This window comes from Dasypus novemcinctus, chromosome 22 (genome assembly GCF_030445035.2).
Source record: "Dasypus novemcinctus isolate mDasNov1 chromosome 22, mDasNov1.1.hap2, whole genome shotgun sequence".
Taxonomy (NCBI): domain Eukaryota; kingdom Metazoa; phylum Chordata; class Mammalia; order Cingulata; family Dasypodidae; genus Dasypus; species Dasypus novemcinctus.
In genome coordinates this window covers 17,296,351-17,368,439 of record NC_080694.1, presented here as the reverse complement: position 1 = coordinate 17,368,439, position 72,089 = coordinate 17,296,351, and the positions used below count along the sequence as shown (strand labels likewise).

The window sequence follows — 72,089 nt, the reverse complement described above, 5'->3', positions numbered from 1 at the left end:
TCTAAGAGCTCCTTACTCTAACACTATCTTGCTGTTTCTACATTATTCTTTATTAAACTGTATATTTTTGGGTCCTGTTTTATTTTCCAATCAGTCAATCCCTGCCTTTCACTGGAGAATGTATCAATTTACACTTAAATTAATTGCTGATTGCACAGGGCTTTCTTCTGCTATTTTTCAATTTTGGCTTTGTAAGTATTATCACTATTTTGTCCCTTGATTTTTTCTGTTAATATCTTCTTTGCTATTTACTTGATTTTTACAGTAAAATTGAGCCCCTTCTAATATTGTTCTGTATGTATTTTTCAGATAGTTTTGTTAATTGTTACCATGGAGCTTAAATTTAACATTTTGAGTTTATTAAATTCACTTTTGATGAGATATCAATTTATCTTCAGTAGCATGCACAAACACCATTGCTATACCCTTCCATTCCCTCATATTTTTTACTTGTTTCAAATTATATCTTTGTACATACAAAACCATAGATTTATCATTACTTTTTATGCCCTTTTATTTTAAAACCTGTATTATCTAAAAGTAGAATTATATCCAAAAATTGCAATTCAATAATTTTATTTGTATTTATTTTTACCCTATGGTTACTGTTTTCACTTTTCAGCTTGTAAAATAAATATTGTACAACCTGTTCACTTAATAACAGGAATTTATTTGCTCATTGTTTCAGAGTGTAGATAACTCATTTCCTCCCTATCCAGTATCTTACATCTTACTAGCAATTTTGGAAGTTCCTTGCCTTTTTCATGACATTTCCATGCACATGTTAATGTCTTCTCTTTTATATTCTGGGCTCTGTTGACTTCCAATGTCTAGCTGTCCTCTGTGGCTTTCCTTTCTGTCTGGCTTTCACTCTGTTTTAAAGGACTCCATTAATCTAAATTAAAACCCAAACTAATTTTGATGGACCAAATTTTAACTGAAAAATATATCATGAAGAGCAATCCCTGTGCCCTAAAACTACACTATGTTCAGCCAATTATTCCTTCCCCCTCCCCTCAGAATTTCTTGTAACCATTGTATTTATATCAGTGTTGCAAGTTCTTCTTTTACTACAACAATAACACATCCACTTTGATCATTCAGTGTTTGTTTTCTGCTCTTATATTATGTTCATTCCACAATTTTGAAGTTTTTGGTTTGATTTTGCCCACTCAGTTTCAAATTGAGAGGAGTCTTAGATCTTGTGGGGCAAATGGAAGGAACTGTTTTGCTTGCAGTTGTAGATACTCTTCATTTTTGGGGATGTTAGTTGTCCATCATCATTTTCTTTGTTATCCTGGGTGAGTCTGATGGACTGGAAGGTAGATTTAGATGAAACTTTTCTGACATTCATGGTTGAACCAGCATATTAGCCCCCTGAAGATTTAAGTCTCTGGGACATATATTTAAAGGGTACAGTGCTAATTATAATCTCAAATAAAAGGGGTAGATGAATCATGAGTAAGAAATTGTAAATGAGTCTAGTACTGTCATACTAGGGAAATAGTAATGATTTACTTATGAACTTTACTTTTGTAAAAGTGAAGCATACTAATACTATCTAATGCCTGAGAGTTACCCCCAGGAAAATCTCCTTTTTACTTAAATGTGGCCTCTCACTTAAGACAAACTCAGCAAATACATTCACTATCTTCCCTACTATATTGGACATTACTCCCAGTGATGAGCCTCCCTGGCACTGTGAGATGACTACCAATTGCTAACCAGCAATACATTCTGAAAAAGACCTTGAACAAAAGGGGGAAGTATAAGTACAAAAGAGTTTGCTGGCAAAGAAATTTCAAAGTGTGTTGGGAGATCATTTCAGACATAACACTTATGCACATCACTTACAGATCTCAATAACTGCCACAATAAACAAACCCTCAGAAAGGGTTGCTCCCAAGGGCTCTAGAAATGTCCAGACACTTTAAACAGTACAGGGAAGTGGACTTGGCCCAGTGGTTAGGGCATCCATCTACCACATGGGAGGTCCACGGTTCAAACCCTGGGCCTCCTTGACTGGTGTGGATCTGGCCCATGTGCAGTGCTGATGCACCTAAGGAGTGCCATGCCATGCAGGGGTATCCCCCGCATAGGGGAGCCCCACACGCAAGGAGTGTGCCCCGTAAGGAGAGGTGCCCAGTGTGAAAGAAAGTGCAGCCTGCCTAAGAATGGCACCACCCACACGGAGAGCTGACACAACAAGATGATGCAACAAAAAGAAAAACAGATTCCCATGCCACTGACAACAACAGAAGCGGACAAAGAAGACGATGCAGCAAATAGACCCAGAGAACAAACAACTGGGGTGGGGTGGGGTGGAGGGGAGAGAAATAAATAAATAAATCTTAAAAAAATAAACAATACACATATCCCCCATGAAATTAGCACCCCATTGGTGGGTTTTATCCTGGAACATATGCAATTCTGTTTCCTTTCCAATTTTGATTATTTTAGCCAAATTTCTCTGGCAAAGATTTCCAGTGAAATATTGAATACAAGAGGTGAAAACAGGCATGTTAGTATTGTACCTGAAATCAAGGGAACACTTTCAGTCTTTAAACACTAAGTACAATGGTAGCCATGGTTTCAAATATGTATCCGTTATCAGATTGAGAAATTTAACATATTGCTGTTTTTCTGTATCTTTACTATTAAACTAGGTTGAGTATTTTCAAATGAGTTTTCTGCTTCCACTGAAGTATTCATGTGATTTTTTAATCTTCATTCTGTTTCTATGTTGTATCTGCATTTGTTGATTTTCTTGTGGGGTGATTTTATTACACAGAAATTTTCTATTTCTGGGGTAAATAAGACTTGGCCATGGTGCACAACTCCTTCATATGTTGTGTTGATTTGATAGTATTTTACCAAGTATTTTTGCATTTATATTCATAAGGATATTGGTCAGTAATTTTATTTTCTTTTCAAGTTCTTATCTGTCTTTCATGTTAGGGTACTGTTCTACATGACTGTTCATTCTATTTCATGTTTAGTATTGTTCTAATCCACTGTTTCCTTGATGATCTTACCTCTACATTTTCTGTCTAGTATTTTATTTTATTTCTTTTGTACCATTTTACTGTTATTGAGCACACATGTACAAATAATTATACAGTTTAGCGAACTATAAAATGTCAAACTTGTAACTCCCACACACTCAGGAATTAGAACAGCTTTCTCTCACAGGAGTCACCATCACAACCCCTCCCTCCAGCAGCAGCCACTCACATTTGTTTTTTCATAGAGTCAGACCTCCACATACTTCTCTACAGTTCATTCCCAAATATCCAACTGTCCATCTGTAGATACAAAATTCCATATTTTTTTATTTTCACTGTCTTTCGTGGATATTTAATTTTCCTGTGAACAGGCCTAAATTTTCAATATAACCAGCCTGTTTTCACAAATGCTTAGTTGTCTTATTAAGAGATTTTTTTTTCTTGAATTGAAATCTGCAATAATTATTGTGAAACCATCTATTTCTTCAAATTTTTGAAGCTTGTGTATTGCATATTGAGACTCCACTATTAGGTGAATATAGATTTGTAATTATTTTATTTTCTTGGTTCTTTGACACCTTTATTAAAATAAAATGTGCTTCTTTGTCTCATAAAAGTTTTTTACTTAAAGTCTAAATTTCTGATATTAGTATGTGTACCCCACATATTTCTTTTCCTATTAATTGTACAGAATAAGTTTTTCCATCCCTTTATTTTCATTCTGTTGGTGCATTTGCCTAACTGGTAAGTTTCTTTTAAAATATAGTTGGATTATGCTTTGCATCTCTTCTGACGATCTGTCTTGTGATTGGAGAATTTAACCTATTTACATCAAATAAGTGTAGCCAAGCAGGACTTACTTTGTCATTTATCCTTTGTTTCTTGGGCTTGTTGAATATATCGTCCCTCATTTCTCCACTGCACCTTATTTATTATATAGTGGATCATTTGTGACAAAACAGTTTGATAACCTTCTCATTTACTTTTCTTTTTTCTTTTAAATAACTTATTTGTGGTTTACCATCAGAGTTGTATTTAAAATCCTAAATCTATAATAATCTAATTAAAAATGATGCCTACTTATCCTCAACAGCATAAAAAAAACTCTCTTTTTATATAGCTCTGTTCTTCTTTAGGTTGTTCTCGATATATATTACTCTCTGTATTTATATGGCCAATTAAAGAAATATACAATTACATTTTTTATGTAATTGTATTCTATATCCTAAAGTAAATAAAATAGTGTAATACATTATAAATAATATGATATTGAAATTTCCATTAACATCTGTAGTTAACTTTACAAAAGATATTTGTTTCTTCATAGAGCTTTAAGCTACTGTCTACTGCACTATTCCTTCAACCTAAAAAACTCCATTTAGCATTTCTTTTAGGGCAGGTCTAGTGGTGATGAACTCCTTCACTCCATCATTTTTAAATGATAGCTTTAACAGATAGAAAATTTGCATCCAGCATTTTTTTCTCTATCAGTATTTTATTTTTTTACCTTTTCTGTCTTTTGTAAGATACGTAGATCACAATAATGTTACATTAAAACATATGAGTTCCCTTATACCTCACACCCTCCCCCACTTCTCCATATCAGTAACCGCTTTCATCATTGTGGCACATTCATTGCATTTAGTGAATACATTTTGGAGCACTGCTGTATCACATGAATTATAGTTTACATTGTAGTTTACACTCTCCCCCACTACCTTCAGTGGATTATGGCAGGATATATAACGTCCAGCATCTGTCCTTGCAATATCATTTAGGACAATTCCAGGTCCCAAAAATTGCCCCCACATCACATCTCTTCTTCGCTCTCCCTTCCCTCAGCAACTACCATGGCCACGGTCTCCACATCAATGATAACATTTCTTCCATTGTTAGAGTCACAATAATTCTATAGTAAAATAGCAGTAAGTCCACTCTAACCCATGATTTATTCCTCTGTCCTGTGGACCCTGTGATGATGATGTCCACTCCACCTCTAAGTTGAGAGGGGTCTTAGATAGCACATGGCTGATGGATGCAATTCTCCTGCTTGCAGCTGTAGGCACCCTTGGTTCTCTGGTTGGTGGTTGATCATCTTCACCTCCCTGTTAGCTGACCTGGGTAAGTTCAACAAACCAGAGAGTAGGAATCACCACTTTCCTGAGGCTCAGAGCCCAGCTGGCACATGGCCAGTCCAGAGATTCAAGTCTCCTGAGTACACAACAACCCCAGTGCCAACCTAAGGTTTATCAGTATTTTAAATATGTCATATCACTGCTTTCTCACCTCCAGGGCTTGTGATGAACAATTTGCATTTAATCTCATTTTTGAAGATCCATTGTATGAAATTCGTCACTTCTTCAGTGCTTTCAGAATTTTTATTATTGGAATTCAACATTTTGTATTCATATACCTTGGAGTAGTTCCATTCATGTTTATCCCCTTTGAAGTTCATTGAAATTCTTGCATATGTATATTCAACTTCTTGGTCAGTTTTTGGAAGATTTTAGTCACTATTTCCACAAATTTCATTTCTTCCAATTTCTCTTTCTTTTCTCCTTCTGGGATCCCTGTAATGCATCTTTTAGTACACTACATGTGGTCCCACTCCCGCTGGTCCCTTGAGTTCTGTTCCATTTTCATTCTTCTTTCTTTCTGTTTTCAGAATGTAGCATTTTAGCAAACTTTTCTCCAAGTTCACCGTTTCTTTCTGATATATGCTCAGTTCTGCTCTTGAACTGCTCTACTGTATTTTCTCTATCAGTTATTGTGTTTTTCATCTAGATAAGGTCAGTTTGTTGCTTTTAAAAATTCCTAATTCCTCTTTCTTTTTATACAACACTTTTTAATTCATTTAGTTCTTTATCTATTCTTTCATTTAGCTTATTGAACTTATATAGGAAAAAGACAACATTTTTTATTAGTTGTTTCAAATCTAAAAATCTTTTTTGTTTTAAGGAGCTCCACTGAAAGGCCATCTCTTCCTATTTCTTTGTACATCTTGTGAATTGCTGAAGTCTGGGTATTTTATTATTTTTATTATGTATCTCTGAAAATCAGATTTTCCCTCTCAAGGTTTTATTGTAAATTGATACTGTGTTGAGACTTTTTTCAAAAGTTAGCTCATTTTATTCTGTTTTCCCTGGGTATGTGTGATAGGTTTAAATTTTTATCCAGTGTGTGTTATTTTTTCTTGCAGAAAAGTTCTTTTCACCAATTTACCTTCCATGGCCCTTGGTTATGTTTTTTGTTTTAATTACAACTTTGTTTTTCTCCCTGTTAGCTAGAGTCAGCTCTTCTACACTGTTTGTCCTTTGGATTACTTTTTCATTCCAACTTCCAGCTCTATGAATGTTTTATAAATCAGAACTTTTAATAAAATGCTTTTCTGTCCCCTGGAATTTACACATTTAGGGACTCATACTTATGCCCTGAATCTGTCTTCCTTTGAGTCCACTGATGTTGGTAAACAAGGTCATTCGATATTTTCACTTAAGTGATCAAATATTCAAGCCTGTGAGATTCTAACTTTAATACAAGCAGACCACACATCCACCCCCATGAATCAGTCTGCCTTCAGGGACCCATCTTGGATATGTGGGTCCTCAAGCTGTCACTGTAGTTCAATCATACATCAGAGTCCTCTCTTTAAATTGAATTTTTCCACAAAACCACTGTCACATATGACACAAACTGTCATGCAAATAGAAAGTTTGTAGAAGGGACTTTAGGTGTGAATTTTCTTATTTTCTCTGACAAATTTTGGGTACTTTGTTGTCCTAATTAAGCATTTCTTTAGTTCTCTAGTTTTTGTCATCTTCCAGTGTTTTTAGAAAACAATTTGTGTGCCTTCTCTTTACTTTTTTTAAGGTGAGAACTTTACTAGGGCCAATTACAGTACATCTTGGTGACATCATTTCCTCACTAATTCTGTTTTAAAGATAAATTTGGATTTATAGAAATACCTTGCAGAAAATGCAGAGTTCTGAAACACCTTTATCAATGCTGTTTTTCCTATTATTAATAATTACATTAGAGTGATTTCTCTGAAATAATTGATGAAAGAGAATTATTATAGTTATATTGTTAATTTTAGGCCACAATTTATGTTATGAGTCACTGTTTTTATTGAGGAGCGCTATGCTGTGTGCAGTCTTCGACTTATCTGATCTTTAGTGTTTGGTCAGCAAATATCATGACAGATATTCTTTTAAATAACTAGTAACAGGATAAATAGGAGTAGAAGGGGGAGAAGGAAAAGAATCATAATAATAATAATAATAAGAATAAGAAGAAGAAGAAGAAGAAGAAGAAGAAGACGAAAGAAGAAGAAAGAGAATGCTCTCTTTTGACAAACTGGTGCTCAGATAGAGCAGTCCTTCGATTCTTGCTCAAGCTTTTTACAATTTTGTTTAGTCTTCAATTCCTGTGTTTTGAGACTATGTATTAAACTGAGGTGAAAACTTAGCATATTCTCATGTCTTTTCTGAAAATGTATCCTGCCTAGCACATACAGGTCTTTCTAGCGTCTCTATTATATATCTGATGTTTTACAATGCCATTTACCTTAATTTATCCAGGGTTGCCAATGCAAAGTGCCAGAAATTGCTTGGCTTATATAATGAGAAGTTGATTAGGGGAAAATCTTAAAGTTCCAAGACCACAAAATGTCCAAATAAAGGCAGAATTAGAGATACTCTGTCACCAAAGTCAACCACTGGCAATTTTGTTTTTCTGTTATGTGGCAAAGTAAAATGGTAACCAATCTCTTCTAAAATCTCTTCCTTCACCTTAAGACTGTTCACTGTCTCTTCAGCTTGGCCTGCTCTGTAGGCTAGGCCCTTGGGGGTTTTGACTGTTAGCAGTCCTTGACTGCTCTCTCTCATGTGGCCAGGTCAAAATTTCAGAGCTCTTTTCTGTGTTCTCTTATTTCTGTCTCCATTTATGTAATACCTAGAAAGAGGGTAGATACACAAACTTTGGCATGCCTCAATGACATATCCTAATCTAAAGCCCTAAAGTGACCAAATCAAGTGATTTCATAAAAGGCACCTTTTCTGATTTTAATGCATTCAATGGGCTTACACCCAGGAAATGATTTGTTTAAAAACTTAATTTTGTTGAGATTCAGCACATTCACACTGTCACACCATTATTTTCCAAAATAAATGTCTCCTGAAATTTTCCTCCCTGTTTTTCAAGTAGGCTATTATTTACAATAATTATAACCACTTAAGATTGCAACACTTTTTACCTTGTCTTACAATAATTTCAAGGAATGTCACATGCATAGCCACTATTTTCACTGATGGAACTCTTATTTGAAAAATAATCATATACTTTACATTATTTCTTTAATGTTAGTACAGAGAGGCCCACACAGATAAGAAAAATGTATGTGATTAAATATTTACTCTTTTCATTCCCTTCTTAAGCATGCACTAAAAGAATGTGGGAGGCAGGGAAAGATGGCATCTGAATTGCACCTCATAATCTCTCCTGCAGAGAAGCAGCTGAGTAGGGTTCGAGTCCTGCTGGACCAGGCTGTTTGGAGGGCTTGTAGGGCAGGAGGTGCCTGGACATAGGTTTGGTGCTGCAGGGAGTGCGACGGTTTGCTCGGTCGGTAGAGGTGGGGTCTGGCTGCGGACGAGGGGTCGGTCCAGCTCAGGACGAGGGGCCGGTCCTGCTTGGGACGAGGGATCGGTCCCGCTTGGGACGAGGGGTCGGTCCGGCAGCAGACGAGGGGTCGGTCTCACAGGGGTTGCGCGGTTCGGCTGACGGGGTCGCCCGGCGAAGCCGGCGACGAAGTGGTCGCCCGGAGAAGCAGGCGACGAAGTGGTCGCCCGGAGAAGCAGGCGACGAACTGGGGACAAGGGAGGCCAGGCCCTTGTCGGGGGCTCTCAGGACTGGAGGGCGCACGGCAGAAGAACTACCGCGGAGACAAGGTAAACACGCAAGTCCAACTTTATTGAGGGAGAGGCAACAGTTTTATAGGGGCTGGGGAAGGCTAATTGGTCGAAGCCACGCCCTGTTCTGATTGGTTGTCGGAGAAAGGTCAGTGGGCGGTACTGGATGGGGGAGGGGTGGTGATTAGGGATTGGCTGTTGCTGTTGCTGGGGGAAGTGGCAGGGTTTAGTGATTGGTGGCTGCTGTTGCTGGGGTGGGGGGCAGACTGGAGTTTCCTGCCCACGCCTGGCTGTTGCTGCTGTCGGGGGGAGGGAAAAGGGCAGACTGGATTTTACACCCACGCCTAGCTGTTGCTGCTGTCGGGGGGAGGGAAAAGTGCAGACTGGATTTTTCCGCCCTGCGCCTGTAGAGGGAGAAAGAAGGCATCGTGTGGCGCTATCTGGGAGGAGGGGTGGCCACGGAAGCATGGCTGCCGAGAAGGGGAGACCCGAGGGCACTCTGCGCCCATGCCGAGCTTCCTTCAGGGGTGGCGGTGGGCCCGACCAACCACCCTATTACAGGGGCAGTGGTTTGGAATAGGCTTACCGCGGCCGCTGCTCCCCACCAGGTCAGCAAACCACACTTCAGCCCGAGGGGTGACCGCATTTCCCCCTTCTTTTCAAATAAGGCCAGGATGTCAGCAGTAGCAAGTAGCCAAGGCCCAAGGGCAGTAAGCAAATGAGGGAAGTGTGGCTGAAGAGGGAGGTGTGTATGACGGGGATATAAATGTACAATTTGGGGGATGGTATCTTGCCATTGCAAACAAGGGTGGCCAATGTCCAATTCTCGTTGATCTCGGCGGCTATAAGGTCCATCTGCTGTTAAAAGTCCAGAGTGACAGCACGCTACAGGTAGTTGATCTCTCCTTGGCGGCGAAGAGCAGCAGAGGCAGACTGTGTGATGGTCTGGAGGATTGCAGCTGTGAGGACAAGTCGTGTCAGGGCACCAGCGACAGTGGTGGCAGCAGCGTCGGGAGTGGTGGAGACGTAGGCGAGGACAACAGGAAGGCCAAAGTCTCCATGGGCGCGAGAGAGGCCGATGTTAATGGGGCGGGCCAACATGGGGCGGCCCAATCTGCAATGCAATGGGGGTTCAAGCAAAAAAAGGAGGGGGGCAGGGGACGAGAAAGGACGCTTTGGATGGCTGAGAAGAGGAGTGAGGTCGAGACAGGAGGAAGCTCCGCAGAAGTAAGCAAGAGTGGAAGCGTTATTGGATGCTAAAAAGCAGGCCGCGGGCCAGGGAAAGTGGGTCGTGGGCCGTTTAGCGGGGCTGGAGCTGCTTGAGAGTGATGGCGGCATGGGGGGCCGTGGTTACAGAAGACTTGGGGCACCTGCGGGAAGAGTGAGCAGGAAGAGGTCGGGTAGGAGAAGGCCGAGAAGATGAAGTGGGGGGGGTGTCCTCGGTAGTGGCGAGTTGCTGATAGCTGACCTGTACGTATGTGCATAAGGAGAAGGAGAGAGACTATGTTAATTGGCTCGCCAGCATGGTGAGGATTGCGGCGTCTGCACTGACGGTAGAGTGTGAGCAGCAAACGGACTTCAGGGTTGGATGGTTGCCTCTCGGGGTGGAGGGTGAGATGGCTCAGGTGGTGCTGGATCACTCGCATCTGGCGCCATTCCCTGCGGGACATCCGCTGCTGAGGGGTGGGGAGGTAGGCGGAGGTGCCCCGGAGGGGGAGGAATACGGGTCCAAAAATAGGCTAGAGGGGGCCGCGCATGTGGCAGCTTGCCACAGATCAGAAGGAGGGGGCTGCCAGGGGAAGGCGGAGCAGGGGGGGCCGCTGGCACGGAGGGCGCGAGAGGAGCCATTGCCCATGTGGTGTTACAAAATGGCTGTGGGCCATCCCCAGCGGTACTACAAAATGGCGGCGGGCCGCAAAATGGCCGTGGGCTACAAGATGGCCGCGGACCGCCCTGCGCGGAGGGGTAAAATGGCGGGGAGGGAGCTTCCGGCCCATCCAGGCAGGAAGTCATGGGGGGGAGGGAGGGGTAAAGGGACCTCCCCTTTTCAGGCGAGGAAGAAGGCGGAAGTCCGCCATCTTGAGAGTGCCTCCCCTTTTCGGATGGCGAAGAAGGCGGAAGCCCGCCATCTTGGGAGTGCTTCCCCTTATCGAGCGAGGAAGAAGGTGGAAGTTCGCCATCTTCACCGGCGCTCGGCACTGCAAGATTACACTGTTTAGGGGGACAATTTTCGAGCGCGTTATTAAGGCGCTTGACAAGCGATTCAGAGTCGGAGTCGGAGCTGGCATCAGGATCCCGATCAGGATCCCGGTTAAAGTCGCCATCCTGACAATCACGGTGGCGGCAGTGGCACGGCCGGAGGGAGTCGATGGTAGGGGCGCCTTGAAGGCAGGAGCAGATGGTAAAAAGCGCCGGTAATAAGCCAGGAGGGAATCTTTTACCTTCCTGCTCCACAGCAGAAGTGACCCTATCTATAAGGCAAGTATAGGTATCCGGGTCCCAAAGCTGACACGTGGTAAGCCATGGATTAAAGGGGAGAAGAAGGTCCCAATAAACTTGGAGCTGTTTCAAAGAGATCTTACACCGGTGAGTGTCTAGGAGACCGGCGAGGGCCCGAACTTGCAGGGCTTGCTAAGCAGAAAGGATGTTACCCATTGCTAATGGCCTTTTGGAGCCAATAAGAAAAGGGGCCCTTACCTTGAGAGTGCGGCGATGGGAGCTGAGGTGCGCGGTGAGACGAGGGGTCGGAGCTGATGGGACTCCGATGGTGGTCGCGGGCCAAAGGAAGGCCCCGACGAGGGGAAGGCAGAACGACGAGCAGTGGAGCAAGGCAAAGGGGAGCAAGTGCGGAGGGGAGGAGGCAGAGGTGAAGGCAGGGGTGGAGGTGCTCAGGCACGCACTCCTGAGAGTTTTATTGGCGCCTCTTAATCATAGTGGGTCGGTATAAGCCCCCGACATGGAAGGAGAAAGCCATCCAGCGATTCTCCCAGACCGCCGTGGATCGTATGAGGTTGCCAAGGTTCAGGAGCAGCAATGCAGAGTGAAAAGATAGGGGTGAGAAGAGAGGAGGGCGTAGGGCTGTGGTAGGGTTACTTCAGACGTGCAAGCGCGCGCTCCCGAGAAATCCAAGGCTCCTCTTAATCAAAGCAGGTCGGTATAAGCCCCCGACATGGAAGGAGAAAGCTATCCAGCGATTCTCCCATACCGCCGTGGACCATATGAGGTAGCCAAGGCTCAGGTAGCAGCAATGTTGCATGAGAGAAGTCCCACAGTGAGAAGAGAGGAGGGGGGGGCGAGCTGCCAGGTTATGGAGTGAGGCTGTGGTGGGGTTGCCTTGCCCCATGTTGGGCACCAGCTGCGGCGGTTTGCTCGGTCGGTAGAGGTGGGGTCTGGCTGCAGACGAGGGGTCAGTCCAGCTCAGGACGAGGGGTCGGTCCCGCTTGGGACGAGGGATCGTTCCCGCTTGGGACGAGGGGTCGGTCTGGCAGCAGACGAGGGGTCGGTCTCACAGGGGTTGCGCGGTTCGGCTGATGGGGTCGCCCGGCGAAGTCGGCGACAAAGGGGTCGCCCGGAGAAGCAGGCGACGAACTGGGGACAAGGGAGGCCAGGCCCTTGCTGGGGGCTCTCAGGACTGGAGGGCGCACGGCAGAAGAACTACCGCGGAGACAAGGTAAACACGCAAGTCCAACTTTATTGAGGGAGAGGCAACAGTTTTATAGGGGCTGGGGAAGGCTAATTGGTCGAAGCCACGCCCTGTTCTGATTGGTTGCCGGAGAAAGGTCAGTGGGCGGTACTGGATGGGGAAGGGGTGGTGATTAGGGATTGGCTGTTGCTGTTGCTGGGGGAAGTGGCAGGGTTTAGTGATTGGTGGCTGCTGTTGCTGGGGTGGGGGGCAGACTGGAGTTTCCTGCCCACGCCTGGCTGTTGCTGCTGTCGGGGGGAGGGAAAAGGGCAGACTGGATTTTTCCACCCTGCGCCTGTGCAGGGAGAAAGAAGGCATCGTGTGGCGCTATCTGGGAGGAGGGGCAGCCACGGAAGCATGGCTGCCAAGAAGGGGAGACCCGAGGGCACTCTGCGCCCATGCCGAGCTTCCTTCAGGGGTGGCGGTGGGCCTGACCAACCACCCTATTACAGGGGCAGTGGTTTGGAATAGGCCTACCATGGCCGCCGCTCCCCACCAGGTCAGCAAACCACACTTCAGCCCAAGGGGTGACCGCAGGGAGCACTTCACATTTGCTGTGTTTCCTCATCCTCCATTTCCTCTTTTCTGTGTGTATTGATTTTGCCCACCTACACCATCCCATTCACCTACATCTTTCTATCCTCTGTCAGCTACTGTTTCTCTGACATTCCACCTCCCTTTCTTTGGCCCCAAATTGTCTGACTTTTTATTTCCAATACCTTAGTTCTGTTTTCTTTTATCCACTCTTGATATTATTGTCTTTCTTTTCTCTTTCCCTCTCTCATGAAAACACTGGCCTTTTAATTCATACTATACTCCTTCCCATATTCAGTTGACTGTCTCATTATAGGTATTCTACTTACTGCTATAATTCTACACAACTTAAATGAGTCTAATATCCCTTCTCCCAGATATCACATTGTTGATCTGTTAACCTTTATTACCAATATGACTTTATACATTTTCTTTTCTTACACATTTTGATTTCCCTGGCCCTAACATTTTCTTTCAAAGTGAACATAGTCAGCAACAAGAAAATACCGTAAGAAGAACAAAGTGACGAAGAGAAGACATAACACTTACTCAGGAACAACAACTAGTGACAAAGAGAAGACATAATACTTACTCATGAACAACAACCTAAGACTAGACAAAGAAGCTAAGGAACTGATTAAACCTGTCAAGTTAAAATGATGACCAGACAGCAACAAAAAACTACAAATCAAACCAATAATCAGGAAAACACGGCTGAATCCAATGAACAAGCTAAAAACCAGGAAGAGGAGCAGAGCATCAGACAAGTAATTAAAGCTCCTAAAACACATATTAGAAACCAATGTAATGAAGTAAAGGACGAGATTAATATGAAGAAAACACTTGGAGAGAATTCAGAAGAAATTGCAGTCATACAAAAAAAGATAACAGATATGATGGAGATGAACACCACAGTTCAAGAAATCAAAAATACACTCTCAGCAAATAGCAGCAGATTAGAAGAGGCAGTGGAGAGAATTAGTGACGTGGAAGACAGTACATCTGAAATCAAACAGATAGTAGAACTGAGAAATAAAAAGATAGAAAAAATCCATCTGGGACTTAGGGACATAAATGACAATGCAAAGCACTCAAACATACATATTATAGGCATCCTAGAAGGAGAAGAGAAGGGAAAGGGGACAAAAGGGTGTTGGAGTAAATAATGGCTGAAAACTTCCCAAATGTACTGAGAGAGATGGATGTACATGTCCACGAATTACAATGCACCGTAAACACCATAAATGCCAACAGGTCTACCACAAGACCTATAATTGTCAAATTATCCAATGCTCAAGACAAAGAGAAAATTCTAAAAGCAGCAAGAGAGAAAAGAGAACCATCACATACAAGGGAGGCACCATAAGATTAAGTGCTGATTTCTCATCAGAAACCATGGAGGCAAGAAGGCAGTGGTATGATATAGTCAAGGTACTAAAAGAAAAAAATTTCCAACCAAGAATACTCTACCCAGCTAAGCCAGCATTCAAAAATGATGAGAGTTCAAAATATTCACAGATAAACAGAAATTAAAACAGTATGCCAACAAGAACTCTGCCCTTCAAGAAATACTATAGGGAGTCTGCAGGAAGAAAGAAAAAGAACAGGAGAGGCAGAGTGGAGGAGAGTGTAAGAGTAACAAAAAATACAAAAAGAGAAGAAAAAAACCCAAAATATTACAAACACAAGTCCAAAGAAAATATGGCTAACATAAATAATTCCTTGAAAGTAATAACACTGAATGTCAATGGATTAAACTCACCTGCCAAAGATTCAGACTGTAAGATTGGATAAAGAAATATGACCCATCTATATGCTGTCTACAAGAAACACATCTTAGACCCAGGAATTCAAGGAGGTTGAAAGTGAATGGCTGGAAAACAATCTCACAAGCAAAAAAAAAATCAACAAATAAAGGTAGGAGTAGCTATATGAATATCAGACAAAACAGACTTAAAATGCAAAACAATAGTGAGAAACAAAGATGGATATTATATATTAGTGAAATGGATAATCTTTCAACAAGAATGAACAATCATAAATATTTATGCTCCTAACACGGGCGCCTGCAAATACATGAGACTAACACTAGAAAAGCTAAGTGAAAGAATAGATGCCTCTACATTTATAGTGCGGACTTTGATACACCGCTATCAACTTTGGACAGGACATCTCAAAAGAGAATTAATAAAGAAACAAAAACTTTGAACAGTGTATTAGAGGAGCTGGACCTAATTGACATATACAGATCATTACACCCTAATACAGCGGGAAATACATTTTTCTCAAATGCACATGGATCATTCTCCAAGATAGACCATATGCTAGGCCACAAAGAAAGTCTCAATGAATTCAGAAAGATCGAAATGATACACAATAATTTCTCTGACCACAGCAGAGTGAAGCTGGAAATCTGCAAGGGGCAGAGAACCGAATTTCACAGCAAGATATGGAAATTAAAGAGCACACTCATAGAAAAAGAATGGGTCAAAGAGGAAATCTCAGAAGAAATTAATAATTACCTTGAAACTAATGAAAATGATAACACAACATACCAAAACTTATGGGATGCAGCAAAAGCTGTACTGAGAGGGAAATTTATAGCCATAAATCCAAACATCAAAAAAGAAGAAAGAGCAAAAATTGAAGAGCCAATTCCACACTTGGGGGAATTAGTAGAAAAAACAACAAAGTAACCCAACAGGAAGAAGAAAGAGAGATATAACAAAGATAAGAGGAGAACTAAATGAAATTGAAAATAAGAAAGCACTTGAAAAGATAAACAAAACCAAAAACTGTTTCTTTGAGAAGATCAATAAAATTGACAAACCCTTAGTGAGACTAACAAAGAAAAAAAGGGAGAAGATGCAAATACACAAATAAGAAATGAGAAAGGAGATATCACCTCTGACCCCACAGAAATAAAGATTATCATAAGAAGATACATTGGAAAATTATATCCCAAACAAAAATGACAATTCAGAGGAAATGGACAAATTCCTACAAACACATAAGGAGACTATATTGATGAAAGAAGAAATTGATGATTTCAACAAACCAATCACAAGTAAAGTGATAGTCATTAAAAACCTCCCAACTAAGAAAAGCCCTGGGCCAGATGGCTTCACAGGTGAATTCTACCAAATATTCCAGAAAGAACTAAAGCCAAACTTGCTGAAACTCTTCCAAAAAATTGAAACAGAAGGAACATTACCTAACTCATTGTATGATGCCAACATTACCCTAGTACCAAAGTCAAACAAAGACACCACAAGAAAGGAAAATTACACACCAATTTCTCTAATGGACGTAGACACAGATAACCTCAACAAAATACATGCTAACCATATTAAACAACACATTAAATGAATTATACACCATGACCAAGTGGGATTCATTCTGGGTATGCAAGGGTGGTTCAACTTAAGAAAATCAATCAATGTAATACACCATATAAACAGATTGAAGGAAAAAATCACATGATTATATCTATAGATGCAGAAAAAGCATTTGATGAAATACAGCACCCTTTCTTGATAAAAACACTGCAAAAGATTGGAATACAAGGAAATTTTCTGAACATGATAAAGAGTATACATGAAAAACCCAGAGCCAACATTGTTTACAATGGAGAAATACTAAAACGTTTCCCTCTATGATCAGGAACAAGACAAGGATGCCCACTCTCACCTCTTCTATTTAACATTGTCTTAGAAGTACTTGCTCAAACACTGAGGCAAGAACCAGATATAAAAGGCATTCACATTGGAAAGGAAGACGTCAAAATTTCATTATTTGCAGATGACATGATCCTATACATAAAAAAACCTGAGAAGTCTACAATAAAGTTTCTAGAACACAAAAATGAGTTTAATAAATTTGCAGGTTATAAGATCAATGTGCAAAATTCAGTAGCATTTCTGTACACCAATAATGAGCAAGCTCAGGAGGAAATCAAGAAACAAATACCAGTAACAATATAGTAAATAAATTTCAAATACCTAGGAATAAATTTAACTATAGATGTAAATAACTTATACACAAATTACTAAACAACACTGTTCAAGGAAAACAAAGAAGACCTAAATAAATGGAAGAATATTCCTTGTTCATGGATAGGAAGCCTACATATTATTAAGATCTCTATCCTACCAAAACTGATCTACACATTCAATGCAATCCCAATAAAAATCAACTTTAAGGGACTAGAAAAACTAGCTATGAAACTTATTTGTAAAGGAAAGAGGACTCAAGTAGCCAGACATATTGAAAAAGAAAAATGAAATTGGAAGAATCAGACTACATAACTTCAAAACATACTACAAAGCTACAGTAGAGAAAACAGCATGGTATTGGCACAAGAAGAGACACACAGACCAGTGGAACCAAATTGAGAGTTCTGATATAGGTCCTCACATATATAGTCATATAATATTCGATAAAGCCACCAAACATCTCAACTGGAAGAGAATGGCCTTTTCAACAAATGGTTCCTGGAGAACTGGATATCCATAGATAAAAGAATGAAAGAGGATTACCAACTCACATCTTATACAAAAATTAACTCAAGATGGATCAAAGACCTAAATATAATAGCCAAGACCATAAAGACTTTGCAAAGCAGTGTAGGGAAGCATGTACAGGAACTTGTAATAGGAAATGGCTTCATGAACTTCACACCAAAAGCATGCGTAGCAAAAGAACAAATAGCTAAATGGGACTTCCTCAAAATTAAAGCCTTCTGCACCTCAAAGGAGTTTGTCAAGAAAGTGAAAAGGGAGCCTACACAATGGGAGAAAATATTTGGTAAGCATATATCTAATAGGAGACTTGTAACATGCATATATAACGAACTCCCATATCTTGAAAATAAAAAGATGAACAACTCATTTAAAAAATGGGAAAACGTTTTAAAGAGACACTTCTCCAAAGAAGAAATACAAATGGGTATGAAGCACATGAAAAAAATGCTCCAAATATCTAGCTATTAGGGAAATGCAAATCAAAACTACAATGAGATACCATCTTACTCCCATAAGATTGGCAACTATGAAAAATCAGAAGACTACAAATGCTTGTGAGGATATGGAGGAATGGGAACACTCATCCACTGCTGGTGGGAATGCAGAAGGCGGGTGGGGATAGGGACAGATTTGGACAAGGAGAAAGGCCAGAGCCAGGGACACAGCAACTCACTTGACCACCCCCAAATTCCTCCAATCTCTGAAAACCACTGAGCTTTCCTAAGGCCATCAGTGAATGTTCAGGAGTTTGTCTATTTCACAAGCTGTCCCGGCCCCACTAAAGTCAAACAATACTATGGACTTCCAGTATCAACAACTTATTTTTGATTGAGCTATAATTAACATGGCATAACTTCAGCCTGTGAAAGTGCCATATTCAGTGCTTTTTAGTATATTCATAAAGCTGTAAAACAATAACCACTATCTAATCCCAGAATGTTTTCATTAATTCCAAATGAAATCCTGCACCCAGCAGCAATCACATTCCCCCAAAGTCGCTCAACACATCACTTAACAACCACTAATCTATCTTCTGTCTGGATTTGCCTAGTGTGGATCCTTTGTATGAATGGAGTTCTGTAAGTGCCTCTAGTGTCCAGCTTCTTTCACGTAGCATAATCCTCTTCAGGTCCCTCACCTTCTAGCATATATTTGTACTTCTTCATGTCTTACAGCTGCTAACACCTCGTTTTCTTTGTCCCTTCATCATTTGATGGGCATTTGTGTTGAGTTGCTTGTACTTTTTGGCTATTATGATAATAAACTTGCCCCAGAGGTGGCCAGAAGGCCTTCCAGTTGGCTCCTGTCATGTTTTGAATCCACCCCTGTGGACTTTGGTGCCTTCCATGCTCTCCAGTAGGCCATGATCATTAGGTTCCTCTCACATGTTTCCTGGCCAAGACCTGGACTCACACATGCCTCCTAGGTGCCCTCTTCTCTTTTCATGGAAAATAGGATTTTGGGACCACAATCTGGGCATCAGCTACCAGATTTTCCTTACTTATAGGCCTGCTCAACAAAGAGAGCTGGAAACTCTGTTATTTACAGAGAAAATGGATTAGTTCTGACATATATTTGCTAATTAAAATGTAAGATTATAGTGTTTTTTTCTCTGATAAACTTTCTGAAGTGGCTCCAAAGCCCACAGCTGAGGCAGGCAGGAGGTTGGGGCAGGGTCCTAGGGCTTTGTGTTGTCAAGGTTAAACCTTTAGCTCCTGAACATTGGGGAAACCAGGGGATTGCTCAGGACAGGGCCTGTCCCACCCAGAGAGGAAGTCTTTCAGTACTTTACTTTGTGAGGAGGTGTGTCTCTGCAGGACTATGGTCCTCAATCCTGGTGGCCTTCCCTTCCCCCTCAGGCCCTCTCAAACCTCCCCCTAGGAATTGTCCACACTCCAGTGACCAAAGCAAAGCACAAATTTTGGACAATAGATACAGCCATCCCAGGGGATGGGAGCAATGTCAGCACCTGCACCTGCTGCTTTACAAGTTCTAAGGGCTCAGAGCTGACTCCTCTTGAGGACCATCAGTAGCAACACAACAGAGAGTTAACTGGAGATCCCCAAGATGGTGGACCTCCAACCACACCATCCAAGACCTCACCTTGACCCACAGAAAAGACTGTGGGGTTTTTCTACCTTACAATGGGTAAGTATTCTTCTCTTGGCATTCAGAGTCCATGGGTGATGCCTCAGGCCCCAGCAAGGCAGCAGAGGCCACCAGGTACTGATCACAGAGGCCAGGGTCTGCCAGGGATTTTCTGGGTTGAGAAATTGCACAGTGAATGGCAAGGCAGTGGGAAGCACTAGTTCTTAGGAAGCAGTAGTGTTTATGGAAAAAGGCCCAGCTGGAGGCTGAAAAGTTGCATCTCAATCCCCCCAGTCTACTCAAAAGGAGAGAATTCTTGTATGTCAGGGATGGGGATCCCAAAGCATGAAATCTAATGTAAAGCTTTGACCATTGGGCATAGAGGGAAACTGAGGATGCAAAGATCTGCCTGCCCTTGGACCATGTGCTAATAATCTTCCTCTGTCCTTTTCCTTTCCACATTGTTAGAATTGTTTTATTTTTTTTTCTGTATCTAGTGCTCATTTAAATCTAGAGTTTGCTCTTGAAAACAACAAGTTCTTATTTGGTGCTCAAACAAAGCCCCAGTCAAGAAGGAGAAAATGTTCTTCCTCCAAAATGGTAGAAAGGCAGCCACTTCCCTGCCCAGGGTCAGGAAATGGTCCTGGCAAATGGAAGTACCTTCAACTTCTAAATCCAGTAGTCCCCATGGGTGGGCTCTACTCCTTCTAGGTGTATTGATACTGAAGTGCACTTTGCTCTGTGAGAGGGGATTTCTGTGTTTGCTTCAATAAGCCAAGGAGGGGTGGCTGGCTCTTTTTGCTTTTCCCTTCTAAAATTAACTGATGACTGCATGATTTCTTATTTGAATGAACAATGCAAGAGGCTGCACCTCATTTCAATTAACACTGTAAATGAAAGAACCAGTGGTCAACTCCGAGGCTGTAGTTGAAACAAGATTTTAATAATAAAATATTCTCATCTAACATTTATTATTTACAATAATAAATAGCCCAGACTGTCTGATGAGGAGGGAAGTGACTGCTTGGCCTGGCCCACTGTGGTTGGGGGTCAGCAGAACTGCTTGGCCAGGAAGATCTGGGCAGGGGACCCTAAGACTGGCAGGTACCAGGGCTCAATTTGATTGTCCCCTTTCATAACTTGGGTCCCTTCAGCTTCTTCCCCAGAAAGGCTGAGAAAGCTCTCTTCTTGAGCTTGGTGTCCATGGGTGAGACACAAGAGGACATTAAGGTTTTTTTCTCTCTCTATTTATTGAAAAGCAATAAAAGCAAAGTCAGAAATCTATTTCATAGGATAGGAATATAGCATGGCCAAATTCCATCCCACCTACCTTAGTACAACATGTTTACATAGCAAATATGCTGTTTTTCCATCATGGTAAAATTTCATAGTCTAAATACATTAGCTAAAGTAAAAGAGAATATATATCATATATTAATGAAGGGTTAGTATTAATGAGGCTGAAAGTTTTAAATCTTAACAAGGTAAAATACAATAAATGTACAGGTCTAATTTTTATTATAAGTCAAGAAAAATAATTGTGAATATTTACCAGGAATAATTCTCTTGAATATGACATTTCTTAAAATGTTATTCATTTTGAAATTGAATTACAATGCAGGGTAAAGCAATTTATGGGTTTACTTTGTCATTGGTAAAAATCTCTTTATTGACAAAGCTAAATAAAAATATATTGAATTAAAGAGGATTGGGTTTGACACAACGAAGAGAGGAAGGACCCATTATATATATATATGTCCCTTGTCAGTTGATTTCACTCAAGAACTTCAGAAAGCAGCTGGAAGACAGGAGAATCTTGTGAAGAGATGAGTCCAATTTTATGGAATTTCTTTCTCAATTTTCAGATTTCCTGGCGAGCAAATGAGAGAGCAGGGTCTGTAAATAGATTACTTGATTAATTGAACAAGTGAGGTCTGAAGCCAACTCACAGCCACACAAAGTGTGTCTACGTAGGGACACTTTGGTCCCCGACTCCAGGAGAGGTAGCAGAACCTAGATTTCAAGTATTCAGGCAGAAGAAACTAATATTCTTCATTTTTATTAATCAAATAATAGCTTGGTCTACTTTTCCAGAGATGAACTGAGTTTCTACCATAGACTTCCTCAGTCTCTGAGGTGCTGTTAAGGGATTTTGCTGGTCAGGTCACACCAGCAGGAGGACCTGGGGGGTCTCTTAGTCTAAACTAGTGCTGAGCAATGGAAAGATAATGTGGCCCACATACGAAATGTTATATTTTCTAATAGCCATATTAAAGAAAGTGAAAAGAAACAAATCAAATTAATTTAATAATCTAGATATTATCATATAAATATCAATCAATTTGAATCATTTGTCAGCCTTGCTCTATCTCCGCCCCTTTATCGAAAGTCTGCACTGAATTCTACTGGAAACTCTTTCGAGGAAGAACAGGCAGCCACTGATAGGAAGACAGAGAGTGACACAAACGAGCCAATAAGGAGGTGGATTGCAGGGTTTGAGCCTGAGGCGGGGCTCCACTCCTTCATGCGTGCTGCAGAGGCATGGCTGTTGTTCAGTGGTGGCTTCTAGTCTATTGTTTGTCAGGCACTCCCAAGTTCCGCTTCTTGTTTCTCAACGGCTGCATGGTGAAAAGGAAGCCATGGCTCTCTGAATCACCACCAGCATGAAAATTGATGTTGAAAACAAGAGGAAGATTAGTATGGCAGGAGCAAAGCGAGTACCTTTGATCACTGCAGCAACTTATAAAACTGGACTGTGACAAAGAATAGCTCTTGGAGACATTGGTAATGAGGTCATTGGACAGCCACAAGCCAAAATGCCTCTGAAAAAGGAGGAAAAGCTTCAGCTGTTGGAAAAGTTACTGCTAAAACTCTAACAAAACCTCTGAAAAAAGCACCTTTGCAGGTGCTAGAACCAGAGCCAGGGTCATAGACAGTGTGGGAGCTGAGCCCATTAAAGAAGAAAAACTTTTGCCTGAGCCTATTTTGGTGGATAGTCCCTTTCCAAGCCCAATGAGAACAGCTAAATGTGTCCCTGCAGATGAGTATTTTTTGCCAGGCTTTCTCTGACTTAATTCTTGCAGTAAGTGCTTTGGATGTAGAAGATGGAGCTGATTCAAACCTTTGTAGTGCATATGTGAAAGAAACTTATGTTTATCTGAGACAACTTCAGGAAGAGCAAGAAGTCAGACCCAAATACCTACTGGGTCAGAAAGCCACTGGAGACAAGAAAGCCATCCTAACTGACTGCCTAGCGCAGGTTCACATGAAATTCAGGCTGCAGCAGGAGACCATGTATTTGACTGTTTCCATCACTGATCAGTTCATGCAGAATAATTGTACGCCTTAAAGATGTTGCAGCTGGTTTGTGTTGCTGCCATGTTTATTGCAAGCAAATGAAGAAATGCATCCTCCAGAAATGGGCAACTTTGCCTTTGTGACTGTCTGTATTTATACTATGCACCAGATCAGACAGCTGGAAATGAAGATTCTAAGAGCTATAAAGTTTAGTCTGGGTCACCCTCTGTCCCTGCACTTCAATATTTCTTCATCAATTGTAACCTATGTTCCACACTAGTGAAAGGTATTATTAGTAGGGGAGAATGTGAGGGGTTGGGATATATGGGAATCCCCTGTATTTTTGATGTAACATTTATGTAATCTAAAGTGTCTTTAAAATTAAAGAAAAAAATAGGAAAAATTAAAAAAAAGATTGGAGAAATTGATGTTGAGCACCATACTTTGGCCAAATACCTGATGGAACTGGCTATGTTGGGCTACACTATGGAATACCTTTCTCCTTCTCAGATTGCAGGAGGAGCTTTTTGCTTAGCACTGAAAATTCTTGATAATGGTGAATGGACACCAACTCTACAGCATTACCTGGCATACACTGAAGAATTCCTTCTCCCTGTTATACAGCACCTGACTAAGAATACATCATGGTGAATTACGGGCTTACAAAGCACATAACTACCAAGATTAAGCATGCCACCTCTAAACATGCTAACATTAGCGCTCTAACTCTAGCACAGATGAATTCTGTGATAGTTCAAACTCTAGCTCAGGCTGTGGAAAGATGTAACTTGTGAACTTGAATTGATGTATTTTAATATTTGCAAATAAAATTGTCATTATGTGCTGCCATTACAAAAAAAAAAAGTAAAGTAGCATGATTAAGGTTGTGACAATTTGGAGAAAAAAGAGAAATTGGGAGGGGAAAGTAAGAGAATTTCATAATAAATTAATCTATTTGTTAAGAGGTGTTGAATGGGATGAGAATTAAGAAGGGCTTAAACTCAATAAGGAACATAAATAGTTAAGGGAGATCCAACAATTAATTCTTCAATCGATTCTAAAGTTTTGATGTAGCAATGGACTTCATGCAGGGGGAAATCTCTAGGCTATGGTATCCAGTTACTGACTATAGGAGTTTAGAGGTGTGTGGTGGTCTCCATGTTTTTAGCTAAGGACAACTAAGGCTTTCCTTTCTCATTCATGGACAAATGGGGAAAAACTGACTTGTACATATGGTGTCCCAGAGCAGATCTGCTGAGAAAACAATGTTTTACTCCCTTAAAGGAATTTTGAATAGTTTCATCCCAAAGAAAGGAATCAATTTGTTCAGGTTTAAGCAAGGGTGAACCATCAAAAGAAAAGTAATCATCCAATTTCTACAATGTTCCATGAGACTTAGAAATCACCCTAATTTATGTTTGTTTGTTTGTTTGTTTTCTTGGAAGGAGGGAAATTTAGAATGCTTTGGATTTGATCAAGTAGTAGGAGGAGACAGTTGGAGCAGGGAGGACTGAGAGAGAAAATGTGACCAATATCAGTAGGTGTTGTGAACCATAAATTAGTTGGAATAGTATAAACAAGATGGTGATGTTTAAATGTTACTTCTTTGGCTAGGAGAACAGGGTTATAAATGGGAAAACGTTTGTTATTTGGTCTGTTGAATCTGATTCTAGGCATTCCAAATTAGCATCCCTCCCATTTGGGAGAAAGATGTATGTGCTTGAAATAATCCAAAGAAATCCCTTCTGAAACAGTAAGTTGGGCAGAACAGACTAACAGAAATTGACGTGTGCCTTGTAAAGCTCTTACTTGAAAGGGAATTGGGAGGGATTCAAGGCCATGGATTTGTGGTAACTCCCCCCATTTAAATGCAGTACTCCAGAGAGCAGGGTTAAGGAGGGCTGTGGTATTTAAGACAGGGAATGTGGTCCCAGTATCTATAGGCCTCTTATACCCTAGTTGACAATTATCAGTTCTCTTTCACCTAAAAATGTGATATAAGCATTTGGAGAAACCTCTGCTGTGTCCTGGGAGCAGGCCAAACAGTCACATTGAAAGATACCTTGCTTTCCTGGAGGACAGAGATCATTCAGGGGATCACTGCTGCTTTTGAATTTAGTTTTTATTTTATTTTATTTTACTTTAGAGTTTTGGGCAGTTTTTTGAATATCCAGGTTGTTTACAGTAATTACAAGTAATGGCACCATGAACCATGGTGCTTATGTACAAATTTAAAGGATGCTTTGAGGGCTTTTTGCTTTTGTATTTGGAAATTCATGATCTGTGCTACTTGTATTTGTTCTGTTTTAGCTTGGAAGGATTTTTTTTTTCTCAGCCTTTTATAGATGTGATATAATTGATCTGTAAGATTTACTAAATCATTTAGGTTCCATTGTGACCAAATTTAGTTGTTTATGTTTTAGAGTGGTGCTTAGTTTTTCCAAAAGGGCATTAACAAAAAATAGAATTAAAAAGAATAGAGGTCTTATAGTTAATATGGTCAAGATCTGAGAATTATTAAAGGTTTTATTACAACTGCTACAATATTCATATAAGGGTTCATAAGTCTCTGGGTACATTGTTGAATTTTATGACAATCAATAATTTGGAGAAAAATTCATGTATCATTTCATTAAGTTCCTTAGGTACTGTATATTCTTCATTTTTTCTCAGTAGTTCTTCATTTTGAAAGGTCATTTAAGGAGTTTATTCAGATTTGACAATGACCTTCAACCAGCAGTGATGTAAATTAATTAAAAGGCTCGTAAATATGATTAAACTTTTTTCCCCCAAACTTTACTGGGTCTTCAATAGGATTTGGGAAATCTCTAATTATTACCCTCAATTTGATCTTTGTCCAGGGGGCTTGTAACAGTTTGGAATTGTTTATGAATTCCAAAAATAGATACTTGATTATGTTTGTAAACTGGTCTGTCCCTCTGGGTGTACTAGATTGTATGAAATGCAGAGGTTTCACCTTTACTTGATTAAATAATGATTAAGGCTTTGGTTGGGCCATGTCAGTAGGACATTGAGTCCCCACTGCCTTGGTGGGCAAAGACTCACAGAGGAAAATACATAGCAGAGGAGTTAGTGGAATACCAAGAATTAAACATGCAGGAGAAGAACACAGAGGACTAGAGATGGCTCCATAGACACGGCAGAGGCCCAGGGAGAGAGCAGAGCAGCTGTGCCTGGAGAGAATTGAACCCTGGGGAGAAGGAAAAAGCCTAGAGAACTTCGTAGTCTAGGGATGACCTTGTGGAGAGAACAGAGCAGCTTGGGCCTGGAGAGAAATGAGCTCTAGGAGAGAGATAAAACTTATCCCAGCCTACAGCTGATATTGGAAGAAGCTGGACAACAAAGCCTTAAGGGGAAGAGGAAGGCTGAATGTCAGCAGCCATCTTGCCCCAACATGTGGCAACAGACTTTGGTGAGGGAAGTAACTTGTAGTTTATGGCTTGGTAACTATAAGCTTCCACCCCAAATAAATACCCTTTATAAAAGCCGAAAGACTTTTGGTGATTTGAATCTGCATCCATTTGGCTGCCTAGTACAGGATTGTACGTAACAGATGAAATCCCTGATTCTCTGTATTTTGACTGAGTTTTGAAGGACATAAGAAGATAAGAGCAATCTAGAGGGAATTCAGGGGAATCTTTAAAGGAGGGGAGTTCCTTTAGCTATGATAGAGGTGGTTGCTTTGGATCCTGTTATTTACACAATACAATGTCAACAGAGAAATAAGCCAGCAACAAATTATGATTTGTGTTGAATAAATTGAAAACCCAAAGAAGAGGTGATTGCAGGGATAAACAGTAATGGTTAAATTACTTCATATTATAGACCACTTTAATCAAACTTGATTAGGTAACAACTACACTAAAATAATTCTTTACTTTTACATTAAAAAGTCAATAAAATTTGATACAACTCAACACAAATACAGACCCTTCCAAAAGGTAAAAAAAAAACACTTTAAAGTGCTTCAATATTTTACCTAAAAAATGTTGGAAGTATTTAAATTAGTATGTTATATTATTCATAAGAAAAGAAATAAATACTGAATTATGAAACTGTTAAGCATAAATTCTTTTGATACAGTTTTATTGATCTAATATTAGCATACAATAAATTTAAGCATGAATTTAAAATATATCATTTATTGTATTTTGATATTTATATATACTTGTGAAACCATCACCATAATCAAGATACTAATTGTGCTCATTGCACTAAAAAATTGCTTAGGCCCTCTTAGAATGCTTGACTTGTGATCTCTGCCTCCCTTTAATCCTCAGGCAACGACAGAACTACTTTTTAATATTATAAATCAGTTTTCATTTCCTTAAGTTTAACAAAAATTGAAATAGTCAGCATGTATGTTTTCTTAGTTTCTTTTACTCAGAATAATTTTGAGATTCATCTAACATGTAGAACATATCACTATTGAATTCAATTTTATTGCTGAATAATAGCTCATTGTTTGGATGTACATTTTGTTCATCATTTTACCTCTTGGTAGACATTTGGGTTTTTTCAGTTTTGGGGTTTACAAATGAAGTTGCTATGAATGTGTACAAGTATTTAAATTAAAGTAAACTTTCATTTATCTTAAATAAGTGCTTAAATGTGCAATTGTTATAGATTATATCGTAATTGTATAGTTAACATTCTAAGAAACTGCTATAATGATTTCCAAAGTATTTGTAATACATTACACTCCTATCATTAGCATGTGAAAATTTTGGATCTTCCATATCTTTCCTACATTTGGTATGCTCTGTCATTTTTTATTTTAGTCATTCTAATAAGGGCAGAGAGACACCTAATTTATGTTGAATTTGAATTTTCCACATTATAAATGTTGAAAATATTTTATGTTTTTTTGCTTTCTGTATATCTTTGTTTGGTGATGTGCCTGATTAAATGATCTGAATTGAAAAAGGGGTCATAATTGATGACCTGCTGAAATAAGAAGGACTATAAGGAAGCAGACTTGGCCCAGTGGATAGGGCATCTGTCTACCACATGGGAGGTCCACAGTTCAAACCCCAGGCCTACTTGACCTCTGTGGAGCTGGCCCACGGGCAGTGCTGATGCGCACAAGCAGTGGCGTGCCATGCAGGGGTGCTCCCCGTGTAGGGGAGCCCTACACACAAAGAGTGCACCCCGTAAGGAGAGCCGCCCAGCGCAAAAGAAAGTGCAGCCTGCCCAGGAAGGCCGCACACACAGAGAGCTGACACAGCAAGATGATGCAACAAAAAGAAACATAGATTTCCGTGCCGCTGACAAGAGAAGCGGACAAAAAGAAGAACACTCAGCAAATGGACACAGAAAACAGACAACTGGGGCAAGGGAGTGGGAAGGGGAGAGAAATAAATAAAATAAATCTTTAAGAAAAAAAAAAGAAGGACTATAAGAGAAATCTGTGGAAAAGGATGTGGCTTAAGCAGTTGGGCTCCTGTCTACCATATAGGAGGTCCAGGGTTCGATGCCCAGGCCCTCCTGGTGAGGACAAGCTGGTTTGCATGGTAAACTGGCCCACACGGGTGCTAGCCCATGCAGAAGTGCCATCTCACACAGGAGTGCCACCCCATGCGGGAATACCACCCCATGTGGCAGTGCCAGCTGACGTGGAGAGCTGACACAGCAATATGATGTAACAAGAGACACAGAGGAGAGAAAATAAGAAGACATAGCAGAACAGGGAGTTGAAGTGGTGCAAGAGAGTGATCACCTCTCTTCCACTCTGGAAGTTCCCAGGATCGGTTCCGGGAGCCGCCTAATGAGAATATGAGCAGACACAGAAGAACACACAGTGAATGGACACAGAGAGCAGACAGTGGAGGGGGGGAGAAATAAAGAAATAAATATTGTTAAAAAATGAGAAATCTTTGAACAACTGTATGCCAATAAAATAGATAACCTAGATGAATTGGTCACATTCTTAGAAACACACCAACTACCTACACTGATGCAAGAAGATCTCAGAAAGCCAATTAATGGTAAAGAGATTGAATCAATAATCTAAAACTTCCCAACAAAGAAATCCCAATACCATGTGACCTCACAGAGGAATTCTAACAAATATCAAGAAAACTCACCTATGGTTTTGCTCAAACACTTGTGAAAAGTTGAAGAGGAGGAAACACTGCATAATTCACTCTATGAGGCCAACAGCATACTCATACCGAAGCCAGATAAATATATCACAATAAAAGAATACAACAGATTAGTGTTTCCTCAACAGAATACTAGCAAACTGAATCCAACAGCATATTAAAGAATTATATATCATGAGCAAGTGGGATTTATTTATCCCTGGTATGCAAGTTTGGTACAAAATAAGCAAATCATTCAGGCATTGATTTGCATAAGGAGATGGCAGTCCACATGGGAATAAAGTTCCTAAAAAAATTCACGTTGGAAGAACTTGAAGAAGGGAAAAATGGAATATATAATGGTGTTCTTAGCTGGAGCACTGAAGATGATGAAAATATGACACTGGCAAGGTGTACAGGCATGATTATTGGGCCACCAAGTGTGGATGCATGGAGCATACCAGTGCTAGCAAAGTGTCAAAATATAGCATTAAAGTTTTTTTTCAAGAGCTAAGATGTTTAATATCCATACAATCTAAGAAGCTGCCACAGTCACCAGAAGGACACATATTCAACAATTAATTTTATTGGATCTCAAATTTGTCCTAAATTAACAACCATCTTCTCATGTTAATATATTGATTAAGGATCACAATGCAAAATACATTAAGTAAAAGAATTCCAACCTGTAAACATGACTGGGACATTTGTAAGGACATATTTAATGTATATATACCTATTATGTCTTTAGATAACAAAAAGAAAAATGCAGCACAATTTTTTTTTCTTTTATCAAGGAACTTTCATTTAAGCATAAACCTGTAGTACTCAAAGTAAAATTCAGGTTTATAAGATGAAGGAATGACAAGAAGCGTCAGATTGTTGTGGAAGAAGATACATTTCTGAAAAGTAATTTAAAAAAGGAAAATCATAAATGGCATGCTTTTTCTACTCACTTAGTGGGAGAGCTGCAATCTAAATTGTTTAAAGTAGAAGATCAATGGATATTTTTGAAAATTTTGTTAATTTTTGCAGCAATGTGAGTGCTGAATACTAGTAGTAGCAAAATATATTCAAGATTGTTTTGATACCTATATTTATTTTTAAAATGTCAGGGGGAGGTTGATGAATTTATGTTAAAAGCTCTTCCTGTGTGTTACATGTAACAGACATTGTAAATATTTGTTTATAGTCTTTGTTTAACAAAGACTATAAATTTAAGTTTAAGTAAAACAAACAAAAAGGAAAAAGGGGTAAGAAATTTTGATCTTCAGATTAAAATTACTCTTAAAATGTAAATAAAATGTGGGCAGTATCCTCAGGGAAAAAACTAAATTAAAAAATCCTTTCATGTAATATACTAAAAACAAACACACTGTGCTGAATTCCATTCACTTCTGACTTCTGGCTGCTTCCTGTGACTTTCTCTTTATGTGTCTGAATTTCATTCTGCTTATAATGAATGATTAATACGGTTAAGACCCATCTTTCTTCCACTGGGTAACACTTAACAAGTAGTCTCACCAAAAGGTCTTCATTACAATGGGTTCATACCGATAGGAATAAAATATGCTTGAGAACAGGTTTTTCTGGGGTCCATAGCCTCAAGCCACTACAGCATCCTACAATGCCCAGGACTGTCCCCCACAACAAAGAATGATCTGTTCTAAAATGGCGATAGTGCCTCAGTTGAGAAGCCTTGTTCTCAGTTATAAAGTGCCCTATAAATTATCTTAGTTTATAGAACTATATATCAATAAATTTTGGAATATATATTGCATGTCTTATTTTCACAATGGAGTCAAATTTTAAAAGGATAACTGTAAAATCCTTAAATCTCTATACAGTTAGTAATACACACTGTAATAACTAATATGTGCAAAAGGAAATTAAAATGAAATTTTAAAAAAATTCAACTAATAATTATTAAATGGCATATCAAACCTGGCAGCGTTTAGCAAATCCTTGCTTAAAAATTTTTATAGACCCAGATATTACATAATACAAAAGAAGAAAAGCTATAAAACAGTGATATGAATTGTTACCTCAAACATTAGGAAAAAGAAACAACAAAATACAAATAAAACACAAAATAAAAATAAATAATGAAGACAAATAACATTTTAAAAAATAGAAAATGATCTCTATTAGAGTTTTAAAATGCCAAAAATCAACACTTAAAAACAAATACGATCTTGTAAAAATGATTTTTTTTTGCTTTCAAATTGTGCTTTAATTTCTGTAGTCAGATATGATGCAGTGAGATATGAGTATTAACTGTTGTTCATCCACAAAATAAAAAGCACATTTATTCAGATTTAGCCCAACAGCTTTTACCCTTAATAAGAAAGACAAGGAAAGTTTGAATTTAATTAAAGCTAGTTCATCTTCAGTGTAAAAACTAGGGGATATAAACAAACTTCAGGTGTTATATACAGTAAATAAATGTACATTACCATATTTGCACAGTGCAGCATTTAAACAAAGTCTCATTTCAGCTTTTACTGTTAAACATAACCCACATCTCAATCTCGAATAAACATTTCACAATACATAAACCCAATAAGAATTCTGTGCACAAATACATGTTATAGAAATCTGATTTCAAACATAAATAAATTGCCATGACCTTACATTTTTCAACAGCTTACTTTTCTATTGTAATTTTTAAAAAATAATAGAAAAATATATCAATGCGCATTCAGCTGCTATGAAAACACCCGTGATCTTGTGCCTTTAAACCATTCTTTGTGTAGTGTAAAGCATCACACCAGGCACTTTTGGAATGAAATTTGCTAAACTCCTAAGACTGAAGAGGCTACAGCATAAATATTTACGTTATAATATGGTAACAAAATAGTTAGCTCCTTATTTGGGAGGCAAAGGGGCAGAGAAGTAAGTGGAGATAAGTGCTAGTTTTAAGAAGGCTCATAGAACATATGTGTAGTAGCTAATGGGCTAGCATATTTTTAAAAACCTCTACTGAAAGCCTAACACCAACCTCACCAGGGACTTTCTGGCTCCTCTCTGTGAGGCAACAACACAGGTAGTCAGTAGGTTTGCTGTGCCAGCTGTCCTAGAACGCTTGAAGGGTCTTGCAGCTCATCTGAAGAATTAATAAGTTTGCTAGTTCCCTTGCCCAGAAGATTTTTAATTAAATGATCTGTTTCTTCCCCCCCCCCCAAAAAAAAAAAACTCTTTTGGGAGATAACTTAGGCTGGGTGAGTGGAAAAGAAAGCTGTCACTAATGTTTAAGCCTTTGTCTAGTTTTGGCTTTTCACATAAAGAGGTTTTTTGAGCAACATCTGGGCTTTGGTTCAAACTGTACAGACCAGTCCCACAGGATGAGCAGAGTCAAAGGCTTGCTTTGTGTATCCTGGCCTTCCCTATCCATGTTAGTATCTTTTTGATGGGGTGAACTGAAGAAGATACTAAAAATAGGTTTGTACAGGTTATCTTAGAAAACAGTTAAGTCTCCCTGAATTCAAATGCTGGGTGGGAGATGCTGGTGCACCAGCTGCCACACACAATCTAAGAAAAGCAGGATACACAGGAGACTCCTCCGTCACTCTGGCATAGATGGTTGCAGCGATTAGGAAACTGTGCCCACCAATGATCCACACCTTTTGGAAACCAAACCTAGTGCAACAGTGTGTGTCCATCATCACTTGCACCAGAGAGGAAACGACACAGCACTGGTCAGAAGTGTTCTCCTCTAAGGGAAGAAAATACATGTTCTGTGTTTCCAAATATTCGGTAATCTCTACTGCTTTTTAAGACAACATCTGATTATGTCAAGCCAGCTGCTACTTTCCAACAGAGAAGATCATTTTATATCTGTGTCCCAAAATTCAGTCTATTATCTATCAGAAAGAACTTTAAATTTAGAGGATGCAGTCTGGATTTCCTGCAGGAAGTTGCTTGATAGGTCTTCAGTTTTAACAATTTCATAGGGTGGCCTGTGGATGGTCTTGTAAATTCCATCCAAGAAGCATTTTTGGATTTGTAAATTGCCATCATCCTGATTTGGGGCAGTGCTGACATCTTTAAAAGGGCACATCCATTGTGGCAGGACCAATACCATACTGGTTCTCCATGACCATGGAAGTGTGGACCATCCTCTTCAGGAAGAGGGATGAGGACAACAAAGTATGCTAGCAAATTTTCACTGACTGTATAGCCTTCATTGACAATCACTGTCTTATACATCCCCTTGCCTTTGGTCTGCTCTAATTGCCGACACCAGTCCTTAAATGTGTCAAACATTACAGTATGGTTCTTGGCATTTGTGGCTATACTGGTTTGTGCAGCAGGTGCACAAGAACACAGGAACCAATGTTTAAGCAGTTTAGTAGCTTGGGTATGATGAATTATGCCAAGGAAAATCCTTTTGACTTCCTCTTCCTTTGTGTACCTCAGACAAAATTGGAAAACCCAAAAGTCTTTGCAGTGGATGATGAGTTTCTTGGTATATTTCTTCAGTTGTCCAAAATGAGCTTTCTTGTTTTTGTTTTTTTTGTGTTTTTTTCCCTCATCAAACACTCCATAAATCTGATCAACACGGTATAATGTCATTTTCTCCTATAACCTTATTTTTAAATTGAGTTTCATCATTATCCAACGCAGATTCATCATCACTCATGAACACATCTTGAAGTCTGGGCAGACAAGTCTCCCATAGATCCCAGGCTGACGTGAATCTTCTTGGACATACTTTATTACTGTGCTGGCTTCACAAAGCAGCTCTTCTGGCAACAAGAGTTACTTCCTTCTCTGTTATTCCCTTTGCGTTTATGTGAATTTCCTCCGGCCGCACATACGACACGAAAGAGGACTTAGGCGCCTTGGTACTGTCGCCACCACCCACGACCCCTTTCCCAGCAAACCACCTTTCTAGGAAGCAGCAACTCAGGAGAGCAGAGGCAGCGGCGAGGGCCCCCCAAGGTCAGCGTCCGGGCCATAGGCACCCACAGCTGGAGCCCCGCCCACCCCCAGGGCAGCGGCACCTGGGCACTGCCTGTGCCCGGCGCCTAAAAATGAAATTAACAAATCTTTTGGAAAGAATTACCTATATCAGTAGTGAAGAAAAAAATGCATTAAATATATTAAAAGTGTTATAAGAACATACAGTTGTACATTTTATAGTAATGAATATTGTACTTTATCTTAAATTGACACACTCCTGGAAAACAAAAGTTAACAAACTTGATAGAAGAAAGACTACAGAATATGATTAGTAATATCTCTCCTAATTCAATTGATTTGGGCATCATAGAAATTAGACAGGTCAAAGAGAAATGCTTGTCAAGATAGACTCACCAATGATATTTTTAACTTTTTAAGGAAAATTTTTGATATCTTTTAGTAGTGCAAGATTTATTATTCTTAAATTTTGAAAATTAATTTCCATAATCAGAACAGATTACATCTTAACATGAAATAAGAGAAATATTCTAGGATCATCTAGAGAAAACATCACAACTAATGTTATATATTTAAAATCTAGTCCGGCTCTGTGCATAAATGTCCTTTCCAATGTCATTGCCATAATTAAATAAATTAAGCCTAGAATAACTATTTGAATATAATCAAACTGAAACCTAAAGTTCAGAGAGCTATCCATATTGAATAGTATCAGTTTCATAATATAATTTTTAATACTTACTATTTGCAAATGTATTTTGAAAATCCAGTCCAAATTGCTCATTTTCATTCATCTCTCAAAACACCTTGCTGTTTCAAGCTAAGAGCAATCTCCTTCGTGCTAGAACATTGCTGAAAGCTTTCTTCACATCTTTGTTTCTCAGGGTGTAGATGAGAGGATTTACCAATGGGGTGACTACACAGTAAATCACTGACACCACTTTCTACGTGTTGAAATTGTACGTGGCTGGAGGCCGGACATAGGCAAAGATGATGGTGCCATAATAGATGGTGACCACCGTGAGGTGGGAAGCACACGTGGAGAAAGTTTTCTTCCAAGCTGCCTGGGAAGACATTCTTACTATTGTGACCACAATTTGGCCATAGGAGGATATGGTAAGTAGGAAAGAACTTAGAATCACCACAGAGCTACATGTATAGCCCAAGGCCTCTGCGAAGAATGTATCTGAGCATGACAGTTTGTAAATGGGGTCTGAGTCACAAAAGAAATGATTGATCTTCTGGGGGCCACAGAAGTTGAGGTGAGTGATAAGTATGGTAGGTAGGACAGGGGCAATGAAGCCCCCAATCCAAGATCCAGCTGAAAACCTTAGGCAAATATCAACACTCATGAGGACTGAGTAGCGTAGAGGGCTACATATCTCCAGGTACCGGTCATAGGTCATCACAACTAGCAGGATGCACTCAGTAGCCCCCATGGAGAAAAAGAAGTAGTACTGGGTTATACAACCCGAAACAGAGATGGTGACAACCTGTGATAGGCAGGTAGTCAGCAGTTTAGGCACTGTAACTGTGTTGTACCAGATTTCTAAGAAGGCCAAATTTCCTAAGAAAATGTACATGGGTGTCTGGAGTGTGGAATCCATGAGAACAATGTAAATGATAAGAGTGTTTCCTGTGAGCGAGAGCAGGTACACAATGAGAAACATCACAAACAATGTGAGCAGTGGATGGGGAACACTGGAAAACCCAAGGAAAATGAACTCCCTCACTGTAGTTTGGTTTTTCACATCCATATTTCATCTTCTCTGATCTGCAATAGATCAATAAAGCCCAGATAGTTAAGGTATATGAGAAACAAGGATTGGATATTCTCATATTCATTTTTTAATGACATAAAGGGATCCCTAACAATAATAGGAAATGTTGGCTGAGAAAAAAACGACATAATTCTAAACCTGGATTAAATTGTTGGGTTTTCAATTTAAAAAAATACTCCAAGTAAAATATTACAATAATCCCCATTTTAGAGATGAAGAAACAAAGTAAGTAGTTTTCACACAATTACAGAGATCTCTTGGTGGAACTGCTTTTCAAACCTGCAGGTTGATTTAAAAGACCACAATCCACATTCATACATGTAATGTTATTACAAAGAAGAATATGACACTGTCCCTTAATTAGAGCCTATTGAAAGGCCAACAAGATAAAGCAGGTCAGAAGCCAAGGGTTAGGGGCCTCTGGACTAGAGCTCTCAGCCATATGAGTAACCTCATAAGAGAAAAGGATACATATAATTTTAACTTCATTACCCCCTGATTGATGCCATCAAATTAGGGGTTGGTAAGTATCAATACATAGATAAAATTCTATATTTAGAAAACAAAACAATGAGTAGGGTTCAAAATTTGCTTGAAAGAGATTTTATTTAAAATATTCTTTAAGTTCTCTAGTCATAGACTTGTTTGCACAGTGGTTAAAAATAGTCAATCAAATCAATTTAGGAAATCTTTTGAGAAATAGTTGATTATCAAAACACATACTATGTTTACAAGGGCTTTAGGGCCAGAAATTTCAGGTGATATTTGTAAAGTAAAATTTTACTTGGTATCCATAAAAATTATTATATACATAAAATAAATTTATTTTACTATTGTTTAAAAACTCCAAAGAGCAAAGTCACAAGCTTGAAAATTTATATCACAAAAGAAAAACAGCTGAATTTAACATGGTGCCATTTGAGCTCACGTCTATAATGTCTTCTTTTAATCCTTTATGGAAGTTTTGAATTATAAAACTCTACTGAAATAAATATATATAGGCTTTAAAACACATATTAAGTTTAACTGTGGTGCATTTTTGTTGCAATTACATAATACTTTAAGATATAGATGATGGAAATTATGAATTAGGCGTATTTAAAATGTCAAGGAATATTAGTGTGGTTAGTTTACATTTTAGATGTATTCCTAATTAACCTATTCATATGAACCCCTTAAAAATTCTAAGGTTTTTGTCATATTTCTTGGATTAAAACAATGTAATTGTATACCTAAAAAATATCATGGCTATCAATATACAACGAATCTTTAGTTTAGGCTGCTTGGGTGAAACAGCTTGGACTAATTTAAAAATATATACATTTTTCATTATTTTGATTATCTGATTCTTTAAAGAGAATCATTAAAATTTATATTATTCACATAACACCAAAGATCCAAGGGATTTCTTAATTCCTATTATGACAAAAATATTGTCAGTTACTTTTGTCCTAGGAATCACATACTCAAAAAACTAAATTAACTCTTTGGAAAGAGTTTTGACAAAGAATCATAATAACATGATTCTATGGATATAATCCCTTCCCTTTCTCTAAGACATACCATATGTACTTAATGTTACCTTTAACAGAATTAGGATTAGAGAGTCTACAGATCAATATCGATATAGGTGATAATTCGAGGATAGAGAAAAGTAATTTAGTAAAGTATTTTTACAAAAATAAAAATAACAACAAAGAAATCAAGGAATATGTAAATAATTTACATTAATTTTTTGGTTTTAATTTTCAAACTATAGTAATACTTTTCTATCTGCCAGATGAGTGCTTTAGGAAGTATATTGTCTCTGGTAATAGAAATATCTAAAATAATTTTTTTAAATGTTTGCAGTCATGTAGCTGCATTTCCATTATTTCTGAGACAAGTGAAGAATAACGTGAATACTTCCAAAGGTATACTCACAGCTTATATTCTGTTTTTGATATTTTTCTGGAATAGAAGATTATTACTTAATTTTTTTTACAAATACTTCTTTTCAGTAAGAATATGTATTGGAGCCTATGTAGCATTTGTTTGGGTCAGAAGAAAATAAACCATAGTATCTCCTCACTGCTGGTGGCTGGGGATTCATTAGTTCTATTGCCTTATCAGCAATCCCATAAGTTGTCCCATGGCATCTATGCTGTAAACACCAAATTCTCTGTTGCGTTTTTCTTCTTCTTCAGATATCTCTTATTTCCCTGTTGACAAGGTACAGGGAAAGCCATGGCTAAAATTCCCTTTGTGAAAACTATTTTCATAATTTTTATAGTCTAGAGACCTGGAGAGCTGTCCTCTATCTTGGGACTTCATGCATGCTCCCTGAGGACTTTCTGTTGGTTTGGGATATTGTGTTCTCCCTAAGAAGAAAGAAAAAGCAAAGGAATTATAGGAGGCTTTAGCAAAGTCTTCATACATATTGAAGGAAGAGCCTCCAGATTTCTTCATTTATTGTATTGCCTACAGTAATCATGATTCAGAAGATGATTACAGAATAGTATCACACTTTAATAGGGTTCTCTGGGGAAACAGAACCAAAAGGAACTGTATATATTTAAATATAGTAGCAATTGACTTACACAATTATGGAGATGAGCAAGTGAAATTTCCATAAGGCAGGCTGTAATCTGGGAACTCCTATGAAGTTTTTGATGAATTCCCTAGGAGAAGCTGGACAGATAAATCAGAGATGGGAATTTTTGCTTCAGACTGCTGAAAACATCACTTCTCATATTAAGGCCTTCACCTGATTGGATGATAATTCTCTTATTCTTCAAGGCAATCTCCTCAATTTATTATAGATGCAATCAATCATAGATACAATCAACTTACTGATCATTTAAACCCTATCAGTAAAATCAGGCCAGTACTTGCTTGACCAAACAAGTGGACACAATAACCTAGAAAGTTGACACATGAACTTAATCATCATAGCCCATCTATTTTCAATCACTTGTCACCGATACACATCCCCTTAATCCATGCTTAATCACTAACTAAAACAATAGCAAACCCATTTTCAACTAGCAATACTCAACAGATGTGTGTACAATCAGAAACATATTAATTTTCCCCATAATAGGGTGCAAATCTTTAGGTAAAATTCAATTTTAAATTAGATGTCTTATAACTTGAATACTATAAAATGAAGATAACACAACTTAAGTCATACAATAAGGGGTTAGGATAGGGAACATAACAAAGATACTTGCTTTTTGGGAAACGGACTTTGGCCCAGTGGTTAGGGCGTCCGTCTACCATATGGGAGGTCCGCGGTTCAAACCCCGGGCCTCCTTGACCCGTGGGGAGCTGGCCATGCGCAGTGCTGATGCGCGCAAGGAGTGCCATGCCATGCAAGGGTGTCCTCCGCGTGGGGGAGCCCCACTCGCAAGGAGTGCGCCCGTGAGGAAAGCCGCCCAGCGTGAAAAGAAAGTGCAGCCTGCCCAGGAATGGCACCGCCCACACTTCCCGTGCCGCTGACTGACAACAGAAGCTGACAAAGAAACAAGACACAGCAAATAGACACAGAGAACAGACAACCAGGGGAGGGGGGGAAATTAAATAAATAAATAAATCTTTAAAAATATATATATATATATACTTGCTTTATGTATATGTACAGATATACTCATAACTAAACAAGGAGAAATACTCATAACCATTACAATCTTCATTTCTGTAACTGATCATGTGGTTGTAACTCTTTTTATACCTACTGCAGACTACTACTCCTTTCATATTCCCTTTACCCTCAGCAAGCACCTCACCTGGTCATGGTCCTTTGCCTGAGAAAGCAACACATTCCTGAAGTTTCTGTATCTTTGGTCGTCCTGCCCAGATTGAGTTGTTGCAGTTTTCCATTGACTTTACACACAGGGCATGATATTATTAAGAGAAACCCAAGGACATCTCTTTTATTCCAAGCAAATTCATTTGTACATCCATTGTTTAGTAGCAGTCAAATTTTCCTTTGAGAACTAGGATTAATCATTACAGTCAGTATAGTAATTCCTGTCTTAGCCTGTTGATTAAGAATACATGAGGGGCGGCAGACTTGGCACAGTAGTTAGGGCATCCGTCTACCACACGGGAGGTCCACAGTTCAAACCCTGGGCCTCCTTGACCCTTGTGGAGCTGGTCCATGCGCAATGCTGATGTGCGCAAGGGGTGCCCTGCCACGCAGAGGTGACCCCGTGTAGGGGAGCCCCACACGCAAGGAGTGCACCCTGTAAGGAGAGCCGCCCAGCATGAAAGAAAGTGCAGCCTGCCCAGGAATGGTGCCTCACACAGCGAGAGCTGACACAACAAGATGATGCAAAAAAAAGAAACACAGATTCCTGTGCCGCTGACAACAACAGAAGCAGACAAAGAAGACGCAGCAAATAGACACAGAGAACAGACCATCAGGGTGGGGGTGGGGGTGGGGAGGAGAGAGAAATAAATCAATAAATAAATCTTAAAAAAAAAAAAGAATACATGAGGATCTGTAGTCCTCAGGAGAACCAGCACCAGGGCTTCTGTCTACTTTGGCTGTCTCTAGGACCCTGCTGAGGCATGCATAAGCGCAGTCCCTCTGATGACTGCCCAACTTTTTTTTTGGAGACTCATAGCCATATAAATTCATTTGTCCTTTCCATTTCCCCCTTTTATTCAAGGTCAAAAAGGAGTTTTTAACACCTGATTTTACATTTGGGCTGAGATATTCTGCTGGTCTGAGTTGACCCTTTTATTCAAGGTGTTTTTCTAGTCACATCTTCAGCTGGTGCTTGGTAGTAATCCCTCAGTGCCAGGGAGGGTCATGCATGGAAGTCATGTCTCATGCAGGGGGGAAGGTGATGCATTTACATAATGAGTTTGACTTACAGAGTGGCCACATTTAGCAATATGGAAGCTCTCAGGAGATAATTCTTAGGCACCCTGCAGCTCTAGGCTTAGTTCATATTTCAGACACACAAGCTCATAAACATAGTCATCAGTCTCAAGGGCTCATTGTTGGACCATCCTTCCTTACTGGTCTTTGCCATTGCACTTGGGGATTATTGCTATTCCATTAGGGAATATCAGTTGGGCCTACTTTGGAGTTTGTGTTACTGAGTGTGATGGAGTTGGACTCATATGTGATATTTCTACATATGACATATGCCTCTTCTGTCACTTTACTGGACCTGTGGTAGGCACTGGGATTAATGTATACTCAGGATACCTGAATCTCTGGACTGTGTCACAACTAGGCCCTGAGTCTCAGCAGACTTGCAACTCCTACCCTCTGGTTTATTGGACTTACCCTAGTCACCTAGGGAGGTGAAGAAGGTCAACCACCACACCAGGGAGCCAAGAGTGCCTACAACTGCAAGCAGGAGAATTGCATCCATCATCCATGTGGCATCTAAGCCTCTTATAGGTATAAAGGTGGAGTGGACATAGTCATCCCGTGGTCCACAGGATGAAAGAATAGAGTATGGATTAGAGTGGACTTACTGATACTCTACTATGGAACTATTCTGACTAGTAATGAAAGAAATTGTAGCATTGATGTGGAGAAAGTGGCCACAGGAGCTGCTGAGGGGAGGGAGAGGGGAGAAGAGATATGATGTGGGTTCATTTTCAGGACTTGGAATTGCCCTGGGAAGTACTGCAGGGACAGATGCTGGACAATGTATGTTCTGCCATGGCCCACTGCATGGACTGGGGAACAGTGTAAACTACAATGTAAACCATTATCCATGTGGTGCAGCAGTGCTCCAAAATGTATTCACCAAATGAAATGAATGTGCCATGATGATGAAAGAGGTTGTTGATATGGGAGGAGTGGGGTGAGGGAAGAAGGAGTATATGGGGACCTCTTAATTTTTTTTAATGTAACATTTAAAAAAATAGAGAGAGAGAAAAAAAAGTAATACATGGGGAGATCAAAGTGACTGGGTGGAGGAGACCATAGGTCTGAAGAGCTTAAAGTTGAAGAGACAGGAAGCAAAACATTTTTTAGTGGATCACTAGGCATAATAAGGAATGATGTCACTCCCATTTCTACCCCTTTATTCCTGGACCATGAATCCTGGACATGGGAGAATCACAACATAGAGTAGAGCATACACAGACTCCTGGAGAGCACTGTTACCCAGGTGTCACCAAAATTGAGGATTTAAAGGCCATTTCCCTTTTCTACCAATTCAGCTGCTTCAGGATGAAAGGGAACATGGTAAGACAGTGAATTCCATAAGCATGTGCCCATTCTAAAACCTCATTTGCCATGAAGTGTGTTTTTTGGTCAGAAGCAACAGAGTGTGGAATACCATGAGAGTGGGTGACACATCTGTAACCCAGATGCATTGCATGTAGGAAGGGGCACGCTAATCAGTAGTGTGTGTCTATTCCAGTTGGAAAAAAAGTTGCTCCTTTCATGATGAAATTGGTCCAATTTAATCAACCTGCCACCAGGTTGATCACATCAGGAAATGGTGCCACAATTGGGAATGAATGTTGGTCTCAGCTGCTGGCAGATTAGGCACTCAGCAGTGATTGAATCCAGGTCAGGCTTAGTGGAGGAAGTCCATGTTGCTAACCCCATGCCTAACCTCTATTCAATCCACCATTGCCCCTTTGCTCATGAATCCACTGGGCAATGACAGGAGTGGGTGAGTAAAGAAGGCTAACTGGTATCCACAGAATGGTCCATCTTATTTACTTAATTAATCCTGTGCAGATTCTTATTTAAAATCCTTCTGTTTGAAATCACCCTCTGATTAGTGCTCACATGGGATGTAAGTATATTAATGTTAACTGTCCATTCAGAAAAATGTATCCACATACCTCTTCTCCAGACTTCTTTGTCAGCCATTTCTCAATCATGACCCTTAAAGGTGATAGATCATACAACCAGACAATTGGTCACATCCCATGAATTTTTAGGCAGGACTTTGCTAAAAAATTCTAAGGTTCTAAACTGTTATTATCATATAGAAGCCTGCCAAGGGCTCTGAAAATGTTATCTATTTGACACTGACACTTCAATAACCATTGGATCAGCTGCATCCTAAGGCCTAAGTGTCACAGCAGTGTGTGTGGAAGCCTAGACCTGTTGCAGAGCTTCCTTTTATTCCAGAACCCAATCAAGGGAATCAGCTTATTTGGTCACTCAGATATTGAGCCTGAGTAACTCACACAAATGAGAAACATTGTGCCTCCCAAATTTAAAGAGGCCAACTAGACATTATGTCTCTTTTTGGTTGTAGTAGGGTCAATGCAACTTCACCTTAGAAGTGATATCTTCACATATGCAGCATTACTGGGTACCTGGAACTTTCACTAAGGGGCAGGGCCCCTTATTTTTTGGTTGAATTTATCTTCCATCTTCTGACACACAAATGCCTTACCAATAATACTTGAGAACTTGCTACTTCTTGCTTACTAGGTCCAATCAGCACAACAATGTCAATATAATGGAGCAATATGATGTCTTCTGGAAAGGAATGGTGATCAAGCTCCTTGCAAACTAGATTATAATATGGATCAGGAGAGTTGGTATACTACCCAAGGCAAGACAATGAAGCTGTACTGCTGGCCTTAACAGCTGAAAGAAAATTATTTTGAACTATCTTTACTAGTGGGTATTGAGAAAAAATTCTAATTGGTAGCTTCATACCAGGTACCTGGGATATCTTGATTTTCTCAAGCAGGGACATCACATCTGGAACAACTATGATAAGAGTCACTACTTTGTTGGGTTTAATATAATCCACTGTAATCTTCTATAATCATAAGACACAACCACTCCCATTGTATGAATATGTGTTGAAAAGCCCCACCCTGCATTTTTCACTTCCTAGATAGTGGCACTAAACTCTTCTTTTCCCACCATAGTAACCTTCATTCACTAATTTGCAAAACATTTGCTCTGATCATAATTTCATGAAGCTCAATGCCAATAATGGGCTAAAATACAAAATTCATAATACATGAATATTAAACAATCAGCAGGTCAAAGAAAGAAATTGCAATACAATTCAGGAAATACCTTGTATGAAAGAAAATGATACCACAATGTATCAACCTATGGGACACAGGAAAGGAAGTCCTGGGAGGGAAAATTATAGTCCTTAATACATACATTTACAAGGAATAAAGAGCAAATCAAAGACCTATCTTCATACCAAGGGCAAATAGGAAAAGGTGAGCAAACTAATTCCAAACCAAGCTGAATGAAAGAAATAATAAAGGTCTGAGCATAAAGAAAGCTGAGAAACAAAACAAAACAAAACAAAAAGAAAACAGAAAGCATCAAGAAAGGCAAAATTTGGTTCTTTGAGAACAACAAATTTGATCAACCTTTGCTAGATTGAGAGAAAAAAAAGATGCAAATAAATAAAAGCAGAAATAAGAGTGTGAGTATCACTACTGACCCTGCAGAAAGAAGATAGATTGTAAAAGAATACTACTAACAATTGTTCACCAAAGAAAACTAAATGACATAGTCAAATGGACAAATTCCTAGAAACACCTGAACAACCCACATTGACCCTAGAATAAAAGTCATCAGCAAAGAAATCACAAGTAAAGAGAATGAAAATGTCATTACAAACCTCCCAAGGATGAAAAACCCAGGGACACATGGCTTCAGAGGTAAATTTCAGCAATCATTCAAAGATGATCTAATGCCAATCTTGCATAAGTTCTTCTTGAAAATTAAACCACAAGAAAAGCTACCAAACTCATTCTGTGAGGCCAACATCACCCTAATACTGAAATTAAAGAAAGTAGGAAATTTTAAAAAATTCAGACCAATATCTTAAGGATTAGAGATGCAAAAATCCTCAACAAACCACTTAGAAATAGAATCCAAAAACACATTAAAAGAATTAAACAACATAATCAAGTGGGTTTTATCCCAGGTGTACAAGGGTGACTCAACACAAGAAAATCAATTATTATAATAAAGCACAAAAATATATTTAAGAAAAATCACATGATGTTCTTGCTTGAATCAGAAATGGCATTAAAAATAAATTTATTTTCTTGATAACACCACAAAAGGAGCCTATGTGGCTCAAGCAGTTGAGCACCTGCCTGTCACACAGAGGTCCTGGGTTCAGTTCCTGGGTCCTCCAAAAGAACACAAGCAAACAACAAGCTGACAACATGCAGCAATTGAGCAAAAACAACAAGCAGATAATGAGCAAAAACAATGAGCAGACAATGAGTGCAAACAATGAGCAAAAACAGTGAGAAAAAAACAACACGCAAAAAAACAAACAAGGGAGCAATTTTCTGGGGGGAAAACACACATACAAAAAACAAATAACAAAACTAATTAAAAAATTTAAAACACCACAAAAGATGGTGTTTAAATTTAAACTTTAAAAAATAAAAAAAATTAACATGGTTCACCTAGACTTGTATACAATGGTGAATGACTTAAAACATTGCCATTGAGTTCATGAACAAAATAAGGATGCCTGTTGCCACCAATATTCTGCTAGAAGTTCTTGCTAGAGCAGTTAGTCTAGATAAAGAAATAAAATTCATCGAATAAGAAAGGAAGATTTAATACTGTGTCTATGTATTGATTTTGCCTAAGAAATCCTGAAAATCCACCCAAAAAAATCTCCTACAGTTAATAGAGGAGTTCATCAAAGTGGCAGAGTACAAAATTAAAAGGCAAAATAAGTTCTGTTTCTATACAACAATCTGAGAAGGAAATAAGAAAAAAGTATCCAATTGAAATAACAACAAAAAGAATCAAATACATAATAATAAAGTTAACCAAGGGCAAAGCATTACTAAAAGGCACTAAAGAACACATATAAATGGAAGGGCATTCCATGTTCATGGACTGGAAGAATAAATATTGTTGAAATGTCAATTCAATGCAAACTGATTTAAAGATTCAAAGTAATCCTAATAAAATTGTCAACAGAATTTTTTTTCAGAGTGGAATAGCAGACTAACAAATCTTTAGGGAAAGTTAAGGGGCCCTAGATAGCCAAACATGTCTTTAAAAAGTAAAATGTTATAGGACTCTCAGTTCCTAACCCTAAAGCATATTATTTCACTACAGTGATTAAAATAGCCTAATACTGTTACAAAGATAGATTGACCAATGGACCTGAATTGAGAACTCAGAAATACGCCCTCACATCTATAGCCAAGTAATTTTTTTTATCCCCCTACTGCTCCAGATGCTCCTCTCATTTATCAGCTCTTTGTATGCTTTCCTTCTCCAAGAGGCACTAGGAACAGAACCTGGCGTCTCCTACATAGGAGGTGAGTGCTCAATGGCCTGAGCCATGTCCACTTCCCTTGAGCTATGATGTCTGATGTCTTGTGGCATATGCTTATTTAGGCACCTGCTGTTGGGATGAGTGCAGCATATAGCTTGTTGCAGCAGGAACAGCATCAGCTCATCTTCTTTATGAGGGACCAGGACCAAACCTGGGACCTCCCATGTGATAGGTGGGTCCCCAATTGTTTGAGCCACATCAACTTCCCTCAAGTGATTTTTGCCAAGGCTGTCAAGTCCTCTCAGTTGGGCCAGAACAGTAGAGTCAGCAAATTATGCTGTAAGAACTGGCTGTACCTATCCAAAAGAAAAAAAGAAGACACTTATCACACAGCTTAAAGAAAAATTAATTCAAAATGTATCAAGGACCAAATGTAAAAGTGATGACCATAAAACTCCCAGAATAAAATGGAAGAAAAGGTCTTCAAGGTCTTATGGCACACAGTAGTTCCTTACACCTTTCACCCAAAGCATGAGCAACTCAAGAAAAAAATAGACAAATGATACCTCCTCAAAATTAAACATATTTGTCCTTCAAAAGACTTTGTCAAGAATTGTAAATCCTCACAGGGCCTACATGATGGAATAGAGGAGAGTATGGGCCATGATGTGAACCAATGTATATGAGGTGCAGAGGTGCCCAAAGATGTACTTACCAAATCCAATGGATGTGTCATGATGATGGGAACGAGTGTTGTTGGGGGGGGGGGGAGAGGGGGGGTGGGGGGGTGGGGTTGAATGGGACCTCACATATATATTTTTAATGTAATATTATTACAAAGTCAATAAAAAATTAAAAAATTAAAAAAAAAAAAAGACTTTGTCAAGAATGTAAAAAGGCAGGTTGCTCAATGGTAGAAAATATTTGGAAACCACATTTCATATAAGGGTTTGATATCCATGTTATATAAAGAGACCATACATCTCAAAGATAAAGGAAAAGCCGCCCAATTAAAAAATGGGCAAAACACCTGAATAGACATTTTTCAATGAGGAAATAGAATTACCAAAAAGCACAAGAAAAAATATTCAAAATTACTATTAGTAAAATTTACATCAAAATGGCAATGAGGGAAGTGGACTTGGCCCAATGGATAGGGCTTCTGTCTACCACATGGGAGGTCTGCAGTTCAAACCCGGGCCTCCTTGACCCCTTTGTAACTTACCCATGCGCAGTGCTGATGCACACAAGGAGTGCCGTGCCATGCTGGGGTGTCTCCCGCATAGGGGAACCCCACAGGCAAGGAGTGTGCCCATAAGGAGAGCCGCCCAGAGGGAAAGAAAGTGCAGCCTGCCCAAGAATGGTGCCACACACTTGGAGAACTGACGCAGCAAGATGACACAACAAAAAGAGACCAGATTTGAGTGCTGCTGACAACAACAGAAGTGGACAAAGAAGAACACAGAGCAAATGGACACAGAGAACAGACAACTGGTGGGAAAGGGGGGAAGGGGAGAGAAATAAATAAAATAAATTTTTAAAAATGGCAATGAGATACCATTTCACACCTAATAGAATTGGCTTTATATTAAAAAAATTATTGTGCTGAAAAGGATATGGAGAAACAGGAACAGTCCTTGACTCTTGGTGGGAATGTAGAATGGGGCAGCCTCTGTGGAAGACAGTTTGGCAGTACCTCAAGAATCTAAACATAGATCTCCCATATGATCCAGAAATTCCATTACTAAGAACACATTCAGGGGAACTGAAGTATGGACACAAACTGACATTTGCATATTGATTTTCTTAGTATCATTATTCACAATTCCTAAGTTTTGGAAACAGCTGAAGTGTCCATAAACTCATCAATAGATAAACATATGTATTAATCCAGTGGAATACTATTCTAAGAAATGCTATCAGGATGCAAATGACAGCATGAATATTATGTTGAGTGAAATAAGACACAAAAGGACAAATATTTTCTGATCTTAGTAATATGACCTAAATATCATAAATAAACGAATGGAGGTAAACTCTAGAATATAGGTTATGGGAAAGAGAATATCGGTTGAGAATTGGAGCTGATGTTTAATGTATGTAGCATTATTAGTAAAGTTAATAGTGAGAGTGTGGGAATGAATAGAGTTGATAGTAACACATTATAGAGAATTTTACTAACAATGCTGATTTATTTTATAAATGTATTTGTGGCTGAAAAGGGTAGTCTGTGTGTGAGAGTGTCAATTGAAAGGAAACAAGACAATAGTTTAGGGAATGTATCACATAATGATTTTGGTAGTGGAGGAAGATTGTGGTTAACAGTATAAATATAAAAATGCTCTTCTTTTACAAAGTGCTAAGAATATGATATGCAAGAAAATTACAACTAATGTAACTTACGGATATAGTTAACAGTAATATTTTAGCATTTTGCAGCAATGATAGGAAGATATCATTTCAATTCTAAGGGATCACAATAATGAGTATTAGGGGATGGGGGATTTTTCCTTTTGGAGTAATAAAACATGGTAAAACTGACTGAAATGATGAGAGCAAACTCTGTTGAAAATGACAGTCACTGAACATAGACTTTGCACACACTGGGCAAAGCATGGGACTGTATAACACAGGGAACCTGGTGGTGGAAAAGGTACTGTGGATAACAGGACAAATATTCAAATGTTCCCTTATGAGCTATAACAAATATATAATTCTAATACAGAGTTTCATAATTCTGTGGGTTGCAAGAAAAATACACCAAAGTAAGATAGGGGCTATAATAGTAATATTTTGCTGATGTTCTTTCATAGTTTGTAAAACACATTTTGGAATAATACAAAGCGTTGGTGGTGCAGTGACATACGGGAGCCTTGTGTAATGATATTCATGTTTGTTTCATAAGTTCACAGCTTTTACTATACACTTATTGTTCATGCATATTCATGTATGAATGATATATGATAATAAAATTTTCTTTAAAAATGAAAATATAATAAATTCATCCAACTTGGAAAGGAAGAAGTAAATTTTCACTATTTTAAGATGACATGATTCTATATTTAAAAAGTCCTGAAAAATCAACAAAAAAGCTTCTATAACAAATAAATGAGTTCAGCAAAGTGACAGAATAACAGATAAATAAGCAAATATCACTAGTATTTTTATAAACTAGTAATGAGAAATTTGAGGTAGAAATGAAGAAAAAAATACACTTACCAATAATTACTAAACGAATCAAATATCTAGGAATAAATTTTACCAAGTATGTATAGACTTGTACACAGAACTGTATGAAGCATTGCTAAAGAAAATCAAAGATGATAAAATGTAAATAAATGGAAGGGCAATCTGTGCTCAGGGTTTGGAAGAATAAATATCTTACATATCGTAAACATATCTTTCTTAGTTCCTAAAAGTTTATGGGAGTAATATACCAGAAATGGTTTGGCTTTTATATAGGGAATTTTTATGTTAAAACACTTTCATTTTGAGACCATGGAAGTATCCAAATCAAAGAATCATCAAGAGATGCTGGCTCAGAAGTTGCAGCTCTGGGCAATCAGGCACATGACAGCATCACCTAAGGATTCCTTCCTTCAACTCAACAGTTGCAGGCAAACAAGAACATGTCAGGGCTCAATGCTGGTCTGCTTATCTCTCCCCACTCCTCTGAGCCTTGTCTCTTCAACCTTGAACTCCTCCACGAAGGTGCCTCTTTCCATGCTTCTGTGCTCCACTGGTTCCAGACAAACCTTGTTCAGTGTCTCACCTGCTTCCTTCCTGTAACTTCGCTCTCAGTCCTGTGTTTATAAAGTCTAGCAAGAAGACTAAGACCCACCCTGAGCCACACTTCATTGGAGCAATACAGTAAAAAAAAAGAAAATGCTGAAATGAAACCAATCCAAAGGGCCATGAATCCACAGTAATTGATTAACTTCAAAGACATAACATTTTCTGGCCTCCAAAAAAAATGTTTCAAACTCTCACACTTTATCCTCTGGATCCCCAGAATACATGCTGTCTCCATATGCAAAATGCATTCCTTTCATAGCAAAATGCAAAAAAGATTTGATTAATTTCAGTAAAAATGCTGGTATAAAATCTCCTTAAAATCAGTTATAGGTATGCAGTCTGCCTTGGGTCAAGATTCCTATCTGCTCCTCTTGACATAGAGGTGCAACGGACACAACCAATCCAAGGACCTCAGAGAAAAGGTGGCAATGGAGTGGGAAAAGTGGACATGGTGGCTGATGGGTATGGGGAATGGCAGGAAGAGATGAGATGTGGAGGCACCTTTGGGACTTGGAGTTGCCCTGGATGGTGCTTCAGGAGCAATCACCAGACATTGTAAATCCTCCCAGGGCTCACTGGATGGAAAGGGGGAGAGTGTGGGCCATGATGTGGACCAATGACCATGAGGTGCAGAGATACCCAGAGATGTACTTACCAAATGCAATGGATGTGTCATGATGATGGGAGTGAGTGTTGCTGGGGGGGGGGGGAGGGGTGCGGTGGGGGTGGTGGGGTCAAATGGGACCTCATATTTTTTTAATGTAATATTTTTACAAAATCAATAAAAAAAAAATTCCTATCTGGCTGTAGACCTGTGAAACCTAGAAAACATCTGCTCCTAATATACAAAGGAGGGACAGTCATACAATAAATTTTCTCTTTATCATAGGGAGAAATTGGAAGGAAACAGGGGTCATGGATCCCAAGCACTTCGTCAAGCCTTCAGGAAATATTTCATTAGATTTCACAGTCTGAGAGTCATCAATATAATGATGGTTTGTTTTCCTAGTGGCCTCAAGAAGTTCCACCTCTTCCAAGGGCTTGCCCAGTTGCCATCTTCTTGGTTCCATCTTCATGTATGGGTTGTGGCCAAGCTCTAGGCAATCATTGGTTTGATTGCCAGACTCTGCCCAATATCTGGAGCATGTGCTCAACTCCCTCAGAAGAGTGGGGTGGTGATTTCACTCTACCCATCCCCCAAGAATATGCTCCACCCTCTCTAAAGCCTGTCACAGCAGCATTCTCCCAGGAAAAATGGGGCAGAATTCCCACACTCTTCAAATTCTGGGTCTAAACTCCCATTCCACATACATCCTCTCTTGGCCAAAGATGTCTTAAGTCCAGACTTCTGCTTTAAGATTTTGGCCTTGAAAATGTTTTTCCTTCAGTCCCTCCTTTTCTGCTCCTTTTAGTCTAGGCTCAAAATGGTTTGATTCATACAGCTCTCACAAAAAGCTTGTTGTTTTCACATGTAGTTTACAGGGATCCCAATCATCAGACAATAGAGATTTCCAAAAATCCTTTCTGGATAACTGCATTTCCAACCCTGAGTTACACTGAAATCAATGGCTAATTTCATATTCATCTAAGCCTACATAAGGGACCCAAGTCTCTGGGGACTTGTTCTCCAGAAGTTCAGGATTTCCAAAACCATTATTTTGTTTTTCTTTGTGCATACGAGTTCAGTTCTCAGTTTATCTCCTTCCTTTCACATTTTGCCTTAAGCTACTAGGAAAAAACAGGCTGAACTTACTTCATTTAGTTTGGAAATCTTGCCAGCTAAATATACAAGCTCCACACTTTCAAATTCTGCCTTTCATTTAAGATTAGGAGTCAATTTTGTAAAGTTCTCTGCAACTTTTACCCAAGGTTTGCCCTCCTTCCAGTTGCAGTGATAGAGTCCTCATTCTGGTATACGTCCTCATCAGGAGTAACTTCAGTGTACATGTTACTAGCAGGCTCCTCAAAGCAATCTAGGTCTTTTCTATTGACCTCACAGTCATTCCAGAATCTTCTTCTTTATAAAACTGTTGTAACAATTTTGGTATTTGCATAACAACAGAACACTTTGCTGACAGCAATTTCTGTCTTAGTTGCTAAAAGTTCCTGGGAGCAATATAACAGAAAGGGGTTGGTTTTTATATTGGGAATTTATTGGGTTAAAAGATTTCATTTTGAGGCAATGAAAGTATTCAAATCAAAGCATCATGAAGAGACATTAGCTCAATATTTTACAACTGTGAGAATTAAGTCAAATAAGAGTATCCTATAAAGCTGCGTTCTCTCAGAGTTACAGCTGTGGGCAATCAAGCACATGGCAGGGTTGCAGATGAGGATTGTGTTTAGTAATACAAATACAAGGATCTTCCTCTACTACAAGGTGTTAAGAACGTGGCAATAAGTGGGAAAAATACAGCTAATGTAACTTTTGTAATATAGTAAATGATATTGTAATATTTTTATAGCACATGCAAAGAAGGTACTTTATCAATGCTAGAGGTAAAAAAAAATATTGCTTTTAGGTCATGTTTTTTTCATTTTCTTTATTAACAAGGAGACCTTGCTCATGTCATTAAACCAATATTTGCTCATTTCTTTATCTTACCTAATGCTGGAGAAAAAATTGAGTTCATTTTTAGGACTAAAGAAGATAAATGTACCTGAGCAGGATTTTTAAAAATAATGCTTCCATAATTTGTTGAGCTACCTTGTGTCTGTTAATTTATTTTGTGGAGTTGAAATGAAGTTTTAAAAATAGAAAAAATGTAAATGTTTATTTGAATAACAAGATTGAGCTCAAGCTGCAAATTTGGTAAGACAGATTTTAACATGTCACAGAAATTGTACACAAAAATGCATTGGCACAATGGACAAAATAATGCTTAGAATTTGGCAAAATAGCTATTGATTTTATGAAAACAAAAATTCTGAAATTACTATACAAAACATAAATTTTATTAAACACTACCATCCACAGTCTTTATTATTGATAGTAGTAATTATAATTAATTATACCTTTCAGCTTAAGTAATATAATATAAATAATACAATATAAATATTATATAGAATAAATTATAAATAAATATAATTATATTTAAATTTAAGTAATTTTAAATTTATTTGCATGGTTAATTATATATTGAATTGCAAGTGGGTATTATACAGAAACCCATTCCTGGATGACCAATTCCTTGTTACAGTATAAAATATCTAATTAAATTTCCAAAAATATTATTTTTCTATTAATATGGAAAACTATTATTGATATTACTGCAGATATCTGAGAGGCTACCAAAGAAAGAAGAAATAAAATTCTTTCCTTGAAGAGTCCAATACTTGCCTTGTTTAACTGAATGTGTGTGTGGGTGCTTTCCTGGATGAGAGATGTCCCTGAAGGATATTAGAAAAAATTAAGACTCAAGTTGTCACTCAGCTCTCCTACTAATGGGATATCCCTGTCACTGACAAGTCTTTTCTTTTCAGGATACCACTCAAGACAGTGAAAAACAGATTAGACTTCTGATGATAGATACAAAATTAAAAAAAAAAAAAACAATGAAAAGACTCTAAATAGTTTGACACTAGTATTCTTCTAAAGTCTGTGCTACATGAAAAGACATTTAGGAACAGGCCGGGCAAGATGGTGGATGAGTGAGCATACCTGATAATATCTCCTGCAAAGAAGCGGCTGGGCAGCGTTGGAGGCTCTTCAGGACCAGGCTGTTTCGAGATTTTTGCAGGGCAAGAGGTGTCTGGACATTGATTTGGTGGGAAGGTAACACAGAAAATTCATCTATAAGATATAATTGAGACTCTATTACACGGAGGTGGGAGCTGCGTGCGGGACTCTCCCTACTGGGGTGGGTGGAGCCGTGGCACCAGCGCTGCAGCAGCGATTTCTGGAGGCACTGCGGTACTGGGGAATTCATAAGCACTGAGCAGGCTATTGGGGGGTTAATAGGACAGGAAGCCTTTGCAGACCGATTTGGGGAGACAAACGGGAGTTTTATTGTGAAGCGGGGAATTTTTGATTGCGGATACAAATAATAATGCTTCCGCCTAGAGCCCCGCCCCCACCAAGCCTGTGTGCCCATCTGCAGGGGACTTAAATTGCTAGCAATAAAGAGACACCACCAGGAGGCTGTATCAGGGTCTGGAAGGGTGGGAGACATCTGGAAGCCGATTAGGGGAATATTTTGCTAAGTGTGGGAATTTCGGTTTTGGACTCTGTTATCAGCGTTTCCAGCTGGAGCCCCACCCCCAGGCCTGGCTACTGATCTGCGTCATTAAATTGGCTGCAGTGTAGAGGCTCCCCCAGGTGGCTGCTCGTGAGGCTTACAGGGTGGGAGGTGTCCTGAACTCGAATTGGTGATATATCCACAGAATAGACCCCAGTGAGTCAGTGAATTGTGGGATTCAGACACATAGAATAGAGTTTACGGATGTGACCTCACCCATAGCGCTGGCACCCAGCTGCGGGGATCCCTGAAGGCTGTGTTGCACTGCGGTGCTCCCAGGCTCCCTGTTAACCAGACTTGAGGTTGCAAGGTCTGAGTCCCCTAAACTCTGGTGGCCCACACCACAGAGACTCATACCTCTTGAGTCTTCAATATCTCAGACTTTCCATCCCTGAATCCATCACACCCTGAGGTCCATCTGAGGTCCTTGAATGTCCGAGCCCTCAACATTTGCATTTTTTCTTTTTTGTTTTGTTTTGTTTCATTTTTATTTTATTTTATTTTATTTTATTTTTTAATGTCCTGATTGCTAACATTGCATTATCTCCTAGTCTTTTCTCCCAGCATATCCCCCAAAGTCTTTTTTTTTTTTCAGTTATTTAGGGTTATTTTTTTGTTGTTATTGCTGTTGTGGTTGTTCTATATCTTTTTTTTCTTTTCCCTACTTGTTCCCCTCCCTTTACCCACCCCCTTTTTCTTACTTCCTTTCTTCTCTTTTTTTCTCTCTCTCATGTCCCTCATTTTCTTCTTATTTTATTTTATGTTAATTATACAATAGGTGCTGCAGGGAACACCTCACATTTGCTGGGTTTCCTCATCCTCCGCTGCCTCATTTCTGTGTAAATTGATTTTGGCTACCTACACTATCCCTTTTCCCCTACATCTTGATATCCCCCATCATCTACTGTCCCTCCCATATTCCACCTCCCTTTCTTTGATCCCCAAAGTGTCTAACTCTTAATTTCCAATACCTTTGTTTTGTTTTCTGTCTTTTATCCACTCTTGAAACTATTACCTTTCTTTTCTCTTTCACTCTCTCCCAAAAACAATAGCTTTTTAATTCATAACATATTCCTCCCACATTCAGTCAACTACCTCATTATACATACAATACCTACTGCTATAACTCTACACAGCTTTCATGAATCTAATATCCATCCTCCCAGATCTCATATTGTTGCTCTGTTAACAGTTATCACTAATACTACTTTACACTTTTTCCTTGCTTACACAATTGCCTTTCCCTGGCCCTAATACTTACCTTTAAAGAGAACTCAACCAGCAATAAGAAATTAGAATAAAAAGAACAAAGTGACAAAGAGAAGATATAACACTTATGCAAAAACAACAGCTAATTAATCCCCAAGACTAGACAAAGAAGTTAAGGAACTGATTAAACCTGTCAAGATGAAATGATGACCAGACAGCAACAAAAATCTACAAACCAAACCAGTAAGCAGGAAAACATGGCTGAATCCAATGAACAAACTAAAAACCAGGAAGGGGAGCACAACTTCGCATAAGTAATTAAAGATCTCAGAACATTTATCACTGACAAATTTAATGAAGTAAAGGAAGAGGTTAAAAACACGAAGACAACACTTGGAGGGGAAATTGCAGACACACACAAAAAGATAACAGATATGATGGGAGTGAACACCATAGTTCAAGAAAAAAAAATACACTTGCAGCAAATGTCAGCAGACTAGAAGAGGCAGAGCAGAGAATTAGTGATGTGGAAAACAGTACATAGAAATCAAACAGATAGTAGAATTGGTCCATAAAAAAGATAGAAAAAATCCAGCGACAACTTAGGGACCTGAATGACAATGCAAAACACTCAAATATACGTATTATAGGCATCCCAGAAGGAGAAGAGAAGGGAAAGGGGTCAGAAGGAGTGTTGCAGGAAATAATGGCTGAAAACTTCCCAAATCTACTGAAAGAGAAAGATGTACATATCCAAGAACCACAGCGCACCCCAATTATCATAAGCCCCAACAAGCCCACCCCAAGACATATACTTGTTAAATTATCCAATGTCCAAGACAAAGAGAAAATTCTAAAAACAGCAAGAGAAAAGAAAACCATCACATACAAGAGAAGCTCCATAAGATTAAGTGCAGATTTCTCATCTGAAACTGTGGAGGCAAGAAGGCAGTGGTATGATATAGTCAAGGTACTAAAAAAATTTCCAACCAAGAATACTCTATCCAGCTAAACTAGCATTCAAAAATGATGGAGAGTTCAAAATATTCACAGATAAACAGAAACTGAAAGAGTATGCCAACAAGAAACCCCCCCCTCAAGAAATTCTAAAGAGAGTTCTGTAAGAAGAAAGGAAAAAACAGGACAGGCAGAGTTGGAGGAGAGTGTAAGAGCAACAAAAAAGACAAAGAGAGGGAAAAAAAACAAACAAAGAAAATAATGACAAACACAAGTCCAATCAAAATATGGCCAATACAAATAATTCCTTGAAAGTAATAACACTGAATGTCAATGGATTAAACGCACCTATCAAAAGATTCAGACTGGGACATTGGATAAGAAAATTTTAACTATCTATATGCTGTCTACAAGAGACACATCTTTGACCCAGAGTCTCATGGAGGCTGAAATTGAATGGTTGGAAAACAATCATACAAGCAAACAATAACCAAAAAAAGGCAGGAGTAGCTATATTAATATCAGACAAAATAGACTTTAAATGTGAAACAATTGTGAGAGACAAAGAAGGATACTATATATTAGTGAAAGGGACAATCTGTCAAAAAGATCAAACAATCATAAACATTTATGCTCCTAACAAGGGCGCCTCTAAATACATGAGGCAAACACTGGAAAAACTAAGTGAAAGAATAGATGCATCTACAATTGTAGTGGGGGATTTTAATACACCACTATCAACTCTGGACAGAACATCTCAAAAGAGAATCACTAAAGAAACAAAATATTTGAACAGTATAATATAGGAGCTGTATCTAATAGACATATATAGATCATTACACCCAAATACAGCAGGATATACATGTTTCTCAAGCGCACATAGATTATTCTCTAAGATAGACCATATGCTAGGCCACAAAGAAAGGCTTAATGAATTCAGAAAGATCAAAATCATACAAAATAATATCTCTGTCCACAGTGGAGTGAAGCTGGAAATTTGCAAGGGCCAGAGGCCCAGGTTTCACACCATGACTTGGAAATTAAACAGCATACTCCTAGAAAAACAGTGGGTCAAAGAGGAAATCTCAAAAGAAATCAATGACTACCTTGAAACAAATGATAATGATAACACAACATACCAAAATTTATGGGATGCAGCAAAAGCAGTACTGAGAGGGAAATTTATAGCCATAAATTCATATATCAAAAAAGAAGAAAGAGCAAAAATTGAAGAACTAACTGCACACTTTGAGGAATTAGAAAAAAACAACAACAAAGTAATCCAACAGGAAGAAGAAGGAAGGAAATAACAAAGATAAGAGCAGAACTAAATGAAATAGAAAATAAGAAAGCACTTGAAAAGATAAACAAGACCAAGAGCTGGTTTTTTGAGAAGATAAACAAAATTGACAAACCTTTAGTGATACTAACAAAGAAAAAAAGAGAGAAGATGCAAATACACAAAATAAGTAATGAGAAAGGAGATATCACCACTGACCCCACAGAAATAAAGACTATCATAAGAGGCTACTTTGAAAAACTATATTCCAACAAAAATGACAATTCAGAGGAAATGGACAAATTCCTAGAAACACATAAGCAGCCAATATTGACGAAAGAAGAAATTGAAGATCTCAACAAACAAATCACAAGTAAAGAGGTAGAATCAGTCATTAAAAACCTCCCAACTAAGAAGAGCTTAGGGCCAGATGGCTTCACAGGTGAATTCTACAAAACATTCCAGAAAGAACTAACACCAATCCTGCTGAAACTCTTCCAAAAAATCAAAACTGAAGGAAAATTGCCTAACTCCTTCTATGATGCCAACATTACCCTAGTACCAAAGCGAAACAAAGAGACCACAAGAAAGGAAAATTACAGACCAATTTCTCTAATGAACCTAGACGCAAAAATACTTAACAAAATAATTGCTAATTGTATTCAACAACACATTAAATGAATTATACACCACGACCAAGTGGGATTCATTCCAGGTATGCAAGGATGGTTCAACATAAGAAAATCAATCAATGTAATACACCATATAAACAGATTGAAGGACAAAAATCACATGATTATATCTATAGATGCAGAAAAAGCATTTGACAAAATACAGCACACTTACTAGATAAAAACACTCCAAAAGATTGGAATACAAGGGAATTTTTTGAACATGATAAAGAGTATATATGAAAAACTTACAGCCAACCTTGTTTACAAGGGAGAAATCCTCAAATCCTCCCCTCGAAAATAAGGAACAAGACAAGGATGCCCACTGTCTCCCCTTCTATTTAACATTGTCTTAGAAGGACTTGCTCGAGCACTGAACAAGAACCAGATATAAAAGGCATTCAAATTGGAAAGGAAGAAGTCAAAATTTCATTATTTACAGATGACATGATCCTATACATAGAAAACCCTGAGAGGTCTACAACAAAGCTTTAGAGTTCATAAATGAGTTTAGTAAAGTAACAGGTTATAAGATCAATGCGTAAAAATCAGTAGCATTTCTGTACACCAATAATGAGCAAGATCAGGAGGAAATCAAGAAACAAATACCATTTACAATAGTAAATAACAAAATCAAATATTTAGGAATAAATTTAACTAAAGATGTAAAAAACCTATACACTGAGAACTCTTCAAGACTGTTCACAGAAATCAAAGAAGACCTTAATAAACGGAAGAATATTCCCTGTTCATGGATAGGAAGACTAAATATTATTAAGATGTCTATCCTACCAAAACTGATCTACACATTCAATGCAATCCCAATAAAAATCAACACAGCCTTCTTTAAGGAACTAGAAAAACTAACTATGAAATTTATTTGGAAAGGAAAGAGGCCCCGAAGAGCCAACGACATATTGAAAAAGAAAAACGAAATTGGAAGAATCACACTACCTGACTTCAAAACATACTACAAAGCTACAGTAGTGAAAACAGCATGGTATTGGCATAAGGAGAGACACACAGACCAATGGAATCGAATTGAAAGTTCTGATCTAGAACCTCATATATATAGCCATATATTATTCGATAAAGCCACCAAACCCTCTCAACTGGGAGAGAATGGCCTATGCAACAAATGCTGCCTGGAGAACTGTATATCCATATGTAGAAGAATGAAAGAGGATTACCATCTCACACCTTATACAAAGATCAACTCAAGATGGATCAAAGACCTAAATATAAGAGCCAAGACCATAAAGACCATGGAAAGCAGTGTAGGGAAACATCTACAGGACATTGTAATAGGAAATGGCTTCATGAATATCACACCAAAAGCACGAGCAGCAAATGAATAAATAGATAAATGGGACTTACTCAAAATTAAAGCCTTCTGCACCTCGAAGGAGTTTGTCAAGAAAGTAAAAAAGGAACCCACACAATGGGAGAAAATATTTGGCAACCATGTATCTGATAAGAGACTTATAACTTGCATATATAAAGAACTCATATATCTTGAAAATAAAAAGATAAACAACGCATTTAAAAAATGGGAAAAAGATTTAAACAGACACTTCTCCAAAGTAGAAATACAAATGGCTAAAAAGCACATAAAATAATGTTCCAAATCTCTAGCTATCAGGGAAATGCAAATCAAATCTACAATGAGATACCATCTTACTCCCATAAGATTGGCAGCTATGAAAAAAACAGTAGAATACAAATGCTGTAGAGGATGTGAAGAAATGGGAACACTCATCCACTGCTGGTGGGAATGCAGAAGGACCCAACCTTTCTGGAGGACAGTTTGGCAGTTTCTCAAAAAACTAACCATAGATTTGCTATATGACCCAGCAATACCACTGCTGGGTATATACCCATCAGAACTGAAAACAAGGACCCAAACTGATATATGCACACCAATGTTCATAGCAGCATTGTTCATTATCTACAAAAGCTGGAATCTACCCAAATGCCCATCAATAGATGAGTGGATCAATAAAATGTGGTATATACATACAATGGAATATTACTCGGCTGTAAGAACAAATACACTACAAACACAAGTGATAACATGGATGAATCTTGAGAACCTTATGTTGCGTGAAGCAACCCAGGCATTGAAGGGCAAATACTACATGACCTCAATGATATGAAATATGCAAGCTGCCTCAGAGAGCTAGAGACTGGAAGATAAGCTTACAGGAAATCGAGGGGTGGAGGAAGGATGTGAGCTGACATCTGCAGGCCTGGAGTCTATGATGAGCTGTCGGTAAGTATGAGCACAAAGAAGAGATAAAATGGGGGCAAGGGGTTGCCTTTGGTTGGGGCTTTGCAGGTTTGAGGGGGGCTGGGGATGGGTGGATGGGCAATATTGACCAAAAAATTGGGGAGGGGAGGGGCAACATACGAGCATAGGAGAGCGTCAGGTGTTGGTTGAGAGTAAAATGCTGAGAAAACCGTATCGAAATATAATTAGGATGGTTACCTGTTTAGGATGCTCGAAGGGGATGGTCTGACATGGGACAGACTCCTGGGGAATGTCTGAATACTCATTTTGCCAGGGTGGGTTGTACCACTGGGTTGAGACCCAAGTAGTGAGAGTGGGGGTGGACCCACATCCTGGGGAGGACTAATGCCATCAAATAGAGGGAACTGTATCTCTCGAGAGAAAGGGTGGCTCCCAGGGCATTAGTGCAGCTGAGAAAGTCAGGCCCTGAACACTGTTCCAAGTATCTCTGGATGTGGCTCCTTTGGAAATGGAGATTGGCTGTCGCTGTGTGACCCAAGGGGAGGGGAAAATGGATGTTGAATGGATGCAACCAAAGTAAATGTGGGGGCAAGAGATGAGTTTCGTGAGAGTACACAAGGATGGATATAAAACATGTAATATTACACCAAAACTTATAGGGGATGTCAGACTAATAATTTAAACCATAATGTAAAACATAGGATAAATAAAAAATTTAGAAAACTGTATATCCTAAAGTACGGACCACAATGTAAGCACAGATGTCACCTTGTTTGAATGCTATTGTCTCAGAGTCTGTACATCAGTTTCGGTAAATATGATATGAATAAGTTAAAAGATTATCGCTGTGGAAGGGAAAAGGTTTTATGGTGGATGTGTGGGAGTACTGTATATTGTATATATGAATTACTGTGATATAGGGGTCTTGTGAAGAGAAGCTCAATAATTAGGAAAAAAGAAAAGAAAAAGATAAGATGTAGAATTTTTCCAAATCAATATGTATTCTATATCTAACCTTTAAACTCATCGCTATATTCCATTTTACTAGTAAGGGAACCTGACATTATATTGGGCTTCACTTTTCAGGAAGTTTTGGATCACAGAGTGGTTCAACAATGACAGCGGAGGAATACTGGTATGGGATGTTATTGACAGGCGATATATGGTTGACAGGGAGTTATACAGGGCATGTGTCCAGGGTGCATGGAAATGTTTGGATATACTCATAGTGTAAACAATTAAAAACAACAGCTGTGGGGTACTGGGTTACTGGCCGGGGGGGGGGCTCTGTCGTGGTCCCTAGGGGAGCAGCAGCAGTCCCACAGGGGCAACGGTAAGGACCAGGAAGGAATGAGCGTCCAACAGTGAGCCTCTGATACTAATGACTATACTTGTGAGCCTATACACCTGAAATAAGAACAAGGCCTAGAGCAGCACTATGCCTAAGAGTTCCCTCCTGACAGCCTCCGTGTTACTCAAATGTGGCCAGTCTCGAAGCAAAACTCAGCATGTAAATGCAATGCCTTCCCCCCAGTGTGGGACATGACACCCGTGGTTGAGCCTTCCTGGCACCGAGGGATCACTACTAAGTACCAGCTGATGACATAACTAGAAAATGACCTTGAATTAAAGGTTCCACATGGACCAGCAGAAAATCCCTGTCTACATATAATAACAGGAGTTAAAAATGCTGTTTGACCTAAATTAAGGGGGAAATGGAAAGGAGAAATGAGTTTATATGGCTATGAGTCTCTAAAAAAGAGTATGGAGGTTGTCAGAAGGATTGCCCTTGTGCACACCTGAGCAGAGTCTCAGAGACAGATAAAGTAGATACAACCCCAGGTATTGATCCATTTGAGAGCTAAAGAGACCCACAGGTTCTATAGTCATGGTGTTCACTGCCATGTCAGTTGGCCCTTCTTTCAAGCAGGTGTTTCTGCGTGATGGAGCTGGACTCAGATGGGATCTCTTTTCACAAGCCTTTCATGCTACTTTACTGGAATTGTAGTTGGTGCTGGGGCTTAAGATATATCTAGGGGATTTGAATCTCTGGACTGACAGTATGATAGCCAGGCCGTGACCTCAACAGACTTCTACACTCTGATTTATTGGACTTACTCCACTCAGCTAACATGGAGTTGAAGAATGTCAACCACCGCACCATGGAGCCTAGAGTGCCTACAGCTGAAAGCAGGAGGATTGCATCCAATATCCATGTGGAATCTAAACCCCCTCTTGACATATATGTGGAATGGACACAACCAAGCCAAGGTCCACAGGAAGGAGGAATACAGTTAGGATCATAATGGACTTAATGATATTCTATTCATGAACTACTGTGGTTAATAATCGAGAAAAAGTGGTATTGGTGTGGAAAAAGTGGCCATGGTGGCTGCTGGGTTCAGGGAATGGGAGGAAGAAATGAGATGTGGAGGCATTCTTGGGACTTGGAGTTGTCCTGGGTGGTGCCCCAGGGATAATTGCCGGATGTTGTATGTTCTCCCATGGCCCACTGGATGAAACGTGGGAAAGTGTGGGCTGTGGTGTGGAACACGGGAAATGGGGTGCAGCGATGCCCGGAGATGTACTCACCAGATGCAATGAATGTGACATGATTTTGGGGGAGAGTGTTGTTGGGGGGGAGTGGTGTGGTGGGGGCGGTAGGGGCGAATTGAGACCTCATTTTTTTTAATGTAATATCTTTTAAAAAAATGAATAAATTGAGTAGAATTTGGAAAAAAAGAAAAAAGAAAAGACATTTAAAAGAGCCTGTTGGCTAAAGGTAAGTGTCTTGAGATTTTAAATAAATCAACAGACCTGGATAATTAATATAATTTTCAACTCAGAAACTGCCCCGGGATTAGGGGCATCTTCAGTTAATGTAACAGGAAAAAAAGGCAATAGGTTCTATTTCATTAATTTTCTCCACTCACAAGGTGACCTAAAGTCACCGTATTTGTAGAGACAATGAGATTTTTGTGATTTACAGTCCTTAAATGAAGTAGTGATAATGGAATATGTCTGTTTAAAAACAAAACCATTTAGCTCTTTTGGTCAGGATTAGGAGGTGCACCTGACATGGCATTCGTGTTCTGAGGGCCACTCCAATGACCCATGGCTTTTCTATGATTCTTTCTGTGCAGTTCCTTTTCTCAAGAATCTCAATAATCCATACTTGGTGGCCTTTCCCATACTTGGGAGACTTTTTCTCTGCATAGAATTGAGGTGCTTGCTCACATAGTAAACAGATCAGAAAGACTCCAGAAGTTTCCAGGCAGGTCCCATCCATGAGGCTGTATGTTCCCGCAGGCCTTGTTCACAACAGCCATCTTGCCAGCATGGGGCATTTGTGGATGATGAAAGACACCGTGTTCTGCTACTGCTGGGGCAGGTTCTTCACTTGCCCAGGATCCTGAACCCAATGATGTTGGTGGATATTGAATGTGTGCATGAGCCCTGCAGCTCATCTGTTGAGCCTCACCAAGTTCATCATTGATTCTTGTTATGCCAATTCTATATCTTCATTGGTGACCACATGTTTAATATTATTCTTCTTTTCAGGAATATCTAGCCACTGATGCATGACCATGACCATTTGGTCAGTACAAGCATGTCTCCTGGTACCACATTATCTGGCTGATGTTACCCAGCTCAATAAACTCTTTGGGTTAACAGGCAGTCATAGAGATACATCCTAAAACAATTGAGAGGTTTAATACTGTTTAATCTGTTACTGAGGTCCTGTTTCCTCTGCTGCATCTTCAAAACCCTGTATAATTAAGGGCATCACTTTATTCCTTTTCCTCTTAACTTTTTGCTGACTCCAAGAAGCATCAGCATGTTGTCACATTTCATGATACCCATTGACAGATGTTGCTGAAGGACACTGGCAAACACTATCCATCATGTGTCCATAATCCACGGTCTTCACCAAGGAGAGAACCCCATGCCTCAGCAGGATGGCACAGGTGTCCATTCCAATGTTTAGCCTCTGGATAACTTTTCCCAAAGTGCTCAACTCTTTAGATGTGGTTTGTGATGGCTTGCTCGGTCGGTAGAGGTGGGGTCTGGCTACGGACGAGGGGTTGGTCCAGCTCAGGATGAGGGGTCGGTCCCACTTGGGACGAGGGGTCGGTCCCACTTGGGATGAGGGGTCGGTCTCACCGGGGTTGCGCGGTTCAGCTGACGGGGTCGCCCGGCGAAGCCGGCGACGAAGGGGTCGCCCGGAGAAGCAGGCGACGAACTGGGGACAAGGGAGGCCAGGCCCTTGTCGGGGGCTCTCAGGACTGGAGGGCGCACGGCAGAAAAACTACCGCGGAGACAAGGTAAACACACAAGCCCACTTTATTGAGGGAGGGGCAACAGTTTTATAGGGGCTGGGGAAGGCTGATTGGTCGAAGCCACGCCCTGTTCTGATTGGTTGCCAGAGAAAGGTCAGTGGGCAGTACTGGATGTGGGAGGGGTGGTGATTAGGGATTGGCTGTTGCTGTTGCTGGGGGAAGGGGCAGGGTTTAGTGATTGGTGGCTGCTGTTGCTGGGGTAGAGGGCAGACTGGAGTTTCCCGCCCACGCCTGGCTGTTGCTGCTGTCGGGGGGAGGGAAAAGGGCAGACTGGATTTTTCCGCCCTGCGCCTGCGCAGGGAGAAAGAAGAAGAAGGGTGCCGCCCCACAAGGCATCGTGTGGCGCCATCCGGGAGGAGGGGCGGCCGTGGAAGCATGGCTGCCGAGAAGGGGAGACCCGAGGGCACTCTGCGCCCATGCCGAGCTCCCTTCAGGGGTGGCGGTGAGTCCGACCAGCCACCCTATTATGGGGGCAGAGGCTTGGCCTACCGCGGCCACTCCCCCGCCAGGCCAGCAAACCACACTTCAGCCCGAGGGGTGACCGCAGTGGTTCTCTTTAATAAATACAGAAATTTCTGTGATAAATTTTATGGCACTTTGCAGTCCATGCCCTTTAGGTCATCTGGAGGCTCTTGTCCAATTCAAGAATTTCTGGGTTAAAGGATTCCTGTACTGGCATAGTTCTCAGGCACACACACTTCACAGCACCTTCCCATACTTTTCCTAGTCTGTTGGATTATTTATAGATTCACCAGCTTGCCTTTTTCCTCCTCCTTCTCCAGTATATGGTGTTCCCAAAATGTACCAGGTTAGAGGCCCAGGCACCACCAGAAACAAAGTGCCACCACCTGAAGGCTGCATGGGATACTGACTGGCATTCTGCCATGTGGAGTGTTGGACATGTTGGAGACATGGACCAGGTCGCCTCCTTGGCCAGGAGAGTGGGACAAAAACATGATCTTTTCTGGGATCCAAAATAAGCTTAGAAGTGTACCAATGTCAATTCTACCTAACTTGCTTTATGATTCAAAGTTTCAAAAGTTTATATTGTAGGAATGTAAAATCTATTTACCAAATATATTGGAAAGTTAATAGTACGTGAACAACTCTAAACATTTTGAAAATGAAGAATGAAATTGGGGAACTCATACTTCCTGTCTTAAACCATATTATAGCATGATACAGACATATTGATCAAGGGACTCAAATTGATTGCTCAGAAATAGACTCTAACTTCTATGGTCAATTGGTATTTGACAAGGTTTCCAAGTGCACTCAACTGGGACAGAACGGTCTCTTCAATAAGTGGTGCAGTAGAAATAGATATCCATATCCAAAAGAATGATAGAGGACTTGTATCTCACACACTAAACAAAAATAAACTGAAAATCCATCAAAGACCTAAATATAAAACTAGAACCATAAAACTCCAAGGGAAAAATGTAGGGAGGCATATTCAAGATCTTATAGTAGGCAGTGATTTCTTAGACTTTATACCCAAAGCATGAGCAATGAAAGAACAAAATAGAAAAATGGGGCATCCTCAAAATGTGACACTTTTTTAATTCAAAGGATATTGCCAAGAAAGTGAAAAGGCAATCTACTAAACAGAAGAAAATATTTGGAAGACACATGTCTGAAAAGGGTTAAAAATCAAGGATATATAAAAAAGCCCTACTACTCCATAATATAAAGACAACCCAATTTTTAAAAAATGGACAAAGTCTTGAATAGAGAGTTTTCCAAAGAGGAAATACAAATGTCTAAAAAGCACAAAAAAAGATGCTCATCATCCATAGCTTTTAGGGAAATGATAATCAAAAACACAATGAGATATCCCTTCACACCTACTAGATGGCCATTACAAGAAAAATAAAAAACAAAACACACCTACAAGGTTTGGAAAAGGATGTGTACAAATAAGAACACTTATTCACTGTTGGTGGGAATGTGGGAATGTAGAACGGTACAACCGTTGTGGAAGACAGCCTGGTGGTTCCTCAGAAACCTAAGTTTAGAATTGCAATATGATCTGTCATTCCGCCTACTAGTCATATACACAGAAGCACTGAAAGCACAGGCATGAATAGACATTTGGATACTGATTTTCATAGCAAAACTTTTCACAGTTGCAAAAAAAAAAGATGGTAACAATGCAAGTGTCCATCAACTGGTGAATTGATAAGCAGAATATGTTGTATTCATACAAAGGATTATTGTTCAGCAGTAAGGAGAAATGAAGGCCTGATGTGTGTGACTATATGAATGAACACTGAGGACATTACACTGAGTGAAATAAGTTACAACACAGAAGGACAGATATTAAAAGATCTCACTAATATGAATTAATTATAATGAGCAAATTCATGGAGCTAATACATTTAAAATGAGGGAAAATACTTCTCTAATCATACTTGATGAGCTTGCATTGAATAAACCCTCCCCCAAAGAACAACTAGAAACCTTGATTTAAAAAAAAAATAAAAATCTATTTGAAGACATGAGGCAGCTGAAAATGCATCAAGTTCTTGAGGAGTCAATACCCCAGAAAGAAGGAAGATTAGGAACGATTAGCCCAACATTCAGTGTCACTTATCCCTGCAGCGTTTGCTGATGTCTTCACAGTGACCAAGAGCCTAAAACACTGAGCAGCTTAGTAGAACTCTTATAGAGCTTAGTAGAACTCTTATAGTCAACCCATATATCCCTCCATATGCAAAAATTTAGACGGATCATGGACCCAAAATAAAAAAACTAGAAACTTAAATCTTCTAGAAAAAATAAAAGGTAATATTTCTGTGACCCTGGGCTAGGCATAGACAGGACACAAAAACACAAATGATACCAAAAGAAAATGACTAGACTTCAACAAAATTAGAAATATCTGCCTATCAAAAGACACCAGTTATGAAAATGAATAAACAAGGCACAGACTTGCCCAATTTAAAAAAATATGAGCAAAAGAATTAAAGAGACACTGAATAAGAAAAAAATTAACTTAAATAGCCAGAAAGAAAAATAAACAGGAAATGATGTTCAAATTCCTTGTCACCAAGGGAAAGCAAATTAAATCCATGATGAGATATTATTTCAAACATGATAGAATGGCTAAAAAATGGAATGTAGTTTAGGTGTGAAACAATTGAAATTCTCCTTCTTTCCTTGTGAGGGCATAAGAGATATAACCATTTTGGAGGATTGTTCATCTGGTTTGGATAAATTAAACATACTTCCCCATTATGACCCTGAACTTCCAGTTGTAGGTATTTTCTCAAAACAAATGAAAATACATGTTCAAAGACTTTTGGAAGACTGTTTACAGCAGTCTTATTTACAATAGCCAAGTACTAGAAATAACCCAAATGTCCAGGAACAAAACAATGGATAAGCAGATTGTGTTTTACCCAGAAAATGGAATAGTATTCAGCAAAAAAAACTTGAGTATTGATATGTGGATACCCTTTGTTCCATATAGTATACTTCTAGAAATTCCAGAGGAAGTAAATTCCGAAGATGTGCACAATTTAGTTAAATATGAGATATTTCCTCGATCATGTGCATAATAATAAATAATTGAAACAATTGAGGTGCCTCAAATCAGGAAACTGGTTAAGTTAACAACAGAATAATATAAATTAAAATTGAACTGTAAAATTTATTTTGATGGAAGACTAGTTGCAATAGAGTAACTGAACAAGCTACCCGACAATGTAATATATAGAGAGATATACAAGTTATAGACAATGGGCACATACAAATATACTCTTGAACTTACAATGATATTTGAGTATGTGTATATATGAGTACACTTGTGTTTGATGAATGTGTCAGTTCCAAGCATGTGCACAGTGTGTGTGAACTTGTGGAGGATGAGTGGAGGGGAAGGGAAGTAAAGTTCTAGGGTTTAGTTTTACAATGACATTGCTGAACCTCATTTTGGTTTTAACAGATGTTAATTGCCAGTGTAGTAAAAAGCAAACCAAAAATCAATAAAATTTCAGTTTTCAAATCAAATAATAAAATATTTAACATATGTATTTTATATTAACCTATTTACCAAATGAATCACAAATTTTCATTAGATGTTTTAAAAGCAGTGCACAACTGTCATTTCTGCCAAGTCTGATGTGAACCCAGCCCATATATCTGTTGAGAAAACACCAAAAGTGGAGAAAGCTATGGATTTCTAAATTAGTTTTTGATACTATGTAGTGAAATGGTACCTATACCATACTATGCCCCAGCCCTCCTATTTCCAGCAGTTAGGAGGTATTATTTCCAAATTGAACTCTCCTTAGAACATTTTTTAAATCACTTTCTCCCTATATCTAGGTCAGGAAAAATGTTCTAAAGTCCAGATAATAAATACATTTGGCTTTGCGGGGCATCAGTCTGTATCACAACTATAAAATCTGCTGTTGTACTGTGAGAGAAGCCACAGACAAAGTGTAAATGAATCGTGTGGCTGTGTTCCAGTAAAACAGGCAGTGGACTGGCTTTGGCATGCCAGCCATGGTTTCCTGACTATTGCCCTATGTAAGATAAATAATTTTAACACTGATAGGAAAAAAAAAAAAACTAGTGAATATCAAGAATGAATAGGATAGAAAGCACACAGAAAAGGAGAGACATGGAATAATAAAATAGATTCTATATATTGAGTCTGCATTTTATAAATGTGAAATAACATCGAAATGCTAAGAATGCTTGAAGTGTTTTTATTTTATCAATATACAGCCATTAGCAAATAGTTTTAAAATATTTAAGTTCAAGAAGAATCTTGTATGAGAGGAAGATTTATATTTGAAGTAATTTTTTTTAACAGGTAGATAGATATGTTTGGAAAGACATACCAACTCTATAACAGTTCTATTCAAAAACTATTTTATAAAAATGAATACAATTCTTTCTAAAAATAAAAAATATGAACCCATGTTCCTTTCAGAAGTTTTCTATTAATTAACTTATAGAAACACCACAAGTAGAATAATATTTTTTGGTATATATTAATATCCTTTAATCAACTTCTCACTGTATATGTCTTTCATATGCTGAGGTGTTGCTCTCAAGTATGTGTTTATTTAATAGTCTTATTATTTTTATTTCTAAATAATGTTGCCTGAAATCTTCAAATATGCATTTTTGCAAATTCTTGACTTGCCATTGATTCTTCTCTGTAGACCATAATGTTTTAATTAATAATTGTTCTCTATATAAGTTTGAAGGTGAACAGAGCAAATTCTGATAAATGTAAAATACTCTCAAATTTAAGGTTTCCATTTTGAACTTTGTAAATCTTTCAGCATAATATGTTTATTATACTACTGCCTTTTTGCCTTCTGGGTACCTTTTTTTATAACCATTTTTACAGTATAAATGCCTTTTTTAATATTTTATTTTAAATCTTTTACCAAATATAAATACTGAAAACCCATAGAACACCTCAAACTTGTCCCTTTCCAGTACAAAATATAAATTTATAAAGTTAAAACTGGAAACTCCCATTGAAAAAATTTCCCACAAGTTAAGATAATCAAAATAGCAATTATAGAATTTCATATATAACTCCTGCATCACATTTGAGGAATCATATTTAAATTGTTCTGAATTTCTTTTACTTTTATGTACACAATAATTTCATGTACATCAGCTTTGTTTTCAACAATGCAGTTTGCTAAAAAAGCATGATGAGCTGGTTTTTTTGTTCCATTCATTGAATATTTTGATCAAGGTTTTCCAAATTATTTTGAATAAATATTACAAAATTTTAAATGATTTGTTTTCAGACATAGTTCAATATCATGATAGGACATTTAGGTTTATTTCCAAAGTCTTAAGTGCCTGAAAAATGTCTAATAACTGATTGATGGTGGCCAGCAAAGAAGAAACACTCTTGCAGTTTTTCTTGGTGTTCTTATTCAGAGGAGGATCCCACATAAAAATTTTGTAGTTTAATTACCGTAAATTGTGGATATATTTTGACAACTACTACCATTACCATTGATAGAATATGAACAATGATAAATGATGTGCTTTCCATGATGAATACAAAGCATACTACTCAAAGTTTACTCAATTTAGGAAGAATATTGTTTTTCCTGTGAAGTTGTGCTCCACAATATCAGCAAGCAAAACCAAACAATTTTATTTCGAATGTTGAACATTTAAGCCAAATTTTATAAAATCACCCCCCATTAATGGTATGTATTTCACATTTGACAGAAAGAATGTACAAAGCCTTTACTTTTTTTTTTTTTTTTGTCATTATATTTTTTTTTTAATTTTTTTTTATTGACTTTGTAATAATATTACATTAAAAATATATATGTGAGGTCCCATTCAACCCCACCCCCCCACCCCCCCTCTCCCCCCCCCCCCAACAACACTCGTTCCCATCATCCTGACACATCCATTGGATTTGGTAAGTACATCTTTGGGCACCTCTGCACCTCATATACATTGGTTCACATCATGGCCCATACTCTCCTCTATTCCATCATGTAGGCCCTGTGAGGATTTACAATGTCCGGTGATTACCTCTGAAGCACCATCCAGGGCAGCTCCATGTCCCGAAGACGCCTCCACCTCTCATCTCTTCCTGCCTTTCCCCATACCCTTTGTCCATTATGTCCACTTTTCCCAATCCAATGCCACCTCTTCTATGTGGACACTGGTTTGGTTGTGTCCATTGCACCTTTATGTCAAGAGGAGGCTCAGATTCCACCTGGATGCTGGATGCAATCCTCCCATTTTCAGTTGTAATCACTCTAGGCTCCATGGTGTGGTGGTTGTCCTTCTTCACCTCCATCTTAGCTGAGTGTGGTAAGTCCAATAAATCAGATTGTAGGTGCTGGAGTCTGTTGAGGCTCAGGATCTGGCTATCACATTGTCAGTCCAGAGATTCAAATCCCCTAAATATATCTTAAACCCCAACATTAACTGCACCTCCAGCACATTAGCATGAAAGTCTTATGAAGGGAGATCCCATCTGAGTCCAGATTCATCACACATAAACACCATTTCCAAAGAGGGGCCATCTGCCCTGGTAGTTAACCCCATCGGCCATGACCATAACTCCCATGGGTCTCTTTAGCCCTCAAAGGAACCAATATCTGGGGGTTGTATCTGCTTTATCTGTCTCTCTGACTCTGCTCAGTTGTGCATGAGGGCAAACCTTCTGCCAGCCTCCAGACTCTTTTTTAGAAACTCGTAGCCATATAAACTCATTTCTCCTTTCCATTTCCCCCTTACTTTAGGTCAAACAGCATTTTAAAGTCATGGTATTTTAT

General features: G+C 39.0%; 4 pseudogenes; 1 reads left to right on the top strand and 3 right to left on the bottom strand.

Moving 5' to 3' along the window:
* The first annotated feature begins 22,377 nt into the window (after positions 1-22,377).
* Positions 22,378-23,829, top strand: LOC101421228 (G2/mitotic-specific cyclin-B1 pseudogene; annotated as a pseudogene).
* Positions 23,830-31,472: 7,643 nt separating this feature from the next.
* LOC101421661 (myotubularin-related protein 12 pseudogene) lies at positions 31,473-34,856 on the bottom strand (annotated as a pseudogene).
* Positions 34,857-34,877: 21 nt separating this feature from the next.
* On the bottom strand, positions 34,878-35,819 carry LOC101422107 (olfactory receptor 5A2-like; annotated as a pseudogene).
* A 27,666-nt stretch (positions 35,820-63,485) lies between these two features.
* LOC101422558 (selenide, water dikinase 1 pseudogene) lies at positions 63,486-66,894 on the bottom strand (annotated as a pseudogene).
* Between the last annotated feature and the right edge of the window lie 5,195 nt (positions 66,895-72,089).